Source organism: Cherax quadricarinatus, unplaced genomic scaffold (assembly GCF_038502225.1).
Source record: "Cherax quadricarinatus isolate ZL_2023a unplaced genomic scaffold, ASM3850222v1 Contig237, whole genome shotgun sequence".
In the NCBI taxonomy this organism is placed as follows: domain Eukaryota; kingdom Metazoa; phylum Arthropoda; class Malacostraca; order Decapoda; family Parastacidae; genus Cherax; species Cherax quadricarinatus.
The window spans coordinates 77,194-142,500 of record NW_027195263.1 but is presented as its reverse complement, the minus strand read 5'-3'; the positions used below and the strand labels follow the sequence as shown (position 1 = coordinate 142,500).

At 46.4% G+C, this 65,307-nt stretch overlaps 2 protein-coding genes across 2 annotated transcripts in view; one reads left to right on the top strand and one right to left on the bottom strand.

Annotated features, from left to right (window-relative positions):
• The first annotated feature begins 5,299 nt into the window (after positions 1-5,299).
• On the top strand, positions 5,300-20,686 carry LOC128693516 (uncharacterized). The gene is made up of 3 exons (XM_053783229.2): positions 5,300-5,342; positions 10,811-10,973; positions 17,780-20,686. Exons 1-3 carry the CDS (start codon positions 5,340-5,342, stop codon positions 18,244-18,246), a joined length of 633 nt encoding a protein of 210 aa, XP_053639204.1. The 5' UTR covers positions 5,300-5,339; the 3' UTR covers positions 18,247-20,686.
• Positions 20,687-42,993: 22,307 nt separating this feature from the next.
• Positions 42,994-65,307, bottom strand: part of LOC128693515 (uncharacterized) — a 61,921-nt gene continuing 39,607 nt past the window's right edge. Inside the window, exons 13-16 of the mRNA XM_053783228.2 lie at positions 59,557-59,796; positions 58,906-59,082; positions 57,662-57,767; positions 42,994-43,502 (exon numbers count right to left, since the gene is read on the bottom strand). Of these exons, the coding sequence (XP_053639203.1) occupies positions 43,414-43,502; positions 57,662-57,767; positions 58,906-59,082; positions 59,557-59,796 (612 nt within the window). The 3' untranslated portion in view covers positions 42,994-43,413. The remainder of the gene's footprint in view (positions 43,503-57,661; positions 57,768-58,905; positions 59,083-59,556; positions 59,797-65,307) is intronic.

The window sequence follows — 65,307 nt, the reverse complement described above, 5'->3', positions numbered from 1 at the left end:
TCCTACCTTCCTCCCTTCCTGGCCAGGCCACAGGGTGTATATCTCTCACTGTATGCACACTGTCTGTACACCGAGAGTCACAGGTCTCCCAGTGTCTACATGCTAAGAGTACATTGACGACCTTCGTGTAGGAGATAGGCTTTAAACCCCCTTGATTTACTTACCTCGTCTGTCAGCTGGGCTCACTCTGAGACAGTCTGGTGAGCTATGACCAGCTGTGAGTTCTTACATCTGTCTCAGCTGGTGGCAGGTCCTCAGCATCCTATAAACGCGAAGCTGAGAGTCAGCACGTGTCCTTAATTACCTCAGGAAAGGTGCTAGGCACATGTGTCGCGGGACATGGTTCTAAAACACCTGTTTTTGAGAAATGAGTAAGGCGACAGGTGGCTGAAACAGCTGTTACTGACAGCTGTGTCGTGTGGCCCATGGCAGGGTAATCCTTGGTAGGGGACAACATGGCAGGGATGACCCATGGCAGGGGTGACTCACGGTAGGGTATAGTATGGCATAGTAACCAATGGTAGGGTACAGCATGTCAGGGATAACCCATGGCAGGCTGCCACCATTGCGGAGTGCATCATGGCAGGAGTGACCCATGGCAGGGGTGACCCATGGCAGGGGTGACCCATGGCAGGGGTGACCCATGGTACGGGTGATCCATGGCAGGGGTGACCCATGGCACGGGTGATCCATGGCAGGGGTGACCCATGGCAGGGGTGACCCATAGCAGGGGTGACCCATGGCAGGGGTGATCCATGGCAGGGGTGACCCATGGCAGGGGTGACCCATGGCAGGGGTGACCCATGGCAGGGGTGACCCACTTCTAGTATAACCAGGCCTCAAACCAGATCAAAAGATCATATGAATGTTATTTAGGCACCGCTAATAAGGTGTCTGAGCACGTAACAGAGTAGCTAGGTGTATCTAGACAGTCAGTAGTTAGGAAGGTGTCAAGGGGCTGGGCAGGTAGTTCCTTAAGGTCGTTACCTAAGCCTTAACCTGATCCACAGACCAAATTACCTATTATCCCTACGACCTTGAGTCGTCTCAGCACCTGATGCTCGTTAGGTAGCCACGTTGTTGGTGACGTCACAGCTTGATGCCATTATGTTCTCTCTCACTTGATTGGAGCGTCTGTTGACCAGCCAATTAAGGTCATCGCATGATGATTAAGGGTCGTTAAGGGACTGCCTGTGAGTCCTGGAGTTGCAAGGTACCTAATTACCCTTCTCCTCACCCTTGAATACTTTGTTGTCTTGCAAGGAAGTAAGTAGGTGTTTGCAGTTGCAAGGTACCTAATTACTTAACATGAAGCCTCATTGCTTTCCCTAACCTCCTAATTACTTTCCTCTCCCATTTAACCACTCCCCCCACTTCCCTAATCACTTTCCCCTCCCACCTAACCACTCCTCCTCCTACCTAACCACTGTCCCCTTCCACCTAACCACTACCCCCACTTAACCACTACCCCCTCCCACATAACCACTTTCCCACCTATTTTCTTCCTAAATCTCAAGTTTTTTCTCTTATGTATTGAGAGAGAGAGTGGAAGGGGAGGGGAAGGGGAGGGGAAGGAGGGAGGGGAGGGGAAAAGACATGAGTGAGGGTAAGGGGAAAAAGAATGGAATGAGGAGAAGGAAGGGATGAGAGGATGAAGGAAGGAGGATGAAGGAAGAAGGATGAAGGCAGGAATATGAAGGTAGAAGGATGAAGGCAGGAGGATGAAGGCAGGAGGAAGAAGGAAGGAGGATGAAGGAAGAAGGATGAAGGCAGGAATATTAAGGTAGAAGGATGAAGGCAGGAGGATGAAGGAAGGAGGATGAAGGTAGGAGGATGAAGGCAAGAGGATGAAGGCAGGAGGATGAAGGTAGGAGGATGAAGGCAGGAGGATGAAGGTAGGAGGATGAAGGCAGGAGGATGAAGGAAGAAGGAGGAAGGTAGGAGGATGAAGGCAGGAGGATGAAGGAAGGAGGATGAAGGCAGGAGGACGAAGGCAGCAGGATGAAGGCAGCAGGATGAAGGCAGGAGGATGAAGGAAGGAGGATGAAGGAAGGAGGATGAAGGAAGCAAGATGAAGGCAGGAGGATGAAGGAAATAGGATGAATGCAGGAGGATGAAGGCAGCAGGATGAAGGCAGGAAGATGAAGGCAGGAGGATGAAGGCAGGAGGATGAATGCAGGAGGATGAAGGCAGCAGGATGAAGGCAGGAAGATGAAGGCAGCAGGATGAAGGTAGCAGGATGAAGGCAGGAGGATGAAGGAAGGAGGATGAAGGACGGAGGATGAAGGAAGGATGATGAAGGAAGCAGGATGAAGGCAGGAGGATGAAGGAAGGAGGATGAAGGAAGGAGGATGAAGGAAGGATGATGAAGGAAGCAGGATGAAGGCAAGAGGATGAAGGCAGGAGGACGAAGGCTGCAGGATGAAGGAAGGAAGATGAAGGCACGAGGATGCAGGAAGGAGGATGATGGAAGGAGGATGAAGGAACGAGGATGAAGGAAGGAGGATGAAGGAAGAAGGATGAAGGAAGCAGGATGAAGGCAGAAGGATGAAGGAAGGAGGATGAAGGAAGGAGGATGAAGGCAGGAGGATGAAGGCAGGAATATGAAGGCAGAAGCGTGAAGGCAGAAGGATGAAGGAAGGAGGATGAAGGAAGGAGGATGAAGGAAGGAGAATGAAGGCAGCAGGATGAAGGCAGCAGGATGAAAGAAGGAGGATGAAGGCAGGAAGGTGAAGGAAGGAGGTTCTAGGCAGCAGGATGAAGACAGGAGGATGAAGGAAGGAGGATGAAGGTAGAAGGATGAAAGCAGTAGGGAGGCTGCACACAGCATCTACCAATCACTGCAACACGAGTCGTGTGTAAATTTGTGGAGCATCTCATCATTTGCCTGTGAGTAGTGAGGTGACGTCCCTCGAAGGAAGGAAGGAAGGAAGGAAGGAAGGAAGAAGGGAAGGAAGGAAGGAAGGAAGGAAGGAAGGAAGGAAGCAAGGAAGGGAATAAGGAAGCAAGGGAAGCAGGAGGCAGGTTGAGAAAGGGAAGGAAGGGAAGGAAGGAAGAAGAAGGAAGGAAGGAAGGGGAGGGAAGAGGGAAGAAGGGAAGAAGGAAAGAAAGAAAGAAAGGAAGGAGGGAAGGAAGGAAGGAAGAATGGAGTGATGATGGAATGGAAGGAAGAATGAATGGAATGAATGAAGGAAGTGAATGAAGGAAGGGAATGGAATATAAGGAAAAGAATATGAAGGAAGATGGGGAATGGAATGAAGGCAAGTCGAACAATAAGGCGAATGAATGGAATGATGGGAATGAATGAATGAATGGAATGGAATTGATGGAATGATGAAGGAAAGGGAATGAATGAATGATGGAATGAATGATGGAATGAAGGAATGATGAAGATCGGAATGGAATGATGGAATGAATGGATCGAATGGAGGAAGAATGAAGGATGAATGGAATGATGGAAGGAAGGGAAGGATGATGGAAGGATGGAAGGAATGGAATGGGGAATGAGGGAAGGAATGGAATGAATGAATGAGGAAGGAATGGAATGAATGAATGAATGGAATAATGAATGGAATGAATGAATGGATGGGAATGGAATGAATGAATGAATGGAATGGATGGAATGAATGAATGAATGAAGGAAGGGAAGGAAGGAAGAGGAAGAAGGAAGGAAGGAGGAAGGAAGGGAAGGGAATAAAGGAGCTGGAATAAAGAAGAATGGAATGGAAGAGGAAAGAATGGGAATGGAAGGAAGGAATAATGGAAGGAAGGAAGGATTGGAATGAAGGAAATGGAATGGGGAGGAATGGAATGAATGGAATGAATGAAAGAATGAATGAATGGAGGAAGGAAGAATGGAATGGAATGGAAGGAGGAATGAATGAATGAATGAATGAATGAATGAATGAATGATGGCAAGAATGGAATGGAGGAAGCATTAAGTGGAATGAAGAACCGGAGAATGATAAATGAATTGGAATGAATGGAATGAAGGAAGAATGGATGGAATGATGGAATGGAAGAATGGAGGAAGGTAAGGAAGGAAGGAAGAATGGAAGGATGGAAGGAAGGAATGAAGGAAGGAAGGGAGGAGGGAAGGAGGGAAGGAAGGAGTAGAAGGAAGGAAGGAGGAAGGAAGGAAGGAAGGAGGGAAGGAAGGAAGGAGGGAAGGAAGTAAGGAAGGAAGGAAGGAAGGAAGGAGGGAAGGAAGGAAGGAAGGAAGGAGGGAAGGAAGGAAGGAAGGAAGGAGGAAAGGAAGATGGGAAGGAAAGAAGGAAGGAGGGAAGGAAGGAAGGAAGGAAGGAAAGAAGGAAGGAAGGAAGGAAGGAAGGAAGGGAGGAAGGACGGAAGGAAAAAGAAAGAAGGATGAAAGGTTTGACAGCAAACGAACAAGATGGTAGAAATACAGTCAAGCGATAGCTCCTGGTCTATAGAACATCAGGCGAACATTGCTCAGGTTAGGTTAGGTTGAGTTATACATACACACACACACACACACACACACACACACACACACACACACACACACACTCACACACATATATATATATATATATATATATATATATATATATATATATATATATACATATATATCAGCCAGCAGAAGCAGCAGGAGGCGATAATAACATCCCATCATATACAATAGGTTAATAAGAGTGTAAGACACAGGATGACAGACAAGATACAGGCCGCCATTACAAGGCTGGTTGAAGGTGATGGTATAATAACCCGGTGATCCTAGCTGTACTAACTTTATTGTTAAAAATCGACAAAAACGTGTTTCAAAGTAAGCAAGGTGTCATATGCTCTCTCTCTCTCTCTCTCTCTCTCTCTCTCACACACACACGTTAGGGCTTGATCCAAGGAGCTGACCAACCGCAGGTCCTCCCGCGTGTCAGAAAATAGATAAAGAAACCCTTATGAATGAAATGGATGTTGAGGAATTGGCAACACCTGCTGCGCTCTCTCTCTCTCTCTCTCTCTCTCTCTCTCTCTCTCTCTCTCTCTCTCTCTCTCTCTCTCTCTCTCTCTCTCACGTCTCAGTCACTTCATCCAAACTTCGTCACCACTTCGCTATTAATCTCCCTTGCCTCTCCTTTTCACACCCACCGTTCTCTCTGATTTACGAACACCCTAGCCATCACACGCACACATGAGAACACAGTCGCACAGCGAGACCCTAGTCCGACTGGGAAGAGGGCGAAGGTAAAGCCAAGGTCCTCGCCAACGTTCGGACATAGGCGCTGCCATGGTGACAGCCGCCATATTGAAATCATTCATTTCCTCTGAGCTGAGATCGTAGGCGTCAAGCACATCCCAGCCAGCATGGCAGCATCATGGTAATCACTGCCATACTCCCATACCCTGGGAGATTTATCCTCCTGTCTTCCATAAATTGTTAAATATCACTTTTCTTTTGTCAGTACAAAATGACATACGTGAGTAGTACAGGTGTGGTGGTATGAGGTGCAGGTGTGGTATGAGTGCAGGCGTGGTAGTACGAGGTGCAGGTGTAGCGGTATGAAGTGCAGGTGTGGTGGTATGATGTGCAGGTGTGATGGTATGCGGTGCAGGTGTGGTGGTATGAGGTGCAGGTGTGGTGGTATGAGGTGCAGGTGTGGTGGTATGAGGTGCAAGTGTGGTGGTATGAGGTGCAGGTGTGGTGGTATGAGGTGCAGGTGTGGTGGTATGAGGTGGTGTGGTAGTATGAGTGCAGGTGTGGTGGTATGAGGTGCAGGTGTGGTAGTATGAGTGCAGGTGTGGTGGTATGAGCGCAGGTGTGGTGGTATGAGGTGCAGGTGTGGTGGTATGAGCGCAGGTGTGGTGGCATGAAATACAGGTGTGGTGGTATGAAGCAGTAGTGGTATGAATTGCAGGTGTGGTGGTATGAGGTGCAGGTGTGGTATGAGGTTCAGGTGTGGTATGAGGTGCAGGTGTGGTATGAGTGCAGGCGTGGTGGTATGAGGTGCAGGTGTAGTGGTATGAAGTTCAGGTGTGGTGGTATGAGGTGCAAGTGTGGTGGTATGAGTGTTGATGTGGTGGTATGAGGTGTAGGTGTTGTGGTATGAGAGTTGGTGTGGTGGTATGAAGTGTAGGTGTGGTGGTATGAAGTGCAGGTGTGGTTGTATGTGGTGCAGGTGTGGTGGTGTGAAATGCAGGTGTGGTGGTATGAAGCAGGAGTAGTAGTATGAAGTGCAGGTGTCGTGGTATGAGGTGCAGGTGTGGTAGTATGATGTGCAGGTGTGGTGGTATGAGTGCAGGCGTGGTGGTATGAGGTACAGGTGTAGTGGTATGAAGTGCAGGTGTGGTGGTATGAGGTGCAGGTGTGGTGGTATGAGCGTTGATGTGGTGGTATGAAGTGCAGGTGTGGTGGTATGAGCGTTGGTGTGGTGGTATGAAGTGCAGGTGTGGTGGTATGAGCGTTGGTGGTGGTATGAAGTGCAGGTGTGGTGGTATGAGGTGCAGGTGTGGTGGTATGAGGGCAGGTGTGGGAGTATGAGGTGCAGGTGTGGTGGTATGAGTGCAGGTGTGGTGGCATGAAGTGCAGGTGTGGTGGTATAAGGTGTAGGTGTAATGGTATGAAGTGCAGGTGTGGTGGTATGAGCGCGGGTGTTGTGGTATGAGCGTTGGTGTTGTGGTATGAGTGCAGGTGTGGTGGTATGAGGTGCAGGTGTGGTAGTATGAGGTGCAGGTGTGGTAGTATGAGATGCAGGTGTGGTAGTATGAGGTGCAGATGTGGTAGTATGAGGTGCAGGTGTGGTATGAGGTGCAGGTGTAGTATGAGGTGCATATGTGGTAGTATGAGGTGCAGGTGTGGTAGTATGAGGTGCAGGTGTGGTAGTATGAGGTGCAGGTGTGGTAGTATGAGGTGCAGGTGTGGTAGTATGAGGTGCAGGTGTGGTGATACAATTAACACGTATGTAGCAAGATTGAACTGGATTGTATTCACCCAGCTATGTTTGCAGGGGTCGAGGCACAGGTCCTACCCCGATCGTACCTACTCCTGACCTCGCATATGATATTTCTGGTACCTGATACGGCTTATCTATGCTCTTATGTACGTACCAGGTGCCATATCTCTCTCCTATCTTAGAAATCAACATGCCCCTATTTACTCTAATTTTCCAAGTATTTTGTATGTTGTGAACAAGTCTCTCCCCCTGTCCCCTCTTCTAGTGATTTATAGCCCTCGGTTTCTCTACCAGTGTAGAATCTTGGGAGTGTGGGCTCCGTGCTGGAGCTGCGTCCTCCAGGATGGGACTATCGTACGTGGTGAGAAATGTGTTCTTAGAAAAAGAGAGACAATAGCAGCCAAGTTTCGCCCACACAGTGAGCTTTATTAAGTCACAAAGAGATCTGACTCGATTTTGACCTGATAAAACCCACTTTGTGGGTTCTATTCCATGGTGTCGGTATTTTACGATGTTTCTCCCGGCGAAGCGTTTTTAATCAGTGTTTCTTCAGGTTACTGAAAGCAGTAATTATGTTAGGTGGTGTAACCTAAGCCACTGAAGCAACCTGCTTCAGATGAAATTCTGGCGATGTGGTTGGTGTGAAATGCTCACTCCCAGATCTTTCTCCTTGCATGTTGTCTGCAGCATCTCTCCTCCCGGGTCATACTCCTTGTCCGGTCTTCTCGCTTCCCCTCCTCTTTTCATTACTTTGCACTTCTCTGGACTGAAACTAAGTGGCCATCGTCTTGGTCATGTTTACATCCTGTTTAAGTCACGTTCTCTTCGCGTGTTCTTTCTTTCTTTCAACGCACCGGCAGTATCCCACCGAGGCGGGGTGGCCCAAAAAGACAAACGAAAGTTTCTCCTTTTAAATTTAGTAATATATACAGGAGAAGGGGTTACTAGCCCCTTGCTCCCGGCATTTTAGTCGCCTCTTACAACACGCATGGCTTACGGAGGAAGAATTCTGTTCCACTTCCCCATGGAAATAAGAGGAAATAAACAAGAACAAGAACTAGAAAGAAAATAGAAGAAAACTCAGAGGGGTGTGTATATATATATGCTTGTACATGTATGTGTAGTGTGACCTAAGTGTAAGTAGAAGTAGCAAGATGTACCTGAAATCTTACATGTTTATGAGACAGAAAAAGGGACAACAGCAATCCTACCATCACATAAAACAATCACTTCTGTACTAAAATTTCGCATCCAGATGCAGCTTCCTCTGGCGAGTGTACACAGCATCACTGTTCTTAGCAGTGATTCCTCTTTGTGATAATTAATAATAATAATAATAATAATAATAATAATAATAATAATAATAATAATAATAATAATAATAATAATCATTTCGGGGAAATTAGGTCAAATTAGGTCCGTGGCCTGGAAGACAACGCTCTCGCTTCACACGCTGAGTATCCGTAGTTCGATCTCCAGCAAGAGTGGAAACTTTGGGATTGTTTCCTTACACCTGCTGTCCATGTTCACCTAGTAAGCAAGTAGGTGCCTAAGTGTTAGCCGACTGGTGTGGGTGGCATCCTGGGGGAAGACAGGATTGAAGACCACACTGGAAATAAAACAGTCCTTCGATGACCCACTGACTTTCTTGGGTTATCCTGGATGGCTCACCCTCTTAACATGGTCTTGTGTGATTTCGATCCAGTTAATTTCTGGTGTTGCATCAGAAAAAGTTGATGGATACAACTCACGATACCGTGGCTGGTACCTTTCACAAATAACATTTTCCAGAGGGAACTCTAGACGAGGCTTCGGTCTGTCCAAGAAGGACCGAACCATCTACAGTTTCGTGTTATAACCTTGTCTGTCTCTCTAGTACAGTATTGGAGACACCACAACTGGAAGTAGATCTATGTTGACTTAACCTCCCTCTTATCCCACGATATCTTCTCCAGGAGTACCCCATCTCACACCCTCTTATCCCACGATATCTTCTCCAGGAGTACCCCATCTCACACCCTCTTATCCAACGATATCTTCTCCAGGAGTACCCCATCTCACTCCCTCTTATCCCACGATATCTTCTCCAGGAGTACCCCATCTCACTCCCTCTTATCCCACGATATCTTCTCCAGGAGTACCCCATCTCACTCCCTCTTATCCCACGATATCTTCTCCAGGAGTACCCCATCTCACTCCGTCTCATCCCACGATATCTTCTCCAGGAGTACCCCATCTCACTCCCTCTTATCCCACGATATCTTCTCCAGGAGTACCCCATCTCACTCCCTCTCATCCCACGATATCTTCTCCAGGAGTACCCCATCTCACTCCCTCTTATCCCACGATATCTTCTCCAGGAGTACCCCATCTCACACCCTCTTATCCCACGATATCTTCTCCAGGAGTACCCCATCTCACTCCCTCTTATCCCACGATATCTTCTCCAGGAGTACCCCATCTCACTCCCTCTTATCCCACGATATCTTCTCCAGGAGTACCCCATCTCACTCCGTCTCATCCCACGATATCTTCTCCAGGAGTACCCCATCTCACTCCGTCTCATCCCACGATATCTTCTCCAGGAGTACCCCATCTCACTCCCTCTTATCCCACGATATCTTCTCCAGGAGTACCCCATCTCACTCCCTCTCATCCCACGATATCTTCTCCAGGAGTACCCCATCTCACTCCCTCTTATCCCACGATATCTTCTCCAGGAGTACCCCATCTCACACCCTCTTATCCCACGATATCTTCTCCAGGAGTACCCCATCTCACTCCCTCTTATCCCACGATATCTTCTCCAGGAGTACCCCATCTCACTCCCTCTTATCCCACGATATCTTCTCCAGGAGTACCCCATCTCACTCCGTCTCATCCCACGATATCTTCTCCAGGAGTACCCCATCTCACTCCCTCTTATCCCACGATATCTTCTCCAGGAGTACCCCATCTCACTCCCTCTCATCCCACAATATCTTCTCCAGGAGTACCCCATCTCACTCCCTCTTATCCCACGATATCTTCTCCAGGAGTACCCCATCTCACTCCCTCTTATCCCACGATATCTTCTCCAGGAGTACCCCATCTCACTCCCTCTCATCCCACGATATCTTCTCCAGGAGTACCCCATCTCACTCCCTCTCATCCCACGATATCTTCTCCAGGAGTACCCCATCTCACTCCCTCTTATCCCACGATATCTTCTCCAGGAGTACCCCATCTCACACCCTCTTATCCCACGATATCTTCTCCAGGAGTACCCCATCTCACTCCCTCTCATCCCACGATATCTTCTCCAGGAGTACCCCATCTCACACCCTCTCATCCCACGATATCTTCTCCAGGAGTACCCCATCTCACACCCTCTCATCCCACGATATCTTCTCCAGGAGTACCCCATCTCACTCCGTCTCATCCCACGATATCTTCTCCAGAAGTACCCCATCTCACACCCTCTCATCCCACGATATCTTCTCCAGGAGTACCCCATCTCACACCCTCTCATACCACGATATCTTCTCCAGGAGTACCCCATCTCACTCCCTCTCATCCCACGATATCTTCTCCAGAAGTACCCCATCTCACACCCTCTCATCCCACGATATCTTCTCCAGGAGTACCCCATCTCACACCCTCTCATACCACGATATCTTCTCCAGGAGTACCCCATCTCACTCCCTCTCATCCCACGATATCTTCTCCAGGAGTACCCCATCTCACTCCGTCTCATCCCACGATATCTTCTCCAGAAGTACCCCATCTCACACCCTCTCATCCCACGATATCTTCTCCAGGAGTACCGTACCATCTCACACCCTCTCATACCGCGATATCTTCTCCAGGAGTACCCCATCTCACACCCTCTCATACCACGATATCTTCTCCTACAGGAGGCGTACCGCTACTGGGTGTGTTCGCAGCTCTTCCCTTACTACGTCGACGGCACTAGGGTTAAACCTTGCCGACGTTTCTGCCACGAGGTAGAGCAGAAGTGCCCTTACTTCCTCCCGAAGGCCAAGCCTGTGGCCGGGGAACCTACCTTCCTGTGTCAGGGTAACTCAAACACCATTCAACTCTCTCTAGCATGATTCACTTGTTTATCTTATTCTCACGGTACCTGGCTTGTTACACTTACCTTATTGTCACGGTGCCTAGCTTGTTATACATAACTTACTGTCACGGTAGCTGGCTTGTTATACTTTCCTTATTGTCACGGCACCTAGCTTGTTACACGTTCCTTACTGTCACGGTACCTAGCATGTTACACTTACCTCATTGTCACAGTAGCTGGCTTGTTACACATATCTTATTGTCACGGTAGCTCGCTTGTTACACTTTCCTTATTGTCACGGTAGCTGGTTTGTTACACTTACCTTATTGTCACGGTAGCTGGCTTGTTACCCTTACATTATTGTCACGGTAGCTGGCTTGTTACACTTACATTATTGTCACGGTAGCTGGTTGCTACCCTTACATTACTGTCACGGTAGCTGGCATGTTACACTTATATTATTGTCACGGTAGCTGGCTTGTTACACTTACATTATTGTCACGGTAGCTGGTTGCTACCCTTACATTATTGTCACGGTAGCTGGCTTGTTACACTTGTATTATTGTCACGGTAACTGACTTGCTACCCTTACATTATTGTCACGGTAGCTGGCTTGTTACCCTTACATTATTGTCACGGTAGCTGGCTTGTTACACTTGTATTATTGTCACGGTAACTGGCTTGCTACCCTTACATTATTGTCACGGTAGCTAGCTTGCTACACTTACATTATTGTCACGGTAGCTGGCTTGTTACACTTGTATTATTGTCACGGTAACTGGCTTGCTACACTTACATTATTGTCACGGTAGCTGGCTTGTTACCGTTACATTATTGTCACGGTAGCTGGCTTGTTACACTTGTATTATTGTCACGGTAACTGGCTTGCTACACTTACATTATTGTCACGGTAGCTGGCTTGCTACCCTTACAGTATTGTCACGGTAGCTGGCTTGTTACACTTGTATTATTGTCACGGTAACTGGCTTGCTACCCTTACATTATTGTCACGGTAGCTGGCTTGCTACCCTTACAGTATTGTCACGGTAGCTGGCTTGTTACCCTTACATTATTTTCACGGTAGCTGGCTTGTTACACTTGTATTATTGTCACGGTAGCTAGCTTGCAACCCTTACATTATTGTCACGGTAGCTGGCTTGTTACCCTTACATTATTGTCACGGTAGCTGGCTTGTTACCCTTACATTATTGTCACGGTAGCTGGCTTGTTACCCTTACATTATTGTCACGGTAGCTGGCTTGCTACCCTTACATTATTGTCACGGTAGCTGGCTTGCTACCCTTACATTATTGTCACGGTAGCTGGCTTGTTACCCTTACATTATTGTCACGGTAGCTGGCTTGTTACCCTTACATTATTGTCACGGTAGCTGGCTTGTTACCCTTACATTATTGTCACGGTAACTGGCTTGCTACCCTTACATTATTGTCACGGTAGCTAGCTTGCTACCCTTACATTATTGTCACGGTAGCTGGCTTGTTACCCTTACATTATTGTCACGGTAGCTAGCTTGTTACCCTTACATTATTGTCACGGTAGCTGGCTTGCTACCCTTACATTATTGTCACGGTAACTGGCTTGTTACCCTTACATTATTGTCACGGTAGCTGGCTTGTTACCCTTACATTATTGTCACGGTAGCTGGCTTGTTACACTTGTATTATTGTCACGGTAGCTGGCTTGCTACACTTACATTATTGTCACGGTAGCTGGCTTGTTACCCTTACATTATTGTCACGGTAGCTGGCTTGCTACCCTTACATTATTGTCACGGTAACTGGCTTGTTACCCTTACATTATTGTCAGGGTAGCTGGCTTGTTACCCTTACATTATTGTCACGGTAGCTGGCTTGTTACACTTGTATTATTGTCACGGTAGCTGGCTTGCTACACTTACATTATTGCCACGGTAGCTTGCTTGCTACACTTACATTATTGTCACGGTAACTGGCTTGTTACCCTTACATTATTGTCACGGTAGCTGGCTTGTTACCCTTACATTATTGTCACGGTAGCTGGCTTGTTACACTTGTATTATTGTCACGGTAGCTGGCTTGCTACACTTACATTATTGTCACGGTAGCTGGCTTGCTACACTTACATTATTGCCACGGTAGCTGGCTTGCTACACTTACATTATTGTCACGGTAGCTGGCTTGCTACCCTTACATTATTGTCACGGTAGCTGGCTTGCTACCCTTACATTATTGCCACGGTAGCTGGCTTGCTACGCTTACATTATTGTCACGGTAGCTGGCTTGCTACGCTTACATTATTGTCACGGTAGCTGGCTTCCTACCCTTACATTATTGTCACGGTAGCTGGCTTGCTACCCTTACATTATTGTCACGGTAGCTGGCTTGCTACGCTTACATTATTGTCACGGTAGCTGGCTTGCTACCCTTACATTATTGTCACGGTAGCTGGCTTGCTACGCTTACATTATTGCCACGGTAGCTGGCTTGCTACACTTACATTATTGTCACGGTAACTGGCTTGCTACCCTTACATTATTGTCACGGTAGCTGGCTTGCTACCCTTACATTATTGTCACGGTAGCTGGCTTCCTACCCTTACATTATTGTCACGGTAGCTGGCTTGCTACCCTTACATTATTGTCACGGTAGCTGGCTTGCTACCCTTACATTATTGTCACGGTAGCTGGCTTGCTACCCTTACATTATTGTCACTGTAGCTGGCTTCCTACTCTTACATTATTGTCACGGTAGCTGGCTTGCTACACTTACATTATTGTCACGGTAGTTGGCATGTTACACTTACCTTATCGTTCCTACTTTATTATCACGGCAGCTAGCCCCTTATTATGACGGTAACTGACGTGATACACCTACAATATTATGACGGTAGCTGGCATGATACATCTACACTATTATCACGGTAGCTGGCATGATACATCTACACTATTATCACGGTAAGTATGTTTTTGTTGGTTGATGTAGGTTAATGCATGGTTATAAAACGATACCCTTATTACACTATGTAAATCAAGATAATATATATATATATATATATATATATATATATATATATATATATATATATATATATATATATATATATATATATATATATATATATATATATATATATATATAACATTCTATGAAAGACATTGGTATATAGTCTTTAACCGCAGATTATAGCTCAGGGTCGGGACCAGTAGCTGGAGCTCGATTCTCAAAGGTACAACTGCTAAATCTAGACCAATATCATATTGAAAAGTACTTGTGTTGTGGGGGATCGATCCTCCGGTCACTAGTAGCAGGTGTGTAGACGTGGACACAGGTGTGTAGACGTGGACACAGGTGTGTAGACGTGGACACAGGTGTGTAGACACCTGCGCAGTAACTATGAATATAATGAAGAAAGATTTATTAAATGTTTGTGAAGGATGACGAAGGATGGAAGGAGAGATAGATGAGGGGCGAGGAGAGATAGAAAGGGAAGGGGATGAGGAACAGGAGGGGAGGAAGTATAAAATTGGTAGAAGGAGGGAGGAGAGATAGGAGGAGGATAGGGAGAGAGGAGAGATAAGAGGAGGATAGAGAGGGAGGAAGGATAGAAGGAATAGAAGGGGGGAGAGGAGTAGAGAACCTGACTTATCACCTTTATCATGCCTCTTCTATACACCCCTGATATTTACTCTCTCTCTCTCTCTCTCTCTCTCTCTCTCTCTCTCTCTCTCTCTCTCTCTCTCTCTCTCTCTCTCTCTCTCTCTCTCAAACAGGCGTTCTCATTGAAGAAATGGGTAACACTGCAACATTAGAGTCCAGCAGTGTACACCAACGGGTACTGGACAACAGACACACAATACAGAAAGAGGTGAAAAACATTTGACGGAGCTGGATACAACAAAGACAACGGGACCAGTCAAGGTGGATTCTGCCAGAATGAGCAGAGACTGTCTGAACCACTAGTTGAAGTTTATACTAGCCTCGCTGATGACTGGCCTCACTGATGACTGGCCTCACTGATGACTGGCCTCACTGACTGGGGTTCATGCTGGCCTCACTGACTGAGCCTCATGCTGGCCTCACTGATGACTGGCCTCACTGATGACTGGCCTCACTGACTGAGCCTCATGCTGGCCTCACTGATGACTGGCCTCACTGATGACTGGCCTCACTGATGACTGGCCTCACTGACTGGGGTTCATGCTGGCCTCACTGACTGAGCCTCATGCTGGCCTCGCTGATGACTGGCCTCACTGATGACTGGCCTCACTGACTGGGGTTCATGCTGGCCTCACTGACTGAGCCTCATGCTGGCCTCACTGATGACTGGCCTCACTGACTGAGCCTCATGCTGGCCTCACTGATGACTGGCCTCACTGACTGAGCCTCATGCTGGCCTCACTGACTGAGCCTCATGCTGGCCTCATTGATGACTGGCCTCACTGACTGAGCCTCATGCTGGCCTCACTGATGACTGGCCTCACTGACTGAGCCTCATGCTGGCCTCACTGATGACTGGCCTCACTGACTGGGGTTCATGCTGGCCTCACTGATGACTGGCCTCACTGACTGAGCCTCATGCTGGCCTCACTGATGACTGGCCTCACTGACTGAGCCTCATGCTGGCCTCACTGATGACTGGCCTCACTGACTGAGCCTCATGCTGGCCTCACTGATGACTGGCCTCACTGACTGGGGTTCATGCTGGCCTCACTGATAACTGTCCTCACTGACTGAGGCTCATACTGGCCTCACTGATAACTGTCCTCACTGACTGAGCCTCATACTGGCCTCACTGGTAACTGTCCTCACTGACTGAGCCTTATACTGGCCTCACTGATAACTGTCCTCACTGACTGAGCCTCATACTGGCCTCACTGATGACTGTCCTCACTGACTGAGCCTCATACTGGCCTCACTGATAACTGTCCTCACTGACTGAGCCTCATACTGGCCTCACTGATAACTGTCCTCACTGACTGAGCCTCATACTGGCCTCACTGATAACTGTCCTCACTGACTGAGCCTCATGCTGGCCTCACTGATGACTGGCCTCACTGACTGAGCCTCATGCTGGCCTCACTGATGACTGGCCTCACTGACTGAGCCTCATGCTGGCCTCACTGATGACTGGCCTCACTGACTGAGCCTCATGCTGGCCTCACTGATGACTGGCCTCACTGACTGAGCCTCATGCTGGCCTCACTGATAACTGTCCTCACTGACTGAGCCTCATGCTGGCCTCACTGATGACTGGCCTCACTGACTGAGCCTCATGCTGGCCTCACTGATGACTGGCCTCACTGACTGAGCCTCATGCTGGCCTCACTGATAACTGTCCTCACTGACTGAGCCTCATGCTGGCCTCACTGATGACTGTCCTCACTGACTGAGCCTCATGCTGGCCTCACTGATGACTGTCCTCACTGACTGAGCCTCATGCTGGCCTCACTGATAACTGTCCTCACTGACTGAGCCTCATGCTGGCCTCACTGATGACTGTCCTCACTGACTGAGCCTCATGCTGGCCTCACTGATGACTGGCCTCACTGACTGAGCCTCATGCTGGCCTCACTGATGACTGGCCTCACTGACTGAGCCTCATACTGGCCTCACTGATGACTGGCTTCACTGACTGAGCCTCATGCTGGCCTCACTGATGACTGGCCTCACTGACTGAGCCTCATGCTGGCCTCACTGATGACTGGCCTCACTGACTGAGCCTCATGCTGGCCTCACTGATGACTGTCCTCACTGACTGGGGTTCATGCTGGCCTCACTGATCACTGGCTTCACTGACTGAGCCTCATGCTGGCCTCACTGATGACTGGCCTCACTGACTGAGCCTCATGCTGGCCTCACTGAGCCTTATACTGGCCTCACTGATAACTGTCCTCACTGACTGAGCCTCATACTGTCCTCACTGATAACTGTCCTCACTGACTGAGCCTCATACTGTCCTCACTGATAACTGTCCTCACTGATAACTGTCCTCACTGACTGAGCCTCATACTGTCCTCACTGATAACTGTCCTCACTGACTGAGCCTCATGCTGGCCTCACTGATAACTGTCCTCACTGACTGAGCCTCATGCTGGCCTCACTGATGACTGGCCTCACTGACTGAGCCTCATACTGGCCTCACTGATGACTGGCCTCACTGACTGAGCCTCATACTGGCCTCACTGACTGAGCCTTATACTGGCCTCACTGATAACTGTCCTCACTGACTGAGCCTCATACTGTCCTCACTGATAACTGTCCTCACTGACTGAGCCTCATACTGGCCTCACTGATGACTGGCCTCACTGATAACTGTCCTCACTGACTGAGCCTCATACTGGCCTCACTGACCGAAAAGAGAAAATGATGAGAGGAAACTCAAGGTGTCAACAAGAGGGTAATGTTAGATGGTAAAAATGACGAGGTTGCTCTCAATTAGAATTAATAATCTGTCTTAAGAAACAGAACGAGAACTTGGATCTGAAGACATTCTGTCAGTACACTATAAAAATCATTTGTCTGCACTGGTTCAATTCTTTATTTTGCTTCTGATGTTGAATCAGTTTTATCAGTATCTTAAGAAACAGAGACCAATTCTATTGTTCTAAGGTCTTTCATGGGTTACAGCAGACCATTTATCAGTTTTGTGAATTATCTTATTGTAAGTAATCTCTGTAAATTTTATATATGCACTTAGTGCATCGAGCAGATCCTGAATGACAGAACCAGGAAGATTTTTAGTTGTTACAGTGACTGCTTACATCTGAGGTGATCTGCGGGAAGACTAATTCAGCTTTGACCTCTTTCAGACCCGAAGATTAGGGAGCTGGAGGAGCAGGATTCATCCTACGGTCCTGACTCCTGCTGCTACCACACCTGCCCTCCTCACCAGGTGCTGGGATACGTCAAGGAGGTGCCAGAACACCAGCCCCTTCCAGCCCTCTGTTCCACTTGCCCCACCACCACCACCGCCACCACCACCACCACCACCACCACAACCACCACCACCAGCTCCACCAGTGGTGACAGCACTTCCCCATCGCCCATCCCTCCACACCCATCAAACAACCATAAGGCCAATCACTTACAGTGTCTTTCAGCCAGCGATGCCGACTCATGTTTACTGCAGTCAGCCCCTAGCCCCGTACCTTCCTTACGCAGTGCTGGCTCCACAACAGTTATACCCAGAAAACAATGTTGGACTCGAGTAACGTTATATATAATATTGTTATATTTAGTGCGATCTCGCGTATTGCTGCCCAGAGGGTTCACCTAGTGTATGGCGTCCAGTTCGTGTGTGTGTGGGCGTGGGTGTGTGGGCGTGGGTGTGTGGGCTTGGGTGCGTGGGCGTGGGTGTGTGGGCTTGGGTGTGGTGTGTATGTGCGTTTACTGTGTGTTACGGCCCCTTACTCCTCCTTATCCTCCTGTTACCGTTGAACCAGCGCCTTTCTTTTGACGAGTCAGTATCCCCTTGTGACGAGTCAGTATTCCCCATCTGTGACGAGTCAATATCCCCCTGTGACGAGTCAGAATCCTCCCTGTGACGAGTCAGTATCCCCCTGTGACAAGTCAGTATTCCCCATCTGTGACGAGTCAATATCCCCCTGTGACGAGTCAGTATCCCCCTTCGGTTAGTTAATACCTTTGCTGAATCAACGTTTCCTCTATCACTGACATCCCCCATCAGTGTCACCTCATCAATATCGCCATCAACGTCATCCCGTCACTGACGCCTCAATAACGTATACTTCCAGCATGACTCAGTGATGCAAATGAGGAAAGTAACCGTGACCTGTCCTCCTTCCCCCAACTCCCCCTCCCCCTCCTCCCTCCCCCCCTACTCCCCCTCCACCACTCCCTCTCCTCCCCCAACCAACCCATTTAGATGGTGCGGGAATTTCGTATTTGCTACATACACGAGAGTAAGAGAGAGAGAGAGAGAGAGAGAGAGAGAGAGAGAGAGAGAGAGAGAGAGAACAAGTAAAACATATCGTACTGAGGCTACCAGACACTCATACACTGTGCACTGTAACTGATAACATCCAAGTTCTTCTTGCCACGACCTGATCAAGAATTTAAACTTTTTCGTGTCTTATAATTAACGGAATCATGCAGCTCCTTGGCCGGGCAGTGGCACCGAGGCAGTGATCGGGTGCCAGGCACTCACTCCACCCTTAAAAAAAAAAAGTAGGGTCAACACACTGAACAATAGTGCCTGGTTGCACAAGGAACCTGACTTTTCACGCCAGTGGTTACTTGGGTATTAGTGAGAAGGACTTCAGAATTTAGGTCAATCAGTGCGTTCTAGAAGGATTGACTCAGCAAGATAGAAGAGGAGAGACGGCAGCATCAGCAGCATCACCGACCCTGGGCACTGAAGACTCAACAACATAGTGTGTATATTCTGCATGATGGTTCCTCACCCTCGGGCGGTCCCCAAATTCCCCAAAATTCAGCCTCACTCTCGCCTCCCAGTATTTGTTATACTCCCAGATATATTTTTAGAATCATAGCTGTGTTGGATAACTATATTAAATGGAAAACAAAAGGGGGAGAATATACCAAAAGGTTCGCTAAAAGTAACTAAACAAGGTTGAGGGAACCGCTAACATACCAACCACAAGGTACGTGCTATAAAGTTCTGTCGACTATACGCACACGTTATATCTCTCACTAGATATAGAATTGTGGCGATTTATATTTAACTATTTTTCCTAAAACATATACTGTATAAGCTATATAATATTTTTGATAGATTCTTCCGCGAAGAAGCTATTGACTCTCCTCCAGTCTCTGTTTACAACTCAGAATTAGCGAAGGTTCCACAATCCTGATGTGACCTTGGGAAGAACAAGATTTTGGGTAATTTTAAGGTATTGATTAAGTATTTTGTTTCATGTTTTGCCCTCATCATCAAATGTATTTATTAAAGAAAATCTGTTTTGGTGTCTTAATATGCATAAGTTGGGGTTTCTATGGAAGATAAAGAAAACATTCCTAGCTTTTTTGATGAGTTGGTTCGTCATGTTCCACAGGACAGTCTTGGGCAGAGTCTTCAGGCTATTGTCTTATATTTGGGTCTTTAAGTAATAGTCCTCCTTCTGAGTCCTCTCTCTCTCTCTCTCGTATAGAATATAGTTTAACGTCGTGCTCTCTTTTTCTCCATGCCCTTCTCATATATTCAATGATTTAACGCCAGTTTTCCTTCTGTATCTTGGACGATGATGGCCTTGGGTCCTGGGTATTTTGTAAGTCTTCTTAATTAATTCTAAAGAGGGGAAAATCCACGACTGCCCTGGAGGCTGGACTAGTAACTCGGAGCCAGACGCAGCAGGTTGGTCCTGCACTGTGTACATGGCCTCTAGTCAGCTGAGATTTGTAAACAAACCCTGCAGTCAGCTGATTTTTGTAAACAAAGTCTGCAGTCAGCTGTTGCAATGTAAACACGCCTTCTAGTTAAGCAAAGTAATCCCGGGTAGATGTTATTTTTTTTATTTCCATTATTTAAACATTTGTCTTGTTACCTCTAATCTTATTGTTTCACTTAAACATAACTTTTCGATTATTTTATTAAAATGTGATTTAGAAGTTTACTCACAAAATCTATCTTTTAAGTAAATCGCACACACACACACACACACACACACACACACACACACACACACACACACACACACACACACACACACACACACACACACACACACACACACACAACACTGCATCATCATCATACACGCCATCATCATAATTTGTATCATTATTATTCTCATTATGTTCATCATTATTTCCATCATTAGTAAGTCGACAATGATTATCATCATCATCATTATCGTCACTGTCATCATTATCAATAATAAGCTCATCACTATCACAACACCATCACCATCATATGGGGATGGAGTGGGATGGAGTGAGATGGAGTGAGATGGGAGGGATGGAAAGGGATAGAGTGGGATGGAGCGGGATGGACTAGAAACTCCTTCACCTCCTGCTATCCCACTTCACATCACTTAAACTCCACTTAATCAGTATTTAAAATATCAGGGAAATTATATTGGGAAAATAATATATAACTATGTAAGGAAACACGATTATTTCCTACGCTAATTAATATAGTACAGAAACTGTACACTTAAGTGGCTAAATACCACTTAGACGCGGCACAGCAACTTATGTATCGCTATACGGAAGGTTATAACCACGACCTGTTACACTGATGCAGGTCCGGGACTGAAGTTTATAGACAACTAAGTGAACTTACAGATAGTCCACTTGGGAAGGTTTGCCTTAGTAGTGTCCACTTGGGAAGGTTTACCTTAGCAGTGTCCACTTGGGAAGGTTTACCTTAGCAGTGTCCACTTGGGAAGGTTTACCTTAGCAGTGTCCACTTGGGAAGGTTTGCCTTAGTAGTGTCCACTTGGGAAGGTTTGCCTTAGCAGTGTCCACTTGGGAAGGTTTGCCTTAGCAGTGTCCACTTGGGAAGGTTTGCCTTAGCAGTGTCCACTTGGGAAGGTTTGCCTTAGTAGTGTCCACTTGGGAAGGTTTGCCTTAGCAGTGTCCACTTGGGAAGGTTTGCCTTAGCAGTGTCCACTTGGGAAGGTTTGCCTTAACAATGTCCACTTGGGAAGGTTTGCCTTAGCAGTGTCCACTTGGGAAGGTTTGCCTTAACAATGTCCACTTGGGAAGGTTTGCCTTAACAATGTCCACTTGGGAAGGTTTACCTTAGCAGTGTGTCCACTTGGGAAGGTTTGCCTTAGCAGTGTCCACTTGAGAAGGTTTGCCTTAACAATGTCCACTTGGGAAGGTTTACCTTAACAATGTCCACTTGGGAAGGTTTGCCTTAGCAGTGTCCACTTGGGAAGGTTTGCCTTAACAATGTCCACTTGGGAAGGTTTACCTTAGCAGTGTGTCCACTTGGGAAGGTTTGCCTTAGCAGTGTCCACTTGGGAAGGTTTACCTTAGCAGTGTCCACTTGGGAAGGTTTGCCTTAACAATGTCCACTTGGGAAGGTTTACCTTAACAATGTCCACTTGGGAAGGTTTGCCTTAGCAGTGTCCACTTGGGAAGGTTTGCCTTAACAATGTCCACTTGGGAAGGTTTACCTTAGCAGTGTGTCCACTTGGGAAGGTTTGCCTTAGCAGTGTCCACTTGGGAAGGTTTACCTTAGCAGTGTCCACTTGGGAAGGTTTACCTTAACAATGTCCACTTGGGAAGGTTTACCTTAGCAGTGTCCACTTGGGAAGGTTTGCCTTAGCAGTGTCCACTTGGGAAGGTTTGCCTTAGCAGTGTCCACTTGGGAAGGTTTGCCTTAGCAGTGTCCACTTGGGAAGGTTTGCCTTAGCAGTGTCCACTTGGGAAGGTTTGCCTTAGCAGTGTCCACTTGGGAAGGTTTGCCTTAGCAGTGTCCACTTGGGAAGGTTTACCTTAGCAGTGTCCACTTGGGAAGGTTTGCCTTAGCAGTGTCCACTTGGGAAGGTTTGCCTTAGCAGTGTCCACTTGGGAAGGTTTACCTTAACAATGTCCACTTGGGAAGGTTTGCCTTAGCAGTGTCCACTTGGGAAGGTTTACCTTAACAATGTCCACTTGGGAAGGTTTGCCTTAGCAGTGTCCACTTGGGAAGGCTTACCTTAACAATGTCCACTTGGGAAGGCTTACCTTAACAATGTCCACTTGGGAAGGCTTACCTTAACAATGTCCACTTGGGAAGGCTTACCTTAGCAGTATAAGAGAACTTCAGCCTTATTTCCCCTCTAGCCATGGCTGCTGGAGCCTTTCTTCCTTCCACTGACCATTCTCGACTTTCTTAAAAGCTTTTTTGCTCTGTATTCAGCTCAAAGTAACAAATCAGATATGTTCTGATAATACAATCATTCAGTTTCGACCACTAAAATTTGCCTTATCTCTAAAAACCCACTTTTTAATATTATAATAATCGAAAAAATCCAGATTATCACTTAAAGAACACTTAAAAAACAATTGGGACAGGCAGAATGAGTCAATACAAAAATTGTGTTATATATGCACCATTCCATTTCTAAGTGAATGATGGGGTTGGAGCAACGTTACAGTATGATCATCATCATCATTGTCGCCATTATCAGCACTTCTGCTATCATCATTAATTTCTATATTATTCTTAGCTCGCAATAGTCAGAGGCAGAGGTGTGGGCGTGTTTCAAAGTACTGTTCTGGTACCTTTGTTGGTGGTGACAGACTGTAGGTGTTTCTTAAGGTACTGTCCTGGTACCTTTGTTAGTGGTGACAGACTGAAGGTGTTTTTCAAGGTACTGTCCTGGTACCTTTGTTGGTGGTGACAGACTGTAGGTGTTTCTCAAGGTACTGTCCTGGTACCTTTGTTGGTGGTGACAGACTGTAGGTGTTTCTCAAGGTACTGTCCTGGTACCTTTGTTGGTGGTGACAGACTGTAGGTGTTTCTCAAGGTACTGTCCTGGTACCTTTGTTGGTGGTGACAGACTGTAGGTGTTTCTCAAGGTACTGTCCTGGTACCTTTGTTGGTGGTGACAGACTGTAGGTGTTTCTTAAGGTACTGTCCTGGTACCTTTGTTGGTGGTGACAGACTGTAGGTGTTTCTCAAGGTACTGTCCTGGTACCTTTGTTGGTGGTGACAGACTGTAGGTGTTTCTCAAGGTACTGTCCTGGTACCTTTGTTGGTGGTGACAGACTGTAGGTGTTTCTTAAGGTACTGTCCTGGTACCTTTGTTGGTGGTGACAGACTGTAGGTGTTTCTCAAGGTACTGTCCTGGTACCTTTGTTGGTGGTGACAGATTGTAGGTGTTTCTCAAGGTACTGTCCAGGTACCTTAGTTGGTGGTGACAGACTATAGGTGTTTCTCAAGGTACTGTCCTGGTACCTTTGTTAGTGGTGACAGACTGTAGGTGTTCCTCAAGGTACTGTCCTGGTACCTTTGTTGGTGGTGACAGACTGTAGGTGTTTCTCAAGGTACTGTCCTGGTACCTTTGTTGATGGTGACAGACTGAAGGTGTTTCTCAAGGTACTGTCCTGGTACCTTTGTTGGTGGTGACAGATTGTAGGTGTTTCTCAAGGTACTGTCCTGGTACCTTTGTTGGTGGTGACAGACTATAGGTGTTTCTCAAGGTACTGTCCTGGTACCTTTGTTGGTGGTGACAGACTATAGGTGTTTCTCAAGGTACTGTCCTGGTACCTTTGTTAGTGGTGACAGACTGTAGGTGTTTCTCAAGGTACTGTCCTGGTACCTTTGTTGGTGGTGACAGACTCTAGGTGTTTCTCAAGGTACTGTCCTGGTACCTTTGTTGGTGGTGACAGACTCTAGGTGTTTCTCAAGGTACTGTCCTGGTACCTTTGTTGGTGGTGACAGATTGTATGTGTTTCTCAAGGTACTGTCCTGGTACCTTTGTTGGTGGTGACAGACTATAGGTGTTTCTCAAGGTACTGTCCTAGTACCTTTGTTGGTGGTGACAGATTGTAGGTGTTTCTCAAAGTACTGTCCTGGTACCTTTGTTGGTGGTGACAGACTATAGGTGTTTCTCAAGGTACTGTCCTGGTACCTTTGTTGGTGGTGACAGATTGTAGGTGTTTCTCAAGGTACTGTCCTGGTACCTTTGTTGGTGGTGACAGACTATAGGTGTTTCTCAAGGTAGTGTCCTAGTACCTTTGTTGGTGGTGACAGATTGTAGGTGTTTCTCAAGGTACTGTCCTGGTACCTTTGTTGGTGGTGACAGATTGTAGGTTACATAGTTACAGTGGTCTTAATATGACTGGTTACATAGTTACGGTGGTCTTAATCTGATTGGTTACATAGTTATGGTGGTCTTAATCTGATTGGTTACATAGTTACGGTGGTCTTAATCTGATTGGTTACAAAGTTACGGTGGTCTTAATCTGATTGGTTACATAGTTACGGTGGTCTTAACCTGATTGGTTACATAGTTACGGTGGTCTTAACCTGATTGGTTACATAGTTACGGTGGTCTTAACCTGATTGGTTACATAGTTACGGTGGTCTTAACCTGATTGGTTACATAGTTACGGTGGTCTTAATCTGATTGGTTACATAGTTACGGTGGTCTTAATCTGATTGGTTACATAGTTACGGTGGTCTTAACCTGATTGGTTACATAGTTACGGTGTTCTTAATCTGATTGGTTACATAGTTACGGTGTTCTTAATCTGATTGGTTACATAGTTACGGTGGTCTTAATCTGATTGGTTACATAGTTACGGTGTTCTTAATCTGATTGGTTACATAGTTACGGTGTTCTTAATCTGATTGGTTACATAGTTACGGTGGTCTTAATCTGATTGGTCACATAGTTACAGTGGTCTTAATCTGATTGGTCACATAGTTACGGTGGTCTTAATCTGATTGGTCACATAGTTACAGTGGTCTTAATCTGATTGGTCACATAGTTACGGTGGTCTTAATCTGATTGGTTACATAGTTACGGTGGTCTTAATCTGATTGGTCACATAGTTACGGTGGTCTTAATCTGATTGGTCACATAGTTACGGTGGTCTTAATCTGATTGGTCACATAGTTACGGTGGTCTTAATCTGATTGGTCACATAGTTACGGTGGTCTTAATCTGATTGGTTACATAGTTACGGTGGTCTTAATCTGATTGGTTACATAGTTACGGTGGTCTTAATCTGATTGGTTACATAGTTACGGTGATATTAATCTGATTGGTTACATAGTTACGGTGGTCTTAATCTGATTGGTTACATAGTTACGGTGGTCTTAATCTGATTGGTCACATAGTTACGGTGGTCTTAATCTGATTGGTTACATAGTTACGGTGGTCTTAATCTGATTGGTCACATAGTTACGGTGGTCTTAATCTGATTGGTCACATAGTTACGGTGGTCTTAATCTGATTGGTCACATAGTTACGGTGGTCTTAATCTGATTGGTCACATAGTTACGGTGGTCTTAATCTGATTGGTCACATAGTTACGGTGGTCTTAATCTGATTGGTCACATAGTTACGGTGGTCTTAATCTGATTGGTCACATAGTTACGGTGGTCTTAATCTGATTGGTCACATAGTTACGGTGGTCTTAATCTGATTGGTCACATAGTTACGGTGGTCTTAATCTGATTGGTCACATAGTTACGGTGGTCTTAATCTGATTGGTCACATAGTTACGGTGGTCTTAATCTGATTGGTCACATAGTTACGGTGGTCTTAGTTAACTAGGACACGACTTACTAAATTCACTGAGGAAATTCTCAAAAATATATATAGAGTTTGTTAAACGTTTTTTACCCACCAAAACAACAATGTGACGTCATAAAACTTGCCCCACCACGTCTGTGTTGACATCACCACCTGTTTGACCACTGAGATGCTTGACATCACCACCATCACCACCTGTTTCACCACTGAGATGCTTGACATCACCACCATCACCACCTGTTTCACCACTGAGATGCTTGACATCACCACCATCACCACCTGTTTCACCACTGAGATGCTTGACATCACCACCATCACCACCTGTTTCACCACTGAGATGCTTGACATTACCACCATCACCACCACCTGTTTCACCACTGAGATGCTTGACATCACCACCATCACCACCTGTTTCACCACTGAGATGCTTGACATCACCACCACCACCACCTGTTTCACCACTGAGATGCTTGACATCACCACCATCACCACCTGTTTCACCACTGAGATGCTTGACATCACCACCATCACCACCACCTGTTTCACCACTGAGATGCTTGACATCGCCACCATCACCACCTGTTTCACCACTGAGATGCTTGACATCACCACCATCACCACCTGTTTCACCACTGAGATGCTTGACATCACCACCATCACCACCTGTTTCACCACTGAGATGCTTGACATCACCACCATCACCACCACCTGTTTCACCACTGAGATGCTTGACATCGCCACCATTACCACCTGTTTCACCACTGAGATGCTTGACATCACCACCACCACCACCTGTTTCACCACTGAGATGCTTGACATCACCACCATCACCACCTGTTTCACCACTGAGATGCTTGACATCACCACCACCACCACCTGTTTCACCACTGAGATGCTTGACATCACCACCACCACCACCACCACCACATGTTTCACCACTGAGATGCTTGACATCACCACCACCACCTGTTTCACCACTGAGATGCTTGACATCACCACCACCACCATCTGTTTCACCACTGAGATGCTTGACATCACCACCATCACCACCTGTTTCACCACTAAGATGCTTGACATCACCATCAGTTCCCTCATAAGTCTGGCATCAGTACCACCTATTCCACCACATCTCTGCTGACATCAATACCTATTTCCACCCCTTGTTCTGACATCAGCATCACTTGTTCATGCCACACTGTCAGCCCCAAAATACCCCAAGCTGACCTGACTTCCACCATGGTTGACAGGGCTCCTTGCACCCTTAACTACCATAACCGCTAATGGATCCTTACACCATTAACTACATCAAACCCAAATTGACACAATGCTCCATTAATTAATCCAACAAAGTGACACCTTACACCATTAACAACCCATTCCTCTAAATTGACCCGTAACAGTATTAGCTACCATTGCTCACACAACAAACCCCTTGCTCCTTTAATTACCATTATCCATAAATTGATTCATTAAACTATTAACTTCCGATAGGCAGCGAACTACAAAACACATCCACGTGACAATCAAAAGCTCATGTAATCGGGATATTGACTACTGCAAGTGTAGAGGGAGGTGGGCATGTCTTGTATCTCACACCTGTAATGGCTGTTGACACCTGTAACCATGGTCATTGACACCTGCTTGTAGGAGATGCCTAGACCATAACAGATGCCAGCTGGGTTTCTTTAGTGTTGTGGCTTCTAATATTTGCTTTCATATTTTTTGATTGCATTTGTTTGGTCACTGGCAGCTGTGTCCATGGGTAGTGACAGCTGTGTCCATGGGTAGTGACAGCTGTGTCCATGGGTAGTGACAGCTGTGTCCATGGGTAGTGACAGTTGTGTCCATGGGTAGTGACAGCTGTGTCCATGGGTAGTGACAACTGTGTCCATGGGTAGTGACAACTGTGTCCATGGGTAGTGACAGCTGTGTCCATGGGTAGTGACAGCTGTGTCCATTGAGACCGAGAGCTGTGTCAGTGAGTACTGACAGCTGTTTCCAAAGGTACTGACTAATGTCTCCAACGGTAATGAATGCTTCAACAGTACATCTGTAATAAAACATCCTAACTTGCCCAACTGAGTGGAAAATGTCCAATTAAATCTCAAAATCAATCATTTTTGTTGCAAAAGCATGTAAACCACATGCTTTTGCAACAAAACAATTAGGTGCATCGTGATTTTCTTGGTCCTCCGATAAATTATTGATCCAGATGTAGGTTGTAGCACGGCTGAGTAGGGGAAATCGTGTCCAGTTTTGTAAAGAAAAAATAATCAAAAGAACATCTTTCCTTCCTCTAATGACTGGCCTCTTTTCATTCTCGCTACTACAATAGATCAAAGACCGGGTCGACGACTCATTGAGTCACGACCAGACAAAGCAGACACAAACAACCTGTTGTACACATCATGGAAGACGGTGATAGAGTCTTGCATGGACACACATCAATGATCAAAAATTACAACTAGAGACCGTCCGACAGTAGAAGAAAGTATGAGAGAAGAGTGCAGGGCAGACAGCACCACAAGCCACCCTTGGTAGATTTCGCCAGAATACGAAGCTTTTCTGGACGATTACTGTAGATTACTTTGGCTCGAGCAAGTGTGAGCCAAAACCCTGATCCCATCATGTGCATCTAGACCTGGACAAGTTTTATGGGCCCAGTCCCTAGACCTGTTACGTGCCTATGTAATTTTTTGACGACCGCCCGAAGAATGGGCTGGGGGCGCAAAGTAACACAATTAAGCTACTGAAAATATCTGGCAAAGCAGTTCTGGGTCAAATCTATTGATGCTTAGTATTTCAGTACTTGAGAAAGAGAGAGAAAGAGTGGAGGTGGATGAGGTAGAGTGTGACAACGTGTGTGCGTGACCGTGTAGACGAGAGGAAAGTTTGGTTGCCATTTTACTGTATACACTTGCCATCACTTCCTTGCCTCGCCACGGTGTTCCGCCTGTATAACATGGCAGCAGAAATCTTCCTTCAGAGGCACTTAATTTTCACACACACACACACACACACACATTAAATCGGTATCCCTGAGGCTCTTAATTCATTAATGCGAGTGCCTTACCAAACCTGTCGACACGGGGAAAACCGAAGATAGAGACCCGTCTGGGCTGTTTTGACCAAGCAAGTGGTTTCTGGGTAAACGAGCAGCCGTTATGAGTGGTGCGAACTCTCAGTACGCATACACTACCGTCTGGGCGCAGAGTGGACCATTGTCAGTGCTGGTGACAGTGTGCATGAGAGAGAGAGAGAGAAAGAGAGAGAGAGAGAGAGTGTGTGAGAGAGAGAGAGAAAGTGAGCATCACAGAGAATCTACAAACATCACAGGTATTTCTTGCTGATCACAGATCCTCTGTGAGTCACGAAATCGTAATGACACGATTGCAAACAAACCATACCACGGGCGGGATTTGAACCCGCGGTCAGAGAGTCTCAAAGCTGCTGGTACTGATCACGAAGTGCTGCAGTAACCTTGGGTTGCAGATAGTTAGTATCAAGCTGTGCACTGTCTGTGAGTACTTCTGGCATTTTGTGTGTTAATATGGACAGTCTGTGTGTGCTACAGACCAATCACATTGTAGCAAACCACGCCAGTTTGCTTGTTAGTACAACTTCGAACGGTCATACAATTGGCATGAAATCTCAGTAATTAAAGAATAATATTTCATCAAGAGAGAAGATATTTGAACATCATGATTTTTTGACGTACGTCATCGATCACCGATTAATCCAAAACGTCGACCGTCCGTATAGTGTTGGAAACGTTGTATGTGTGTGTGTGTGTGTGTGTGTGTGTGTGTATGTGTGTTGCGGATGCAGACTGGTCCCTGTGCAACACACGACAGTGGTGCGTCCTGCAGCTGCAGAACTGCGTTCCCCTCACAAGTTAATGGTGGAATATATGCAACTAGCACACAGGGGTAGGCCTCTTAACGGGTTCTCTCAGTATTCTTGGTGGGTGGTGAAGGAGGAAGAGCAAGGAAGTCAGAGGAAGGGGACACGACTGGTCCTCTCTCCCAACTCCCTATCGTAGTTGCCCCTTTAATACTTACTTCCTAGAGGATCTCTTGACTGTCACAAACTTACCATTTACATCGTTCTCTGACTGGTTCATCTGTAACACGTCATCAATAGTTTATAACTCTCTTTATATACAGGTTTTGTTGTGAATGATCACCTTATACAGCTCGTTGTTATATGAAAACTGTTTATATATGGTTATAGAGAAGAATATACATATATTTATTATCGGCAGTGATGCCAAAACGCAGAGGGTGTGAGGATTTAAATATTCTAATGATACGTCTGTTTGAGTGTGTCTGAACTTTACGAGTCATTGTGTGTGATTATTTTAAACAGTGGCTTTACGATGCTATATTTTGTATATTTAAATAATTGATAAGAATTCAGCTGACATTATCACCCCAAAACCTATCACAAAACTAACTTTCACCTGTGTGTTGCATGTAGGACTCTGAACCATAAGTTGAAGAAAGATAAACCTTACATAGTAATTCAATTTTCCTTCATTTGATGACGTCGCAGTTTTCTCCAATTATGTTCTCATATTATCCAGTATTTTTGTTGTATGTGTTTCCGAGATGGTTCAAGGCTCTCGACTTCGCTCAACAGAATCGAAACCATTGCCATAAATCGTCACAGCACCAGAGGTGAATATGTCCACTGTGTAAGCAGTGTCCCGGACACCCAGTGTATGGAAGGTGTTTTCGGCACCGCGTTATATGAACAGACCAGTGGTGTTTGTAGCACCGTGTTACACGAACAGGCCAGCGGTGTTTGTAGCACCGTGTTACACGAACAGGCCAGTGGTGTTTGTAGCACCGTGTTACACGAACAGGCCAGCGGTGTTTGTAGCACCGTGTTACACGAACAGGCCAGCGGTGTTTGTAGAACCGTGTTACACGAACAGGCCAGCGGTGTTTGTAGCACCGTGTTACACAAGCAGTCCTGCGGTGTTTGTAACACCATGTAACACTAACAGGCCAGCGGTATTTACAGCACCGTGTTATACGAACAGGCCAACGGTGTCTGTAGCACAGTGTTACACGAACAGGCCAGTGGTGTTTATAACATGGTGTTACACGAACAGGCCAGCGGTGTTTGTAGTACCGTGTTACACGAACAGGAGAGCGGTGTTTGTAACACCGTGTTATGTGAAGAGGGTCCTGATTTATCCATTTATTCTTGTGTTAACTCTGATAAAGGAAATACCTCATGTATATTGACAGTTTAAAATGGTATTGTAATCAATAGTTACTATGTCTTCGCTATGGTTACCGATGACAATTCGTTCACTTTATTTTCCTTACAAAACCTTTTATCATTTGCTGGAGTTGCCTAGTTGCTACAATGACACAATGCGCACATTATATCTCTGGTTAAAGTGAGGTCAGCCTCATCTCGCTCTCTGGTCTCCACGGGGCCATTTCAAGGTCAACCTTAGGCTGCCTTTTGGTCCCCATAGGAAGCATGTGAGGTCATCCCCAGGCTGCCCTCCCCGTGGTGACCTCAGGGCGTCCTTCAATGGTGCCCCTTGTGGGTATCCACCTGGTCAACTTAAGGAAGACCCAGGGAGTACACCGGGAACCCCAGTAAGGTGCCTGTGCCTCTGGTGACCAGACTGTCACCCCCATCCACGGGTGCACTCACAGCACTCTCGCGGTACGGTACATCCATGGGCTATCCTCCTAGCCTATTCCTGGGGTATGCCCTTGTGCTGTCTGGCATACCAGATTACCCCCCCTCGAGGGTTACCTTCCCTGGTCATCTTGTTACCCTTATCCCCTGTTACCTGACTGTGGGACCCAAAAGCGGCGGCAACAACCGACTATTGAACTTGTAATATAACCATAAAGTTTCTTTTTTGTACGTACATAGAGATCTGTACATAGAACAAAAATATGAATGTTGTTAATAGGGCAGTTGAGAAATAAAGAGAATTTTAACAGATTTACGGATTCTTCTTTAACCTTCTTGAGAGGAGCGAAGCTCACTCCTGGCCACCCCTTCCCTGGAGTCACTCCTTCGCTGGAGTCACTCCTTCGCTGGAGTCACTCCTTCGCTGGAGTCACTCCTTTGCTGGAGTCACTCCTTTGCTGGAGTCACTCCTTTGCTGGAGTCACTCCTTCGCTGGAGTCACTCCTTTGCTGGAGTCACTCCTTCGCTGGAGTCACTCCTTCGCTGGAGTCACTCCTTTGCTGGAGTCACTCCTTCGCTGGAGTCACTCCTTCGCTGGAGTCACTCCTTTGCTGGAGTCACTCCTTCGCTGGAGTCACTCCTTCGCTGGAGTCACTCCTTTGCTGGAATCACTCCTTCGCTGGAGTCACTCCTTCGCTGGAGTCACTCCTTTGCTGGAGTCACTCCTTTGCTGGAGTCACTCCTTTGCAGGAGTCACTCCTTTGCTGGAATCACTCCTTCGCTGGAGTCACTCCTTCGCTGGAGTCACTCCTTTGCTGGAGTCACTCCTTCGCTGGAGTCACTCCTTCGCTGGAGTCACTCCTTTGCTGGAATCACTCCTTCGCTGGAGTCACTCCTTCGCTGGAGTCACTCCTTTGCTGGAGTCACTCCTTTGCTGGAGTCACTCCTTCGCTGGAGTCACTCCTTTGCTGGAGTCACTCCTTCGCTGGAGTCACTCCTTTGCTGGAGTCACTCCTTTGCTGGAGTCACTCCTTCGCTGGAGTCACTCCTTCGCTGGAGTCACTCCTTCGCTGGAGTCACTCCTTCGCTGGAGTAACTCCTTCGCTGGAGTCACTCCTTCGCTGGAGTCACTCCTTCGCTGGAGTAACTCCTTCGCTGGAGTCACTCCTTCGCTGGAGTCACTCCTTTGCTGGAGTCACTCCTTTGCTGGAGTCACTCCTTCGCTGGAGTCACTCCTTCGCTGGAGTAACTCCTTCGCTGGAGTCACTCCTTCGCTGGAGTCACTCCTTTGCTGGAGTCACTCCATCGCCGAAGTCACTCCTTCGCTGGAGTCACTCCTTTCCTGGAGTCACTCCATCGCCGAAGTCACTCCTTCGCTGGAGTCACTCCTTCGCTGGAGTCACTCCTTCGCTGAAGTCACTCCTTCGCTGAAGTCACTCCTTCGCTGAAGTCACTCCTTCGCTGGAGTCACTCCTTCGCTGGAGTCACTCCTTTCCTGGAGTCACTCCATCGCCGAAGTCACTCCTTCGTTGAAGTCACTCCTTCGCTGAAGTCACTCCTTCGCTGGAGTCACTCCTTCGCTGAAGTCACTCCTTCGCTGAAGTCACTCCTTCGCTGAAGTCACTCCTTCGCTGGAGTCACTCCTTCGCTGAAGTCACTCCTTCGCTGAAGTCACTCCTTCGCTGAAGTCACTCCTTCGCTGAAGTCACTCCTTCGCTGGAGTCACTCCTTCGCTGAAGTCACTCCTTCGCTGGAGTCACTCCTTCGCTGAAGTCACTCCTTCGCTGAAGTCACTCCTTCGCTGAAGTCACTCCTTCGCTGAAGTCACTCCTTCGCTGAAGTCACTCCTTCGCTGGAGTCACTCCTTCGCCGAAGTCACTCCTTCGCTGGAGTCACTCCTTCGCTGAAGTCACTCCTTCGCTGAAGTCACTCCTTCTCTGAAGTCACTCCTTCGCTGAAGTCACTCCTTCGCTGAAGTCACTCCTTCGCTGAAGTCACTCCTTCGCTGAAGTCACTCTTTCGCTGAAGTCACTCCTTCGCTGGAGTCACTCCTTCGCTGAAGTCACTCCTTCGCTGAAGTCACTCCTTCGCTGAAGTCACTTCTTCGCTGAAGTCACTCCTTCGCTGAAGTCACTCTTTCGCTGAAGTCACTCCTTCGCTGAAGTCACTTCTTCGCTGAAGTCACTCCGCTGGAGTCACTCCTTCGCTGAAGTCACTCCTTCGCTGAAGTCACTCCTTCGCTGGAGTCACTCCTTCGCTGCAGTCACTCCTTCGCTGAAGTCACTCCTTCGCTGAAGTCACTCCTTCGCTGAAGTCACTCCTTCGCTGAAGTCACTCCTTCGCTGAAGTCACTCCTTCGCTGAAGTCACTCCTTCGCTGGAGTCACTCCTTCGCTGGAGTCACTCCTTCGCTGGACTCACTCCTTTTCTGAAGTCACTCCTTCGCTGAAGTCAATCCTTCGCTGGAGTCACTCCTTTTCTGAAGTCACTCCTTCGCTGGAGTCACTCCTTTTCTGAAGTCACTCCTTCGCTGGAGTCACTTCTTCGCTGGAGTCACTCCATCGCTGTAGTCACTCCGTCGCTGGAGTCACTCCTTTTCTGAAGTCACTCCTTCGCTGAAGTCACTCTTTCGCTGGAGTCACTTCTTCGCTGGAGTCACTCCTTTTCTGAAGTCACTCCTTCGCTGAAGTCAATCCTTCGCTGGAGTCACTCCATCGCTAGAGTCACTCCTTTTCTGAAGTCACTCCTTCGCTGAAGTCAATCCTTCGCTGGAGTCACTCCATCGCTGGAGTCACTCCTTTTCTGAAGTCACTCCTTCGCTGAAGTCAATCCTTCGCTGGAGTCACTCCATCGCTGGAGTCACTCCTTTTCTGAAGTCACTCCTTCGCTGAAGTCACTCTTTCGCTGGAGTCACTTCTTCGCTGGAGTCACTCCTTTTCTGAAGTCACTCCATCGCTGAAGTAACTCCTTCGCTGAAGTCACTCCTTCGCTGGAGTCACTTCTTCGCTGAAGTCACTCCTTTGCTGGAGTCACTCCATCGCTGAAGTAACTCCTTCGCTGAAGTCACTCCTTCGCTGAAGTCACTCCTTCGCTGAAGTCACTCCTTCGCTGAAGTCACTCCTTTGCTGGAGTCACTCCTTTGCTGGAGTCACTCCATCGCTGAAGTAACTCCTTCGCTGAAGTCACTCTTTCGCTGGAGTCACTCCTTCGCTGGAGTCACTCCTTCGCTGAAGTCACTCCTTCGCTGGAGTCACTCCTTCGCTGAAGTCACTCCTTCGCTGGAGTCACTCCTTCGCTGAAGTCACTCCTTCGCTGGAGTCACTCCTTTGCTGGAGTCATTCCTTCGCTGGAGTCACTCCTTCGCTGGAGTCACTCCTTCGCTGAAGTCACTCCTTCGCTGAAGTCACTCCTTCGCTGAAGTCACTCCTTCGCTGGAGTCACTCCTTTGCTGGAGTCACTCCTTCGCTGGAGTCACTCCTTCGCTGGAGTCACTCCTTCGCTGAAGTCACTCCTTCGCTGAAGTCACTCCTTCGCTGAAGTCACTCCTTCGCTGAAGTCACTCCTTCGCTGAAGTCACTCCTTCGCTGAAGTCACTCCTTTGCTGGAGTCACTCCTTCGCTGGAGTCACTCCTTCGCTGGAGTCACTCCTTCGCTGAAGTCACTCCTTCGCTGAAGTCACTCCTTCGCTGGAGTCACTCCTTCGCTGAAGTCACTCCTTCGCTGAAGTCACTCCTTCGCTGGAGTCACTCCTTTGCTGGAGTAACTCCTTCGCTGAAGTCACTCCTTCGCTGGAGTCACTCCTTTGCTGAAGTCACTCCTTCGCTGAAGTCACTCCTTCGCTGGAGTCACTCCTTTGCTGGAGTCATTCCTTCGCTGGAGTCACTCCTTCGCTGGAGTCACTCCTTCGCTGAAGTCACTCCTTCGCTGAAGTCACTCCTTCGCTGAAATCACTCCTTCGCTGAAGTCACTCCTTCGCTGAAGTCACTCCTTCGCTGAAATCACTCCTTCGCTGAAGTCACTCCTTCGCTGAAGTCACTCCTTCGCTGGAGTCACTCCTTCGCTGAAGTCACTCCTTCGCTGAAGTCACTCCTTCGCTGGAGTCACTCCTTCGCTGAAGTCACTCCTTCGCTGGAGTCACTCCTTCGCTGAAGTCACTCCTTCGCTGAAGTCACTCCGCTGGAGTCACTCCTTCGCTGAAGTCACTCCTTCGTTGAAGTCACTCCTTCGCTGAAGTCACTCCTTCCCTGGAGTCACTCCTTCACTGGAGTCACTCCTTCGCTGAAGTCACTCCTTCGCTGAAGTCACTCCTTCGCTGAAGTCACTCCTTCGCTGAAGTCACTCCTTCGCTGAAGTCACTCCTTCACTGGAGTCACTCCTTCACTGGAGTCACTCCTTCGCTGAAGTCACTCCTTCGCTGAAGTCACTCCTTCGCTGAAGTCACTCCTTCGCTGAAGTCACTCCTTCGCTGAAGTCACTCCTTCGCTGAAGTCACTCCTTCACTGGAGTCACTCCTTCACTGGAGTCACTCCTTCGCTGAAGTCACTCCTTCGCTGAAGTCACTCCTTCGCTGAAGTCACTCCTTCGCTGAAGTCACTCCTTCGCTGAAGTCTTTCCTTCACTGGAGTCACTCCTTCGCTGAAGTCACTCCTTCGCTGAAGTCACTCCTTCGCTGAAGTCACTCCTTCGCTGAAGTCACTCCTTCGCTGAAGTCACTCCTTCGCTGAAGTCACTCCTTCGCTGAAGTCACTCCTTCACTGGAGTCACTCGTTCGCTGAAGTCACTCCTTCGCTGAAGTCACTCCTTCGCAGAAGTCACTCCTTCGCTGAAGTCACTCCTTCGCTGAAGTCACTCCTTCGCTGAAGTCACTCCTTCGCTGAAGTCACTCCTTCGCTGGAGTCACTCCTTCGCTGAAGTCACTCCTTCGCTGAAGTCACTCCTTCGCTGGAGTCACTCCTTCGCTGGAGTCACTCCTTCGCTGAAGTCACTCCTTCGCTGAAGTCACTCCTTCGCTGAAGTCACTCCTTCGCTGAAGTCACTCCTTCGCTGAAGTCACTCCTTCGCTGAAGTCACTCCTTCGCTGAAGTCACTCCTTCGCTGAAGTCACTCCTTCGCTGAAGTCACTCCTTCGCTGAAGTCACTCCTTCGCTGAAGTCACTCCTTCGCTGAAGTCACTCCTTCGCTGAAGTCACTCCTTCGCTGAAGTCACTCCTTCGCTGGAGTCACTCCTTCGTTGAAGTCACTCCTTCGCTGGAGTCACTCCTTCGCTGAAGTCACTCCTTCGCTGAAGTCACTCCTTCGCTGAAGTCACTCCTTCGCTGAAGTCACTCCTTCGCTGAAGTCACTCCTTCGCTGAAGTCACTCCTTCGCTGAAGTCACTCCTTTGCTGAAGTCACTCCTTCGCTGGAGTCACTCCTTCGTTGAAGTCACTCCTTCGCTGGAGTCACTCCTTCGCTGAAGTCACTCCTTCGCTGAAGTCACTCCTTCGCTGAAGTCACTCCTTCGCTGAAGTCACTCCTTCGCTGAAGTCACTCCTTCGCTGAAGTCACTCCTTCGCTGAAGTCACTCCTTTGCTGAAGTCACTCCTTCGCTGGAGTCACTCCTTCGTTGAAGTCACTCCTTCGCTGGAGTCACTCCTTCGCTGAAGTCACTCCTTCGCTGGAGTCACTCCTTCGCTGAAGTCACTCCTTCGCTGGAGTCACTCCTTCGCTGGAGTCACTCCTTCGCTGAAGTCACTCCTTCGCTGAAGTCACTCCTTCGCTGGAGTCACTCCTTCGCTGAAGTCACTCCTTCGCTGAAGTCACTCCTTCGCTGAAGTCACTCCTTCGCTGAAGTCACTCCTTGGCTGAAGTCACTCCTTCACTGGAGTCACTCCTTCGCTGAAGTCACTCCTTCGCTGAAGTCACTCCTTCGCTGAAATCACTCCTAGCAAGTACATCATAGCTCGTATTTCAGGCTTCGTTTCTGTTATTTTAATTAATATTAATTATTATTACTATCATTATTATTATTATTATTATTATTATTATTATTATTATTATTATTATTATTATTATTATTATTATTAATTATTATTATTATTATTATTATTATTATTATTATTATTATTATTATTATTATTATTATTATTATTATTATCATTATTATTATTATTAATTATTACTATTATTAATATTATTATTATTATTATTATTATTATTATTATTATTATTATTATTATTAAGAATGACACTGACAGTACGTGTACTTGACCATAAGGAATCTCATATTAAAGTTGGTGGTCCACAATCATCTGTGGTCCGTGTTGTGGGCCACTTGACGTCAGAGAAGAGATACAGGACCACTCCCTGTAATGGTCCATGTGTTTAGTCCAACTCACACAGACGGAAGTACCTGTGCACCATACCTGGATGGCCCATTCCTCGGTACACAACCAGCGTCAACACCATGGACCAGTATCATGGACCAGTATCATGGACCAGTATCATGGACCAGTATCATGGACCTAGACGAGCTAGATAGTAAGTACCTAACTCGTTTTCCCTCAGTTCTCATATATACATATATATATATATATATATATATATATATATATATATATATATATATATATATATATATATATATATATATATATATATATATATATATATATATATATATATATATATATATATATATATATATATATATATATATATATATATATATATATATATATATATATATATATATATATATATACGTAAGTTTAAATATAGATAAGATATATTTTTATATTTGAAGTGTGTGTACACAGTACTGTGTACACACTACGTGGGTGTATAATTATGTACATTTGTATACATATCTGATCATGTGTGTATATGTGTGTGTATTTACGTGAATGTATACCTACATGTCTGCTGACTCTTGTATTTTGTATGTAGGTGTATGAGGTGTTAGTGTGAAGTGGTGTCAGTTTACAAACTGACCTTCTGCTGAGTACAAGTGAAACATTACTCAGGTACTGCTGAGTACAAGTGAAGCATTACTCAGGTACTGCTGAGTACAAGTGAAGCATTACTCAGGTACTGCTGAGTACAAGTGAAGCATTACTCAGGTACTGCTGAGTACAAGTGAAGCATTACTCAGGTACTGCTGAGTACAAGTGAAGCATTACTCAGGTACTGCTGAGTACAAGTGAAACATTACTCAGGTACTGCTGAGTACAAGTGAAACATTACTCAGGTACTGCTGAGTACAAGTGAAGCATTACTCAGGTACTGCTGAGTACAAGTGAAACATTACTCAGGTACTGCTGAGTACAAGTGAAACATTACTCAGGTACTGCTGAGTACAAGTGAAACATTACTCAGGTACTGCTGAGTACAAGTGAAACATTACTCAGGTACTGCTGAGTACAAGTGAAACATTACTCAGGTACTGCTGAGTACAAGTGAAGCATTACTCAGGTACTGCTGAGTACAAGTGAAGCATTACTCAGGTACTGCTGAGTACAAGTGAAGCATTACTCAGGTACTGCTGAGTACAAGTGAAGCATTACTCAGGTACTGCTGAGTACAAGTGAAGCATTACTCAGGTACTGCTGAGTACAAGTGAAACATTACTCAGGTACTGCTGAGTACAAGTGAAGCATTACTCAGGTACTGCTGAGTACAAGTGAAGCATTACTCAGGTACTGCTGAGTACAAGTGAAGCATTACTCAGGTACTGCTGAGTACAAGTGAAGCATTACTCAGGTACTGCTGAGTACAAGTGAAGCATTACTCAGGTACTGCTGAGTACAAGTGAAGCATTACTCAGGTACTGCTGAGTACAAGTGAAGCATTACTCAGGTACTGCTGAGTACAAGTGAAGCATTACTCAGGTACTGCTGAGTACAAGTGAAGCATTACTCAGGTACTGCTGAGTACAAGTGAAGCATTACTCAGGTACTGCTGAGTACAAGTGAAGCATTACTCAGGTACTGCTGAGTACAAGTGAAGCATTACTCAGGTACTGCTGAGTACAAGTGAAGCATTGCTCAGGTACTGCTGAGTACAAGTGAAGCATTACTCAGGTACTGCTGAGTACAAGTGAAGCATTACTCAGGTACTGCTGAGTACAAGCGAAGCATTACTCAGGTACTGCTGAGTACAAGTGAAGCATTACTCAGGTACTGCTGAGTACAAGTGAAGCATTATTCAGGTACTGCTGAGTACAAGTGAAGCATTACTTAGGTACTGCTGAGTACAAGTGAAACATTACTCAGGTACTGCTGAGTACAAGTGAAGCATTACTCAGGTACTGCTGAGTACAAGTGAAGCATTACTCAGGTACTGCTGAGTACAAGTGAAACATTACTCAGGTACTGCTGAGTACAAGTGAAGCATTACTCAGGTACTGCTGAGTACAAGTGAAGCATTACTCAGGTACTGCTGAGTACAAGTGAAGCATTACTCAGGTACTGCTGAGTACAAGTGAAACATTACTCAGGTACAGTACAAGTGAAGCATTACTCAGGTACTGCTGAGTACAAGTGAAGCATTACTCAGGTACTGCTGAGTACAAGTGAAGCATTACTCAGGTACTGCTGAGTACAAGTGAAGCATTACTCAGGTACTGCTGAGTACAAGTGAAGCATTACTCAGGTACTGCTGAGTACAAGTGAAGCATTACTCAGGTACTGCTGAGTACAAGTGAAGCATTACTCAGGTACTACTGAGTACAAGTGAAGCATTACTCAGGTACTGCTGAGTACAAGTGAAGCATTACTCAGGTACTGCTGAGTACATGGGAAGTAGAGTCTAGTTCCCTGACGTATATGTTGGTTGTCACCAGGCTACTGTAAGTACGTACGTCTAGTACAAGTACGTACGTCTAGTACAAGTACGTACGTCTAGTACAAGTACGTACGTCTAGTACAAGTACGTACGTCTAGTACAAGTACGTACGTCTAGTACAAGTACGTACGTCTAGTACAAGTACGTACGTCTAGTACAAGTACGTACGTCTAGTACAAGTACGTACGTCTAGTGCATGTATACAGTGAGAAACATACACCTCTCAGTGTATACATCACGATGTATATATTATAGTGTATTACTACTGTATGACTATTATGTATTATTATCAAGGTTCAGGGACTGATCACCTTATATCAAGGTTGAGGGACTGATCACCTTATATCAAGGTTGAGGGACTGATCACCTTATATCAAGGTTGAGGGACTGATCACCTTATATCAAGGTTGAGGGACTGATCACCTTATATCAAGGTTGAGGGACTGACCACCTTATATCAAGGTTGAGGGACTGATCACCTTATATCAAGGTTCAGGGACTGATCACCTTATATCAAGGTTGAGGGACTGATCACCTTATATCAAGGTTGAGGGACTGATCACCTTATATCAAGGTTGAGGGACTGATCACCTTATATCAAGGTTGAGGGACTGACCACCTTATATCAAGGTTGAGGGACTGATCACCTTATATCAAGGTTGAGGGACTGATCACCTTATATCAAGGTTGAGGGACTGATCACCTTATATCAAGGTTGAGGGACTGACCACCTTATATCAAGGTTGAGGGACTGACCACCTTATATCAAGGCTGAGGGACTGACCACCTTATATCAAGGTTGAGCTACTGACCACCTTAGAACAAGGCTGAGGGACTGACCACCTTATATCAAGGCTGAGGGACTGACCACCTTATATCAAGGCTGAAGGACTGATCACCTTGTATCAAGGCTGATTGACTGACCACCTTATATCAAGGCTGAGGGACTGACCACCTTATATCAAGGCTGAGGGACTGACCATCTTATTTCGAGGCTGAAATCATGGCCACCTTATATCGAGGTTGAGGGACTGACCACCTTATATCAAGGCTGAGGGACTGACCACCTTATATCAAGACTGAGGGACTGACCACCTTATATCAAGGCTGAGGGCCTGACCACCTTATATCAAGACTGAGGGACTGACCACCTTATATCAAGGCTGAGGGCCTGACCACCTTATATCAAGGCTGAGGGACCGATCACCTTATATCAAGGCTGAGGGACTGACCACCTCCACATTACCTAATTACTTATGCTAGCTAGTAGTTGTGTAATTGATTAATCTAGCAGGTAATTATATTAATCTAGCAGGTAATTATATTAATCTAGCAGGTAATTATATTAATCTAGCAGGTAATTATATTAATCTAGCAGGAAATTATATTAATCTAGCAGGTAATTATATTAATCTAGCAGGTAATTATATTAATCTAGCAGGTAATTATATTAATCTAGCAGGTAATTATATTAATCTAGCAGGTAATTATATTAATCTAGCAGGTAATTATATTAATCTAGCAGGTAATTATATTAATCTAGCAGGTAATTATATTAATCTAGCAGGTAATTATATTAATCTAGCAGGTAATTATATTAATCTAGCAGGTAATTATATTAATCTAGCAGGTAATTATATTAATCTAGCAGGTAATTATATTAATCTAGCAGGTAATTATATTAATCTAGCAGGTAATTATATTAATCTAGCAGGTAATTATATTAATCTAGCAGGTAATTATATTAATCTAGCAGGTAATTATATTAATCTAGCAGGTAATTATATTAATCTAGCAGGTAATTATATTAATCTAGCAGGTAATTATATTAATCTAGCAGGTAATTATATTAATCTAGCAGGTAATTATATTAATCTAGCAGGTAATTATATTAATCTAGCAGGTAATTATATTAATCTAACAGGTAATTATATTAATCTAGCAGGTAATTATATTAATCTAGCACGTAATTATATTAATCTAGCAGGTAATTATATTAATCTAGCAGGTAATTATTAATAATTTGTGACATTCCAATCACTGTGTTTGAAAACTTGTCAAAATTATGAAATTATTAGGCCTGCTTCTTGCTAATTGCCTTAATTAATTACCTTACTCAATTATCTTTCTCGATTACGTTCATATAACGCTAAATTTAAAACGAGGATATTCTTTGTAATCACTGGGAAGCGCTAAGACCGTAAGGTCCCCTTACAGCGCCCGATGACTAGGAGGTAATGAAGCTTGATCCGAGGAACATGAAACAAGTCAGCTCCAGTTCCCTGGATCAAGAGCCTTCCCCCTGGCATCTATGCATTACTAACCTCTTCCAAGGGAACTATATAATTCAAGGTTAAAATTTCTATTATACACATTTACTGCATTTACATTATCATACATATCGATATTAATATACTTTATTATATAAAATATATGCGACACTGCATAGCTCCTGATGACGCACACGGAGACGCGAAAGATCTTGGACTGAAGATTTCTGTTCCCTGTGACTTGTAAACCAGATTGTTAATCGATCTGTTATCTGGACAAATAGACATTACATTTTTTCCCTAGAGTAAACTTCTAGTGGAAGATCTATTAGCCTGAAAGTGTAGACTTTTGGCTGATTGTCTACCGGCTGTCTGAGTAGACTGCTAGTAGACGATAGATTTTCTTGAAGGTGGAAACTTGTAACAGGTTGGCTACGCTCTGTGGTAGTCCGCTTGTAGATGTACTGAATTATCCTGAAGTCTGAAGTATCTAATTCCAATATCTACTTTTTGGAGGCGTAGATGTAGATACCAGCGTAGCCCACAATGCCGCCCAGAATGAGCATACCAATAGCCAGCCCAGCCATATCACCTGTCAGGAGGGAAGACTTCTGAGAAATGGCTTATACTCTATGTACTAACGGGAAAGATAAGAACATAAGACTAGAGAAACACTACAGTAGGCCTACTGGCCCATACATGGCAGGTCCTTACCAAAACCAACCATCTATTGGTCCAATCTTTTTCCCAAGGGTACCCAAGAGTTTGTTTTCGTACCCCAGACACCTATCAGACCCAGCCTTTCTCACTCATGTACGGGAAAACAGGTACTGGTACCTAGTGAGGTGCGAAAAGATGCCACGAAAAAAAATTCTAATTTGTGGAATGTAATTAGTGTAACCTGGAAAGCTGTTCGGGAAAACTAGCAGAGCCAGGAAAAGTAATTAGGAATTAGATTACAGCTCAGTTGAGGAGGATAAGAAGAAGAAGGAAGAGGATCTTTGTGAAAAGCCACATGACTTTGTCAAGGTAGACAGGATCTACCTTGAGAGGAAGACAGGATCTACCTTGAGAGGAAGACAGGATCTACCTTGAGAGGTAGACAGGATCTACCTTGACAGGAAGACAGGATCTACCTTGAGAGGAAGACAGGATCTACCTTGAGAGGTAGACAGGATCTACCTTGACAGGAAGACAGGATTTACCTTGAGAGGTAGACAGGATCTACCTTGAGAGGAAGACACGTTCTACCTTGAGAGAAAGACAGGATTTACCTTGAGAGGAAGACATGATCTACCTTGAGAGAAAGACAGGATTTACCTTGAGAGGAAGACATGATCTACCTTGAGAGAAAGACAGGATTTACCTTGAGAGGAAGACATGATCTACCTTGAGAGGAAGACAGGATCTACCTTGAGAGGAAGACAGGATCTACCTTGAGAGGTAGACAGGATCTACCTTGAGAGGAAGACAGGATCTACATTGAGAGGAACACAGGCTCTACCTTGAGAGGAAGACAGGATCTACCTTGAGAGGTAGACAGGATCTACCTTGAGAGGAAGACAGGATCTACCTTGAGAGGTAGACAGGATCTACCTTGAGAGGAAGACAGGATCTACCTTGAGAGGTAGACAGGATCTACCTTGAGAGAAAGACAGGATCTACCTTGAGAGGAAGACAGGATCTACCTTGAGAGGAAGACAGGATCTACCTTGAGAGGAAGACAGGATCTACCTTGACAGGAAGACAGGATCTACCTTGACAGGAAGACAGGATCTACCTTGACAGGAAGACAGGATCTACCTTGAGAGGAAGGCAGGATCTACCTTGACAGGAAGACAGGATCTACCTTGAGAGGAAGACAGAATCTACCTTGACAGGAAGACAGGATCTACCTTGAGAGGAAGACAGGATCTACCTTGACAGGAAGACAGGATCTACCTTGAGAGGAACAGAGGATCTACCTTGAGAGGAAGACAGGATCTACCTTGAGAGGAAGACAGGATCTACCTTGAGAGGAAGACAGGATCTACCTTGAGAGGTAGACAGGATCTACCTTGAGAGGTAGACAGGATCTACCTTGAGAGGTAGACAGGATCTACCTTGAGAGGTAGACAGGATCTACCTTGAGAGGTAGACAGGATCTACCTTGAGAGGTAGACAGGATCTACCTTGAGAGGTAGACAGGATCTACCTTGAGAGGAAGACAGGATCTACCTTGAGAGGTAGACAGGATCTACCTTGAGAGAAAGACAGGATCTACCTTGAGAGGAAGACAGGATCTACCTTGAGAGGAAGACAGGATCTACCTTGAGAGGAAGACAGGATCTACCTTGACAGGAAGACAGGATCTACCTTGACAGGAAGACAGGATCTACCTTGACAGGAAGACAGGATCTACCTTGACAGGAAGACAGGATCTACCTTGAGAGGTAGACAGGATCCACCTTGAGAGAAAGACAGGATCTACCTTGAGAGGAAGACAGGATCTACCTTGAGAGGAAGACAGGATCTACCTTGAGAGGAAGACAGGATCTACCTTGACAGGAAGACAGGATCTACCTTGACAGGAAGACAGGATCTACCTTGACAGGAAGACAGGATCTACCTTGAGAGGAAGGCAGGATCTACCTTGACAGGAAGACAGGATCTACCTTGAGAGGAAGACAGGATCTACCTTGACAGGAAGACAGGATCTACCTTGAGAGGAACAGAGGATCTACCTTGAGAGGAAGACAGGATCTACCTTGAGAGGAAGACAGGATCTACCTTGAGAGGTAGACAGGATCTACCTTGAGAGGTAGACAGGATCTACCTTGAGAGGAAGGAGAAATTACTCAGATGAAACACTTACCAAGAGGATGAAAGCTTAAAAATAATGAAGACTGATATCCAGCGGAAGAACATTGATAAAGATAACATAACTTATCTGAAATAGGAAGGTGGGCCTTCTTAGTAGATGGAAGAGGAATCTGGAGGAAGGTGGGCCTTCTTAGTAGATGGAAGAGGAATCTGGAGGAAGGTGGGCCTTCTTAGTAGATGGAAGAGGAATCTGGAGGAAGGTGGGCCTTCTTAGTAGATGGAAGAGGAATCTGGAGGAAGGTGGGCCTTCTTAGAAGATGGAAGAGGAATCTGGAGGAAGGTGGGCCTTCTTAGTAGATGGAAGAGGAATCTGGAGGAAGGTGGGCCTTCTTAGTAGATGGAAGAGGAATCTGGAGGAAGGTGGGCCTTCTTAGTAGATGGAAGAGGAATCTGGAGGAAGGTGGGCCTTCTTAGTAGATGGAAGAGGAATCTGGAGGAAGGTGGGCCTTCTTAGTAGATGGAAGAGGAATCTGGAGGAAGGTGGGCCTTCTTAGTAGATGGAAGAGGAATCTGGAGGAAGGTGGGCCTTCTTAGTAGATGGAAGAGGAATCTGGAGGAAGGTGGGCCTTCTTAGTAGATGGAAGAGGAATCTGGAGGAAGGTGGGCCTTCTTAGTAGATGGAAGAGGAATCTGGAGGAAGGTGGGCCTTCTTAGTAGATGGAAGAGGAATCTGGAGGAAGGTGGGCCTTCTTAGTAGATGGAAGAGGAATCTGGAGGAAGGTCAGCCTTCTTAGTAGATGGAAGAGGAATCTGGAGGAAGGTGGGCCTTCTTAGTAGATGGAAGAGGAATCTGGAGAAAGGTGGGCCTTCTTAGTAGATGGAAGAGGAATCTGGAGGAAGGTGGGCCTTCTTAGTAGATGGAAGAGGAATCTGGAGGAAGGTGGGCCTTCTTAGTAGATGGAAGAGGAATCTGGAGGAAGGTGGGCCTTCTTAGTAGATGGAAGAGGAATCTGGAGGAAGGTGGGCCTTCTTAGTAGATGGAAGAGGAATCTGGAGGAAGGTGGGCCTTCTTAGTAGATGGAAGAGGAATCTGGAGGAAGGTGGGCCTTCTTAGTAGATGGAAGAGGAATCTGGAGGAAGGTGGGCCTTCTTAGTAGATGGAAGAGGAATCTGGAGGAAGGTGGGCCTTCTTAGTAGATGGAAGAGGAATCTGGAGGAAGGTGGGCCTTCTTAGTAGATGGAAGAGGAATCTGGAGGAAGGTGGGCCTTCTTAGTAGATGGAAGAGGAATCTGGAGGAAGGTCAGCCTTCTTAGTAGATGGAAGAGGAATCTGGAGGAAGGTCAGCCTTCTTAGTAGATGGAAGAGGAATCTGGAGGAAGGTGGGCCTTCTTAGTAGATGGAAGAGGAATCTGGAGGAAGGTCAGCCTTCTTAGTAGATGGAAGAGGAATCTGGAGGAAGGTGGGCCTTCTTAGTAGATGGAAGAGGAATCTGGAGGAAGGTGGGCCTTCTTAGTAGATGGAAGAGGAATCTGGAGGAAGGTGGGCCTTCTTAGTAGATGGAAGAGGAATCTGGAGGAAGGTGGGCCTTCTTAGTAGATGGAAGAGGAATCTGGAGGAAGGTGGGCCTTCTTAGTAGATGGAAGAGGAATCTGGAGGAAGGTGGGCCTTCTTAGTAGATGGAAGAGGAATCTGGAGGAAGGTGGGCCTTCTTAGTAGATGGAAGAGGAATCTGGAGGAAGGTGGGCCTTCTTAGTAGATGGAAGAGGAATCTGGAGGAAGGTGGGCCTTCTTAGAAGATGGAAGAGGAATCTGGAGGAAGGTGGGCCTTCTTAGTAGATGGAAGAGGAATCTGGAGGAAGGTGGGCCTTCTTAGAAGATGGAAGAGGAATCTGGAGGAAGATGGGCCTTCTTAGAAGATGGAAGAGGAATCTGGAGGAAGGTGGGCCTTCTTAGTAGATGGAAGAGGAATCTGGAGGAAGGTGGGCCTTCTTAGTAGATGGAAGAGGAATCTGGAGGAAGGTGTGCCTTCTTAGTAGATGGAAGAGGAATCTGGAGGAAGGTGGGCCTTCTTAGAAGATGGAAGAGGAATCTGGAGGAAGGTGGGCCTTCTTAGAAGATGGAAGAGGAATCTGGAGGAAGATGGGCCTTCTTAGAAGATGGAAGAGGAATCTGGAGGAAGGTGGGCCTTCTTAGAAGATGGAAGAGGAATCTGGAGGAAGATGGGCCTTCTTAGAAGATGGAAGAGGAATCTGGAGGAAGGTGGGCCTTCTTAGAAGATGGAAGAGGAATCTGGAGGAAGGTCAGCCTTCTTAGAAGATGGAAGAGGAATCTGGAGGAAGGTGGGCCTTCTTAGAAGATGGAAGAGGAATCTGGAGGAAGGTCAGCCTTCTAAGAAGATGGAAGAGGAATCTGGAGGAAGGTCGACCTTCTTAGAAGATGGAAGAGGAATCTGGAGGAAGATGGGCCTTCTTAGAAGATGGAAGAGGAATCTGGAGGAAGGTGGGCCTTCTTAGAAGATGGAAGAGGAATCTGGAGGAAGGTGGGCCTTCTTAGTAGATGGAAGAGGAATCTGGAGGAAGGTGGGCCTTCTTAGTAGATGGAAGAGGAATCTGGAGGAAGGTGGGCCTTCTTAGTAGATGGAAGAGGAATCTGGAGGAAGGTGGGCCTTCTTAGTAGATGGAAGAGGAATCTGGAGGAAGGTGGGCCTTCTTAGAAGATGGAAGAGGAATCTGGAGGAAGGTGGGCCTTCTTAGAAGATGGAAGAGGAATCTGGAGGAAGATGGGCCTTCTTAGAAGATGGAAGAGGAATCTGGAGGAAGGTGGGCCTTCTTAGAAGATGGAAGAGGAATCTGGAGGAAGATGGGCCTTCTTAGAAGATGGAAGAGGAATCTGGAGGAAGGTGGGCCTTCTTAGAAGATGGAAGAGGAATCTGGAGGAAGGTCAGCCTTCTTAGAAGATGGAAGAGGAATCTGGAGGAAGGTGGGCCTTCTTAGAAGATGGAAGAGGAATCTGGAGGAAGGTCAGCCTTCTTAGAAGATGGAAGAGGAATCTGGAGGAAGGTCGACCTTCTTAGAAGATGGAAGAGGAATCTGCAGGAAGATGGGCCTTCTTAGAAGATGGAAGAGGAATCTGGAGGAAGGTGGGCCTTCTTAGAAGATGGAAGAGGAATCTGGAGGAAGGTGGGCCTTCTTAGTAGATGGAAGAGGAATCTGGAGGAAGGTGGGCCTTCTTAGTAGATGGAAGAGGAATCTGGAGGAAGGTGGGCCTTCTTAGTAGATGGAAGAGGAATCTGGAGGAAGGTGGGCCTTCTTAGTAGATGGAAGAGGAATCTGGAGGAAGGTGGGCCTTCTTAGAAGATGGAAGAGGAATCTGGAGGAAGGTGGGCCTTCTTAGAAGATGGAAGAGGAATCTGGAGGAAGATGGGCCTTCTTAGAAGATGGAAGAGGAATCTGGAGGAAGATGGGCCTTCTTAGTAGATGGAAGAGGAATCTGGAGGAAGGTGGGCCTTCTTAGAAGATGGAAGAGGAATCTGGAGGAAGATGGGCCTTCTTAGTAGATGGAAGAGGAATCTGGAGGAAGGTGGGCCTTCTTAGAAGATGGAAGAGGAATCTGGAGGAAGATGGGCCTTCTTAGTAGATGGAAGAGGAATCTGGAGGAAGGTGGGCCTTCTTAGAAGATGGAAGAGGAATCTGGAGGAAGATGGGCCTTCTTAGTAGATGGAAGAGGAATCTGGAGGAAGGTGGGCCTTCTTAGAAGATGGAAGAGGAATCTGGAGGAAGATGGGCCTTCTTAGTAGATGGAAGAGGAATCTGGAGGAAGGTGGGCCTTCTTAGAAGATGGAAGAGGAATCTGGAGGAAGATGGGCCTTCTTAGAAGATGGAAGAGGAATCTGGAGGAAGATGGGCCTTCTTAGAAGATGGAAGAGGAATCTGGAGGAAGGTGGGCCTTCTTAGAAGATGGAAGAGGAATCTGGAGGAAGATGGGCCTTCTTAGAAGATGGAAGAGGAATCTGGAGGAAGGTGGGCCTTCTTAGAAGATGGAAGAGGAATCTGGAGGAAGATGGGCCTTCTTAGAAGATGGAAGAGGAATCTGGAGGAAGGTCGGCCTTCTTAGAAGATGGGAGGAATCTGGAGGAAGATGGGCCTTCTTAGAAGATGGAAGAGGAATCTGGAGGAAGGTGGGCCTTCTTAGAAGATGGAAGAGGAATCTGGAGGAAGATGGGCCTTCTTAGAAGATGGAAGAGGAATCTGGAGGAAGATGGGCCTTCTTAGAAGATGGAAGAGGAATCTGGAGGAAGATGGGCCTTCTTAGAAGAGGAATCTGGAGGAGAGGAATCTGGAGGAAGGTGGGCCTTCTTAGAAGATGGAAGAGGAATCTGGAGGAAGGTGGGCCTTCTTAGAAGATGGAAGAGGAATCTGGAGGAAGATGGGCCTTCTTAGAAGATGGAAGAGGAATCTGGAGGAAGGTGGGCCTTCTTAGAAGATGGAAGAGGAATCTGGAGGAAGATGGGCCTTCTTAGAAGATGGAAGAGGAATCTGGAGGAAGGTGGGCCTTCTTAGAAGATGGAAGAGGAATCTGGAGGAAGGTGGGCCTTCTTAGAAGATGGAAGAGGAATCTGGAGGAAGGTCGGCCTTCTTAGAAGATGGAAGAGGAATCTGGAGGAAGGTGGGCCTTCTTAGAAGATGGAAGAGGAATCTGGAGGAAGGTGGGCCTTCTTAGAAGATGGAAGAGGAATCTGGAGGAAGGTGGGCCTTCTTAGAAGATGGAAGAGGAATCTGGAGGAAGGTGGGCCTTCTTAGAAGATGGAAGAGGAATCTGGAGGAAGGTGGAAGCCTTCTTAGAAGATGGAAGAGGAATCTGGAGGAAGGTGGGCCTTCTTAGAAGATGGAAGAGGAATCTGGAGGAAGGTGGGCCTTCTTAGAAGATGGAAGAGGAATCTGGAGGAAGGTCAGCCTTCTTAGAAGATGGAAGAGGAATCTGGAGGAAGGTGGGCCTTCTTAGAAGATGGAAGAGGAATCTGGAGGAAGGTCAGCCTTCTTAGAAGATGGAAGAGGAATCTGGAGGAAGGTGGGCCTTCTTAGAAGATGGAAGAGGAATCTGGAGGAAGGTGGGCCTTCTTAGAAGATGGAAGAGGAATCTGGAGGAAGGTCCCTTCTTAGAAGATGGAAGAGGAATCTGGAGGAAGGTGGGCCTTCTTAGAAGATGGAAGAGGAATCTGGAGGAAGGTGGGCCTTCTTAGAAGATGGAAGAGGAATCTGGAGGAAGGTGGGCCTTCTTAGAAGATGGAAGAGGAATCTGGAGGAAGGTGGGCCTTCTTAGAAGATGGAAGAGGAATCTGGAGGAAGGTCAGCCTTCTTAGAAGATGGAAGAGGAATCTGGAGGAAGGTCGACCTTCTTAGAAGATGGAAGAGGAATCTGGAGGAAGGTGGGCCTTCTTAGAAGATGGAAGAGGAATCTGGAGGAAGGTGAAGATGGAAGAGGAATCCTTCTTAGAAGATGGAAGAGGAATCTGGAGGAAGGTCGACCTTCTTAGAAGATGGAAGAGGAATCTGGAGGAAGGTGGGCTTCTTAGAAGATGGAAGAGGAATCTGGAGGAAGGTGGAAGATGGAAGAGGAATCCTTCTTAGAAGATGGAAGAGGAATCTGGAGGAAGGTCTTCTTAGAAGATGGACGAGGAATCTGGAGGAAGGTGGGCCTTCTTAGAAGATGGAAGAGGAATCTGGAGGAAGGTGGGCCTTCTTAGAAGATGGAAGAGGAATCTGGAGGAAGGTCGACCTTCTTAGAAGATGGAAGAGGAATCTGGAGGAAGGTGGGCCTTCTTAGAAGATGGAAGAGGAATCTGGAGGAAGGTGGGCCTTCTTAGAAGATGGAAGAGGAATCTGGAGGAAGGTGGGCCTTCTTAGAAGATGGAAGAGGAATCTGGAGGAAGGTGGGCCTTCTTAGAAGATGGAAGAGGAATCTGGAGGAAGGTGGGCCTTCTTAGAAGATGGAAGAGGAATCTGGAGGAAGGTGGGCCTTCTTAGAAGATGGAAGAGGAATCTGAAGGAAGGTCAGCCTTCTTAGAAGATGGAAGAGGAATCTGGAGGAAGGTCGACCTTCTTAGAAGATGGAAGAGGAATCTGGAGGAAGGTGGGCCTTCTTAGAAGATGGAAGAGGAATCTGGAGGAAGGTCGACCTTCTTAGAAGATGGAAGAGGAATCTGGAGGAAGGTGGGCCTTCTTAGAAGATGGAAGAGGAATCTGGAGGAAGGTCGACCTTCTTAGAAGATGGAAGAGGAATCTGGAGGAAGGTCGACCTTCTTAGAAGATGGAAGAGGAATCTGGAGGAAGGTGGGCCTTCTTAGAAGATGGAAGAGGAATCTGGAGGAAGGTGGGCCTTCTTAGAAGATGGAAGAGGAATCTGGAGGAAGGTGGGCCTTCTTAGAAGATGGAAGAGGAATCTGGAGGAAGGTGGGCCTTCTTAGAAGATGGAAGAGGAATCTGGAGGAAGGTGGGCCTTCTTAGAAGATGGAAGAGGAATCTGGAGGAAGGTGGGCCTTCTTAGAAGATGGAAGAGGAATCTGGAGGAAGGTGGGCCTTCTTAGAAGATGGAAGAGGAATCTGGAGGAAGATGGGCCTTCTTAGAAGATGGAAGAGGAATCTGGAGGAAGGTGGGCCTTCTTAGAAGATGGAAGAGGAATCTGGAGGAAGATGGGCCTTCTTAGAAGATGGAAGAGGAATCTGGAGGAAGGTGGGCCTTCTTAGAAGATGGAAGAGGAATCTGGAGGAAGGTCAGCCTTCTTAGAAGATGGAAGAGGAATCTGGAGGAAGGTGGGCCTTCTTAGAAGATGGAAGAGGAATCTGGAGGAAGGTCAGCCTTCTTAGAAGATGGAAGAGGAATCTGGAGGAAGGTCGACCTTCTTAGAAGATGGAAGAGGAATCTGGAGGAAGATGGGCCTTCTTAGAAGATGGAAGAGGAATCTGGAGGAAGGTGGACCTTCTTAGAAGATGGAAGAGGAATCTGGAGGAAGGTGGGCCTTCTTAGAAGATGGAAGAGGAATCTGGAGGAAGGTGGGCCTTCTTAGAAGATGGAAGAGGAATCTGGAGGAAGGTCAGCCTTCTTAGAAGATGGAAGAGGAATCTGGAGGAAGGTGGGCCTTCTTAGAAGATGGAAGAGGAATCTGGAGGAAGGTCGACCTTCTTAGAAGATGGAAGAGGAATCTGGAGGAAGGTGGGCCTTCTTAGAAGATGGAAGAGGAATCTGGAGGAAGGTCAGCCTTCTTAGAAGATGGAAGAGGAATCTGGAGGAAGGTCGACCTTCTTAGAAGATGGAAGAGGAATCTGGAGGAAGGTGGGCCTTCTTAGAAGATGGAAGAGGAATCTGGAGGAAGGTGGGCCTTCTTAGAAGATGGAAGAGGAATCTGGAGGAAGGTGGGCCTTCTTAGAAGATGGAAGAGGAATCTGGAGGAAGGTCAGCCTTCTTAGAAGATGGAAGAGGAATCTGGAGGAAGGTCGACCTTCTTAGAAGATGGAAGAGGAATCTGGAGGAAGGTGGGCCTTCTTAGAAGATGGAAGAGGAATCTGGAGGAAGGTGGGCCTTCTTAGAAGATGGAAGAGGAATCTGGAGAAAGGTCGACCTTCTTAGAAGATGGAAGAGGAATCTGGAGGAAGGTGGGCCTTCTTAGAAGATGGAAGAGGAATCTGGAGGAAGATGGGCCTTCTTAGAAAATGGAAGAGGAATCTGGAGGAAGGTGGGCCTTCTTAGAAGATGGAAGAGGAATCTGGAGGAAGGTGGGCCTTCTTAGAAGATGGAAGAGGAATCTGGAGGAAGGTGGGCCTTCTTAGAAGATGGAAGAGGAATCTGGAGGAAGGTGGGCCTTCTTAGAAGATGGAAGAGGAATCTGGAGGAAGATGGGCCTTCTTAGAAGATGGAAGAGGAATCTGGAGGAAGGTCGACCTTCTTAGAAGATGGAAGAGGAATCTGGAGGAAGGTGGGCCTTCTTAGAAGATGGAAGAGGAATCTGGAGGAAGGTCGACCTTCTTAGAAGATGGAAGAGGAATCTGGAGGAAGGTGGGCCTTCTTAGAAGATGGAAGAGGAATCTGGAGGAAGGTCGACCTTCTTAGAAGATGGAAGAGGAATCTGGAGGAAGGTCGACCTTCTTAGAAGATGGAAGAGGAATCTGGAGGAAGGTGGGCCTTCTTAGAAGATGGAAGAGGAATCTGGAGGAAGGTGGGCCTTCTTAGAAGATGGAAGAGGAATCTGGAGGAAGGTGGGCCTTCTTAGAAGATGGAAGAGGAATCTGGAGGAAGGTGGGCCTTCTTAGAAGATGGAAGAGGAATCTGGAGGAAGGTGGGCCTTCTTAGAAGATGGAAGAGGAATCTGGAGGAAGGTGGGCCTTCTTAGAAGATGGAAGAGGAATCTGGAGGAAGGTGGGCCTTCTTAGAAGATGGAAGAGGAATCTGGAGGAAGGTGGGCCTTCTTAGAAGATGGAAGAGGAATCTGGAGGAAGGTGGGCCTTCTTAGAAGATGGAAGAGGAATCTGGAGGAAGGTGGGCCTTCTTAGAAGATGGAGGAGGAATCTGGAGGAAGGTGGGCCTTCTTAGAAGATGGAAGAGGAATCTGGAGGAAGGTGGGCCTTCTTAGAAGATTTAAGAGGAATCTGGAGGAAGGTGGGCCTTCTTAGAAGATGGAAGAGGAATCTGGAGGAAGGTGGGCCTTCTTAAAAGATGGAAGAGGAACCTGGGGGAAGGTCGACCTTCTTAGAAGATGGAAGAGGAATCTGGAGGAAGGTCGACCTTCTTAGAAGATGGAAGAGGAATCTGGGGGAAGATGGGCCTTCTTAGAAGATGGAATAGGAATCTGGAGGAAGGTGGGCCTTCTTAGAAGATGGAAGAGGAATCTGGGGAAAGGTCGACCTTCTTAGAAGATGGAAGAGGAATCTGGAGGAAAGTCGACCTTCTTAGAAGATGGAAGAGGAATCTGGAGGAAGGTGGGCCTTCTTTGAAGATGGAAGAGGAATCTGGAGGAAGGTGGGCCTTCTTAGAAGATGGAAGAGGAATCTGGATGAAGGTGGGCCTTCTTAGAAGGTGGAAGAGGAATCTGGAGGAAGGTGGGCCTTCTTTGAAGATGGAAGAGGAATCTGGACGAAGGTCGACCTTCTTAGAAGATGGAAGAGGAATCTGGAGGAAAGTGGACCTTCTTAGAAGATGGAAGAGGAATCTGGAGGAAGGTGGGCCTTCTTAGAAGATGGAAGAGGAATCTGGGGGAAGTTCGACCTTCTTAGAAGATGGAAGAGGAATCTGGAGGAAGATGGGCCTTCTTAGAAGATGGAAGAGGAATCTGGAGGAAGGTCGACCTTCTTAGAAGATGGAAGAGGAATCTGGGGGAAGGTCGGCCTTCTTAGAAGATGGAAGAGGAATCTGGGGGAAGGGGGGCCTTCTTAGAAGATGGAAGAGGAATCTGGAGGAAGATGGGCCTTCTTAGAAGATGGAAGAGGAATCTGGAGGAAGGTGGGCCTTCTTAGAAGATGGAAGAGGAATCTGGAGGAAGGTGGGCCTTCTTAGAAGATGGAAGAGGAATCTGGGGGAAGATGGGCCTTCTTAGAAGATGGAAGAGGAATATGGAGGAAGGTGGACCTTCTTAGAAGATGGAAGAGGAATCTGGGGGAGGGTGGGTCTTCTTAGAAGATGGAAGAGGAATCTGGGGGAAGGTCGACCTTCTTAGAAGATGGAAGAGGAATCTGGAGGAAGGTCGACCTTCTTAGAAGATGGAAGAGGAATCTGGGGGAAGATGGGCCTTCTTAGAAGATGGAAAAGGAATCTGGAGGAAGGTGGGCCTTCTTAGAAGATGGAAGAGGAATCTGGGGAAAGGTCGACCTTCTTAGAAGATGGAAGAAGAATCTGGAGGAAAGTCGACCTTCTTAGAAGATGGAAGAGGAATCTGGAGGAAGGTGGGCCTTCTTAGAAGATGGAAGAGGAATCTGGAGGAAGGTGGGCCTTCTTAGAAGATGGAAGAGGAATCTGGAGGAAGGTGGGCCTTCTTAGAAGATGAAAGAGGAATCTGGAGGAAGGTGGGCCTTCTTTGAAGATGGAAGAGGAATCTGGAGGAAGGTCGACCTTTTTAGAAGATGGAAGAGGAATCTGGAGGAAAGTGGACCTTCTTAGAAGATGGAAGAGGAATCTGGAGGAAAGTCGGCCTTCTTAAAAGATAGAAGAGGAATCTGGAGGAAGGTCGACCTTCTTAGAAGATGGAAGAGAAATCTAGGGGAAGGTGGGCCTTCTTATAAGATGGAAGAGGAATCTGGGGGAAGGTGGGCCTTCTTAGAAGATGGAAGAGGAATTTGGAGGAAGATGGGCCTTCTTAGAAGATGGAAGAGGAATCTGGAGGAAGGTGGGCCTTCTTAGAAGATGGAAGAGGAATCTGGAGGAAGGTGGGCCTTCTTAGAAGATGGAAGAGGAATCTGGGGGAAGGTCGACCTTCTTAGAAGATGGAAAAGGAATCTGGAGGAAGGTCGGCCTTCTTAGAAGATGGAAGAGGAATCTGGGGGAAGGTCGGCCTTCTTAGAAGATGGAAGAGGAATCTGGAGGAAGGTCGGCCTTCTTAGAAGATGGAAGAGGAATCTGGGGGAAGATGGGCCTTCTTAGAAGATGGAAGAGGAATCTGGGGGATGGTGGGCCTTCTTAGAAGATGGAAGAGGAATCTGGGGAAAGGTGGGCCTTCTTAGAAGATGGAAGAGGAATCTGGAGGAAGGTGGGCCTTCTTAGAAGATGGAAGAGGAATCTGGAGGAAGGTGGGCCTTCTTAGAAGATGAAAGAGGAATTTGGAGGAAGGAGGGCCTTCTTAGAAGATGGAAGAGGAATCTGGAGGAAGGTCGGCCTTCTTAGAAGATGGAAGAGGAATCTGGAGGAAGGTGGGCCCTCTTAGAAGATGGAAGAGGAGAATGGAGGAAGGTGGGCCTTCTTAGAAAATGGAAGAGGAATCTGGAGGAAGATGGGCCTTCTTAGAAGATGGAAGAGTAATCTGGAGGAAGGTCGGCCTTCTTAAAAGATGGGAGAGGAATCTGGGGGATGGTGGGCCTTCTTGAAAGATGGAAGAGGAATCTGGAGGAAGGTGGGCCTTCTTAGAAGATGGAAGAGGAATCTGGAGGAAGGTGGGCCTTCTTAGAAGATGGAAGAGGAATCTGGAGGAAGGTGGGCCTTCTTAGAAGATGGAAGAGGAATCTGGAGGAAGGTCTGCCTTCTTAGAAGATGGAAGAGGAATCTGGAGGAAGGCCGGCCTTCTTAGAAAATGGAAGAGGAATCTGGGGGAAGAGAGGAACCTGTCGTCTTGGAGTATGAGAGGAACCTGTCTTCTTGAAGTATGAGAGGAACCTGTCGTCTTGGAGTATGAGAGGAACCTGTCTTCTTGGAGTATGAGAGGAACCTGTCTTCTTGGAGTATGAGAGGAACCTGTCTTCTTGGAGTATGAGAGGAACCTGTCTTCTTGGAGTATGAGAGGAACCTGTCTTCTTGGAATATGAGAGGAACCTGTCTTCTTAGAGTATGAGAGGAACCTGTCTTCTTAGAGTATGAGAGGAACCTTTCTTCTTAGAGTATGAGAGGAACCTGTCTTCTTAGAGTATGAGAGGAACCTGTCTTGGAATATGAGAGGAACCTGTCTTCTTGGAGTATGAGAGGAACCTGTCTTGGAATATGAGAGGATCCTGTCTTCTTGGAGTATGAGAGGAAACTTACCTTGAGGAGGAGGAGAGGGATCTGCTTGAGTTACATATGTATGAAACGAGAAAAACCTGTGAGACCGTCATCATCCGGACAGGTGGAAGTCTGAGTCTTCCTCAGAGTCTAATCAGAAAATTTGGAAATCTACCATAACAAGAGAATTCATGAAAAGGGAGGACATACGTAAATCTGGGAAGACATAAGAAAGAATAATGGACCTAACTGGAGGAGGAGGAAGATTTAAGAGTTACCTGGGGAGTATCCTGTGAGGATGTTGGTACCACGTGTGTGTCCGTCGTCCCGCTGTACCTCCTTCAGCGTCCCTGGCATCGCCACCACCTGCACCATCTGTGGCTCCTGTGACAGTGGTGGTGGTAGTGGAAAGATACCTGTCAGTGTTTTAGAAAACAGACTCAAGATGTTCTCACTCATACAACATTTTTACCCTCTACTCCCTTTCCTTCCTTCCCTCTTTCCTTCGTTCCTTCCTTCCTTCCTTCCTTCCTTCCTTCCTTCCTTCCTTCCTTCCTTCCTTCCTTCCTTCCCTCCCTCCCTCTCACATGGACGATTATTTTAAACGGAGAAGGAGAGCAGAAAAAAATAATGTGAAACTAGCTGATCTACTAAGGTTAAAGATAATTTTAAACCAGAAGAAAAGGAACGGAATAAGTGATAAAATTAGACTGTGAAGATGGGAGATAATATAATATCTTTCTTTCTATAAATACATGTACAAGGTATACAGAGCATAGCTGACATCAGTGACACATTAGTAAATAGAAAGTCACTTGTTATGCAGAGTATTTTGGGTAAATTAGGACAGTTTTGTCTCAGGATGCGACCCACACCAGTCCACTAACACCCATGTACCCATTTTACCGATGGGTGAACATAGACAACCGGTGTAAGGAAGCACGTCCAATATTTCTACCCTCACAGTGGACTGAGTTGGGTTTGTTGAGGTGATTTTAGGATGTTAAAACGATGGAGAGGGATAGGTTGACAAAAGATGAAGGTAGAATGGATGGGGGTCATCCCAGAAATGCTTGGAGAGGAAGTTGACTCCATACCAGCCCTTGAACAATGTGAATGATAGCGCCCAGGTAGCTAGTTAGTGAAGACTGTTACGAGCTGACACTCAACCCAGCAACCAGGTGGAAGCTTGGATTGTTACAATGTTATAAAGAATGATACATAAACCACCTGGAGAGCAATGTGAAACACAGGTTAGAGAGATCTGTATGTCAGTTACAATCAGAAGAAAGTCTCTACTGCACCTCGTTCTTCCACTTTTTTAAACGTTTGTGAGAGATTTTTAGATAAAATTCGAGTGTGCAGAAATGAATAAATGGCATTTCAGCTTATAATTCACGCTGTAAAAGGAGAATTAAGTTGATGACTGACACAGAAATATACACATCTCTCTCACATGTATTTCATAACTGTGGCCAAGTTGTTTCTCATTGTGGATAACTGAGTCCACAAACACACTTACTAGTCCGCTGGTGATCTGGACGACGGCAACCAGCTGCGACTTATCTATAGTCTTCTGGATGAGATCTGCCGCCTGATTCATGGTATTCTCAGAGATGGGGAACTCTGGGTCCCCAGCCACCGTGGGCTTCTCCAACAACGTGAACAACACCTGCAGCTCTGACTGCAGTTCCTTGATCTGTAGGGAGGGATACATTAGAGGAGATCATTCCTAGTGTTTACGGTAGTGGCTAGTCTAGCTCCCCTCCTCCCATGTCTTCATATCCGCTCTCCTGCCTTCCTTCGTTTTTCCCTCTCTCTCTCTCTCTTTCCTCAACTATTGTACTTATGCAAAAATATTCCCGACTGTATCATTCAAATAAAAGGTCTAAGAACAGTAATATGAACATATATATACAAGTATTAAGGAAGGTAGGGCACGAAAAACACTCAAACAACTCAGGGAAAATCCAAGAGATTTGCCTTTCTAAGATATGTTTATTCTCGTTCCTGAGGATAAGGGTCCCTAATAACCTTATATGCTAAATAGACTATAATACTTTATCTTATTGATTTCCCCTACAAAAATCTTCTTTGTCTGTATGTCACCTGTCCTTTCCTTAGCCCAGCCCCATGCCGTGCCCGTATACCCTGCCACTGCCCCGGCACGCACCTCCATCCGGTTGATCCTGAGAGGGGTGACCTTCCCTGTGGCACTGAGGGCTTCTACCAGAGCATACATGACATTCTCCCTCTTGTACAAGGTCTTGTTCAGTGTGTCTGGTGGCATGGCGAACTGGAAGTGACGCATGTGGTCGGAGCTGTAGCAGGGAGATATGTCGTGGTGGTGTGTGGTGGGCACCTGGCTGTCGTACCCGTAGAAGTTGTACGATAGGTGTGGCAATTCTGCCAGCTGCAATATGGGAGAGGGTGAGTAATGAGAGGTGCTGCAGTATCTGCAGAGCTGGGAGGTAATGTGAAGATATAGTTGGGTGGCACTTCTGCTGCTGGTGATGTTACTGCTGCTGGTGGTGTTACTGCTGCTGGTGGTGTTACTGCTGCTGAAGAAGGGTTAGTCCCAAGATGTGAGTGTAGGATTAGTAAAAATTTAATGTCTTAATGTAGGAAAAACTGCAAGTTACTCGGGGTAAGAAGGTAAGTTATCTCCTGGGTCTGACACAAATCAAACATGTAGGTGAGGATGAAATTACAAACACGAAAGAAAATGCTAAATGTGGCAGGCAGAGTAAAACATCCAGATAAAACCACGTCAACCTAACTGTCAATAGTCGGGTCCACCACAATCTTTCCCACAATGTTATGAAACTTACGAACCAAAATCAATATGGTAGAAGAGGAGGTGAATACAGTTTTGCAATATCCACTGCCTGCCGTGAAGGACTGGAATAAATTTCCTGGCCATGTCAAAGTCAGTAGAGGCATCAAATGCTTGAAAGCAAATGTTAAGAATCACGTTGCAGGCGACGCAGAACACGCAACACTCATCTCAGATATTTTTTCTTAACGTATTGTTGCACTAGCAACAGCTAACACGTAGATGAACGGTTCAGATAACCGAGAAGTTGATAAATTAGACACATGTGCAACTCTTGGGTATCTTTATTGAGGAAACGTTTCGCCACACAGTGGCTTCATCAGTCCATACAAAGGAGAATCGTGAAGATCAGGAGGAGTTTGAGGTAATCAGTCCCTCAATCTTCATGGACTGATTTATAATTTGGTAAAATGCATATGCTAACAGTTATTATTTATCTGTTATAACCTAATCACAGTGAATGATAATGAGATTCACAGAAGCTTTCCAAACTCCTCAAGACTGGATTATATTTCACACTGCATAAATTCACTGCTAATACCTCACAAGTTTATTACGATCTTATTATATGATTGATTTACAGGTATATACGACGTGAGGTACATGTCTCTCGGAGTATATATGGTAAGAGCTAGCTTTAATCTTTACTTAGGTGAGTGAAGTATTCTTGAGTGGAGGTTAACAAGTGACATGCAGCCTTCAAGACCCTCGTGCAACCAACCAAACATCCTTCAGCCAACCATCCTTCAACCAACTATCCTTCAACCGGCCATCCTTCAACCAACCATCCTTCAGCCAACCATCCTTCAGCCAACCATCCTTCAACCAACCATCCTTCAGCCAACCATCCTTCAGCCAACCATCCTTCAGCCAACCTTCCTGCAGCCAACTATCCTTCAACCAACTATCCTTCAACCAACTATCCTTCAACCAACCATCCTTCAACCAACTATCCTTCAACCAGTCATCCTTCAGCCAACCATCCTTCAACAAACCATTCTTCAACCACCCATCCTTCAACCAGCCATCCTTCAACCAACTATCCTTCAACCAGTCATCCTTCAGCCAACTATCCTTCAACCAACTATCCTTCAACCAACTATCCTTCAACCAACTATCCTTCAACAAACTATCCTTCAACCAACCATCCTTCAACCAACCATCCTTCAACCAACCATCCTTCAACCAACTATCCTTCAACCAACCATCCTTCAACCAACTATCCTTCAACCAGTCATCCTTCAGCCAACCATCCTTCAACAAACCATCCTTCAACCACCCATCCTTCAACCAGCCATCCTTCAACCAACTATCCTTCAACCAGTCATCCTTCAGCCAACTATCCTTCAACCAACTATCCTTCAACCAACTATCCTTCAACCAACTATCCTTCAACAAACTATCCTTCAACCAACCATCCTTCAACCAACCATCCTTCAACCAACCATCCTTCAACCAACTATCCTTCAACCAACCATCCTTCAACCAACTATCCTTCAACCAGTCATCCTTCAGCCAACCATCCTTCAACAAACCATCCTTCAACCACCCATCCTTCAACCAGCCATCCTTCAACCAACTATCCTTCAACCAGTCATCCTTCAGCCAACTATCCTTCAACCAACTATCCTTCAACCAACTATCCTTCAACCAACTATCCTTCAACAAACTATCCTTCAACCAACCATCCTTCAACCAACCATCCTTCAACCAACCATCCTTCAGCCAACCATCCTTCAACCAACCATCCTTCAACCAACCATCCTTCAGCCAACCATCCTTCAACCAACCATCCTTCAACCAACCATCCTTCAGCCAACCATCCTTCAACCAACCATCCTTCAACCAACCATCCTTCAGCCAACCATCCTTCAGCCAACCATCCTTCAACCAACTATCCTTCAACCAACCATCCTTCAGTCAACCATCCTTCAGCCAACCATCCTTCAACCAACTATCCTTCAACCGGCCATCCTTCAACCAACCATCCTTCAGCCAACCATCCTTCAGCCAACCATCCTTCAACCAACTATCCTTCAACCAACCATCCTTCAGCCAACCATCCTTCAGCCAACCATCCTTCAACCAACTATCCTTCAACCGGCCATCCTTCAACCAACCTTCCTTCAACCAACCTTCCTTCAACCAACCTTCCTTCAACCAACCTTCCTTCAACCAACCTTCCTTCAACCAACCTTCCTTCAACCAACCTTCCTTCAACCAACCTTCCTTCAACCATCCTTCCTTCAACCAACCTTCCTTCAACCAACCTTCCTTCAACCAACCTTCCTTCAACCAACCTTCATTCAACCATCCTTCCTTCAGCCAACCTTCCTTCAACCAACCTTCCTTCAACCAACCTTCCTTCAACCAACCTTCCTTCAACCAACCTTCCTTCAACCAACCTTCCTTCAACCAACCTTCCTTCAACCATCCTTCCTTCAACCAACCTTCCTTCAACCAACCTTCCTTCAACCAACCTTCCTTCAACCAACCTTCCTTCAACCATCCTTCCTTCAGCCAACCTTCCATCAACCAACCTTCCTTCAACCAACCTTCCTTCAACCAACCTTCCTTCAACCAACCTTCCTTCAACCAACCTTCCTTCAACCAACCTTCCTTCAACCAACCTTCCTTCAACCAACCTTCCTTCAACCAACCTTCCTTCAACCAACCTTCCTTCAACCAACCTTCCTTCAACCAACAATCCTTCAACCAACCTTCCTTCAACCAACAATCCTTCAACCAACCTTCCTTCAACCAACCTTCCTTCAACCAACCTTCCTTCAACCAACCTTCCTTCAACCAACCTTCCTTCAACCAACCTTCCTTCAACCAACCTTCCTTCAACCAACCTTCCTTCACCCAACCTTCCTTCAACAAACAATCCTTCAACCAACCTTCCTTCAACCAACCTTCCTTCAACCAACCTTCCTTCAACCAACAATCCTTCAACCAACCTTCCTTCAACCAACCTTCCTTCAACCAACCTTCCTTCAACCAACCATCCTTCAACCAACCTTCCTTCAACCAACCTTCCTTCAGCCAACAATCCTTCAACCAACCTTCCTTCAACCAACAATCCTTCAACCAACCTTCCTTTAACCAACCTTCCTTCAACCAACCTTCCTTCAACCAACCTTCCTTCAGCCAAAGTTCCTTCAACCAACTTTCCTTCAACCAACCTTCCTTCAACCAACCTTCCTTCAACCAACCTTCCTTCAACCAACCTTCCTTCAACCAACCTTCCTTCAACCAACCTTCCTTCAACCAACCTTCCTTCAGCCAACCTTCCTTCAACCAACCTTCCTTCAGCCAACCTTCCTTCAACCAACCTTCCTTCAGCCAACAATCCTTCAACCAACCTTCCTTCAACCAACCTTCCTTCAACCAACCTTCCTTCAACCAACCTTCCTTCAACCAACCTTCCTTCAACCAACCTTCCTTCAACCAACAATCCTTCAACCAGCCTTCCTTCAACCAACCTTCCTTCAACCAACCTTCCTTCAACCAACCTTCCTTCAGCCAACAATCCTTCAACCATCCTTCCTTCAACCAACCTTCCTTCAACCAACCTTCCTTCAACCAACCTTCCTTCAACCAACCTTCCTTCAACCAACCTTCCTTCAATCAACCTTCCTTCAACCAACCTTCCTTCAACCAACCTTCCTTCAACCAACCTTCCTTCAACCAACCTTCCTTCAGTCAACCTTCCTTCAACCAACCTTCCTTCAATCAACAATCCTTCAACCAACCTTCCTTCAACCAACCTTCCTTCAACCAACAATCCTTCAACCAACCTTCCTTCAACCAACCTTCCTTCAACCAACCTTCCTTCAACCAACCTTCCTTCAGCCAACCTTCCTTCAACCAACCTTCCTTCAACCAACAATCCTTCAACCAACCTTCCTTCAACCAATCTTCCTTCAACCAACCTTCCTTCAACCAACCTTCCTTCAGTAAACCTTCCTTCAACCAACCTTCCTTCAACCAACAATCCTTCAACCAACCTTCCTTCAACCAACCTTCCTTCAATCAACCATCCTTCAACCAACCTTCCTTCAATCAACCTTCCTTCAACCAACCTTCCTTCAACCAACCTTCCTTCAACCAACCTTCCTTCAACCAACAATCCTTCAACCAACCTTCCTTCAACCAACCTTCCTTCAACCAACAATCCTTCAACCAACCTTCCTTCAACCAACAATCCTTCAACCAACCTTCCTTCAACCAACCTTCCTTCAACCAACCTTCCTTCAACCAACCTTCCTTCAACCAACCTTCCTTCAACCAACCATCCTTCAACCAACCTTCCTTCAACCAACCATCCTTCAACCAACCTTCCTTCAATCAACCATCCTTCAACCAACCTTCCTTCAACCAACCTTCCTTCAACCAACCTTCCTTCAACCAACCATCCTTCAACCAACCTTCCTTCAATCAACCATCCTTCAACCAACCTTCCTTCAATCAACATCCTTCAACCAACCTTCCTTCAATCAACCATCCTTCAACCAACCTTCCTTCAACCAACCTTCCTTCAACCAACCTTCCTTCAACCAACCTTCCTTCAACCAACCTTCCTTCAACCAACCTTCCTTCAACTAACCTTCCTTCAACCAACCTTCCTTCAACCAACCTTCCTTCAACCAACCTTCCTTCAACCAACCTTCCTTCAACCAACCTTCCTTCAACCAACCTTCCTTCAACCAACCTTCCTTCAACTAACCTTCCTTCAACCAACCTTCCTTCAACCAACCTTCCTTCAACCAACCTTCCTTCAACCAACCTTCCTTCAACCAACCTTCCTTCAACCAACCTTCCTTCAACCAACCTTCCTTCAACCAACCTTCCTTCAACCAACCTTCCTTCAACCAACCTTCCTTCAACTAACCTTCCTTCAACCAACCTTCCTTCAACCAACCTTCCTTCAACCAACCTTCCTTCAACCAACCTTCCTTCAACTAACCTTCCTTCAACCAACCTTCCTTCAACCAACCTTCCTTCAACCAACCTTCCTTCAACCAACCTTCCTTCAACCAACCTTCCTTCAACCAACCTTCCTTCAACCAACCTTCCTTCAACCAA

Coding starts and splice junctions, on each gene's coding strand:
- LOC128693516 (XM_053783229.2), top strand. Junction 10,974..17,779: donor ACCTACCTTCCTGTGTCAGG/GTAACTCAAACA, acceptor GACCTCTTTCAG/ACCCGAAGATTAGGGAGCTG.